This window comes from Salvelinus namaycush, unplaced genomic scaffold (genome assembly GCF_016432855.1).
Source record: "Salvelinus namaycush isolate Seneca unplaced genomic scaffold, SaNama_1.0 Scaffold204, whole genome shotgun sequence".
NCBI classification, from domain to species: domain Eukaryota; kingdom Metazoa; phylum Chordata; class Actinopteri; order Salmoniformes; family Salmonidae; genus Salvelinus; species Salvelinus namaycush.
This window is the reverse complement of record NW_024058831.1, coordinates 2,519-74,607: the sequence shown is the minus strand read 5'-3', so window position 1 is coordinate 74,607 and position 72,089 is coordinate 2,519. Positions and strand designations below refer to the sequence as shown.

The 72,089-nt window shown below is 44.7% G+C and overlaps 2 protein-coding genes across 2 annotated transcripts; one reads left to right on the top strand and one right to left on the bottom strand.

Annotated features, from left to right (window-relative positions):
• Window positions 1-4,194: 4,194 nt before the first annotated feature.
• LOC120038024 (polysialoglycoprotein-like) lies at window positions 4,195-6,661 on the bottom strand. Its single transcript, XM_038983969.1, has 5 exons — window positions 6,601-6,661; window positions 6,370-6,435; window positions 6,123-6,206; window positions 4,459-5,984; window positions 4,195-4,239 (listed from the first exon to the last, which is right to left on the bottom strand). Exons 1-5 carry the CDS (start codon window positions 6,659-6,661, stop codon window positions 4,195-4,197), a joined length of 1,782 nt encoding a protein of 593 aa, XP_038839897.1.
• Window positions 6,662-12,202: 5,541 nt separating this feature from the next.
• Window positions 12,203-65,379, top strand: LOC120038021 (polysialoglycoprotein-like). Its single transcript, XM_038983964.1, has 8 exons — window positions 12,203-12,263; window positions 12,442-12,507; window positions 12,671-12,757; window positions 12,891-13,254; window positions 22,738-23,109; window positions 60,726-60,741; window positions 64,009-64,503; window positions 65,356-65,379. Exons 1-8 carry the CDS (start codon window positions 12,203-12,205, stop codon window positions 65,377-65,379), a joined length of 1,485 nt encoding a protein of 494 aa, XP_038839892.1.
• The last annotated feature ends 6,710 nt before the right edge of the window (window positions 65,380-72,089 follow it).

The following is a 72,089-nucleotide window of genomic DNA, read 5'->3' as shown; positions in this document are numbered from 1 at the left end:
TTTCATCTTCAATGCCCTTGCTGATGGAAGGAGGTTTTCACTCAAAATCTCACGATACATGGCCCCATTCATTCTGTCCTTTACACGGATCAGTCGTCCTGGTCCCTTTGCAGAAAAACAGCCCCAAAGCATGATGTTTCCACCCCCATGCTTCACAGTAGGTATGGTGTTCTTTGGATGCAACTCAGCATTCTTTGTCCTCCAAACACGACGAGTTGAGTTTTTACCAAAAAGTTATATTTTGGTTTCATCTGACCATATGACATTCTCCCAATCTTCTTCTGGATCATTCAAATGCTCTCTAGCAAACTTCAGACGGGCCTGGACATGTACTGGCTTAAGCAGGGGGACACATCTGGCACTGCAGGATTTGAGTCCCTGGCGGCGTAGTGTGTTACTGATGGTAGGCTTTGTTACTTTGGTCCCAGCTCTCTGCAGGTCATTCACTAGGTCCCCTCTTGTGGTTCTGGGATTTTTGCTCACTGTTTTTGTGATCATTTTGACCCCACGGGGTGAGATCTTGCGTGGAGCCCCAGATCGAGGGAGATTATCAGTGGTCTTGTATGTCTTCCATTTCCTAATAATTGCTCCCACAGTTGATTTCTTCAAACCAAGCTGCTTACCTATTGCAGATTCACTCTTCCCAGCCTGGTGCAGGTCTACAATTTTGTTTCTGGTGTCCTTTGACAGCTCTTTGGTCTTGGCCATAGTGGAGTTTGGAGTGTGACTGTTTGAGGTTGTGGACAGGTGTCTTTTATACTGATAACAAGTTCAAACAGGTGCCATTAATACAGGTAACGAGTGGAGGACAGAGGAGCCTCTTAAAGAAGAAGTTACAGGTCTGTGAGAGCCAGAAATCTTGCTGGTTTGTAGGTGACCAAATACTTATTTTCCACCATAATTTGCAAATAAATTCATAAAAAATCCTACAATGTGATTTTCTGGATTTTTTTCCCTCATTTTGTCTGTCATGGTTGAAGTGTACCTATGATGAAAATTACAGGCCTCTCTCATCTTTTTAAGTGGGAGAACTTGCACAATTGGTGGCTGACTAAATACTTTTTTGCCCCACTGTATATCCATCCTGCCCTGCCTATCTAAGGTCTTCGAAAGCCAAGTCAATTAACAGATCACTGACCATCTCGAATTCCACCGTACCTTCTCCACTGTGCAATCCGGTTTCCGAGCCGGTCACGGGTGCACCTCAGCCACGCTCAAGGTACTAAACGATATCATAACCGCCATCGATAAAAGATAGTACTGTGCAGCCGTCTTCATCGACCTGGCCAAGGCTTTCGACTCTGTCAATCACCATATTCTTATCGGCAGACTCGGTAGCCTCGGTTTTTCTGATAACTGCCTTGCCTGGTTCACCAACTACTTTGCAGACAGAGCTCAGTGTGTCAAATCGGAGGGCATGTTGTCTGGTCCTCTGGCAGTCTCTATGGGGGTACCACAGGGTTCAATTCTCGGGCCGACTCTTTTCTCTGTATATATCAATGATGTTGCTCTTGCTGCGGGCGATTCCCTGATCCACCTCTACGCAGACGACACGATTCTGTATACTTCTGGCCCTTCCTTGGACACTGTGCTATCTAACCTCCAAACGAGCTTCAATGCCATACAACACTCCTTCCGTGGCCTCCAACTTCTCTTAAACGCTAGTAAAACCAAATGCATGCTTTTCAACCGTTCGCTGCCTGCACCCGCCCGCCCGACTAGCATCACCACCCTGGACGGTTCCGACCTAGAATATGTGGACATCTATAAATACCTAGGTGTCTGGCTAGACTGTAAACTCTCCTTCCAGACTCATATTAAACATCTCCAATCCAAAATCAAATCAAGAATCGGCTTTCTATTTCGCAACAAAGCCTCCTTCACTCACGCCGCCAAACTTACCCTAGTAAAACTGACTATCCTACCGATCCTCGACTTCGGCGATGTCATCTACAAAATAGCTTCCAATACTCTACTCAGCAAACTAGATGCAGTTTATTATAGTGCCATCCGTTTTGTAACTAAAACACCTTATACCACCCACCACTGCGACCTGTATGCTCTAGTCGGCTGGCCCTCGCTACATATTCGTCGCCAGACCCGCTAGCTCCAGGTCATCTATAAGTTCATGCTAGGTAAAGCTCCGCCTTATCTCAGTTCACTTGTCACGATAACAACACCCACCCGTAGCACACGCTCCAGCAGGTATATCTCACTGATCATCCCAAAAGCCAATACCTCATTTGGCCGCCTTTCCTTCCAGTTCTCTGCTGCCTGTGACTGGAACGAATTGCAAAAATCCCTGAAACTGGAGACTTTTATTTCCCTCACCAACTTTAAACATCTGCTATCTGAGCAGCTAACCGATCGCTGCAGCTGTACATAGTCCATCTGTAAACAGCCCACCCAATTTACCTACCTCATCCCCTTACTGTTTTTATTTATTTACTTTTCTGCTCTTTTGCACACCAGTATCTCTACTTGCACATGATCATCTGATGATTTATCACTCCAGTGTTAATCTGCTAAATTGTAATTATTCGCTCCTATGGCCTATTTATTGCCTACCTCATGCCTTTTGCACACAATGTATATAGACTCATTTTTCCCCCTACTGTGTTATTGACTTGTTTATTGTTTACTCCATGTGTAACTGTGTTGTCTGTTCACACTGCTATGCTTTATCTTGGCCAGGTCGCAGTTGTAAATGACAACTTGTTCTCAACTAGCTTACCTGGTTAAATAAAGGTGAAATAAACAAAAAATCCCAGAGGATCCCAGATGGCTAACAATAACATATCCTGACATAATGTAAACGTTATACATTAAGCTCTCTCCCTCAGTGACATGAATTAGTATATTTCATATTCTCAGAACCCAACAGTAGGTTTTAAGGTGTGGCTGCATGTTTGTCATGGACGCATTGTCACTCTTGATGTTCTTTTTCCAGATTGCAAGTGAAACACCTTTAGATGTAAGTGCCAGTTGGTAACTTTCTCACACTTGCTTGTTTAAGGTATGGATGCAACACCCCAGTATGTCTGCAGGGGCTGGTCACTGAGATTTACCATGTTTCACATGCTACTAGACTAACCTTCCAAGTAAATATGTTACAAGTCTGAACTGGCCATCCTGGTCTTTCCTCAACTAATTGAAACCTCAGGGACAGACATGCTAAACGACTTTGATGTCAGAGCTCCCATCAGCCCTCTACACCTCGCTGTGAGTAAAGCCTACCTGCTCCTGTAGTGGTCTCCATATGACAAATGGCACCCTATTCCCTACTTAGTACACTACTTTTGACCAGATCCTTATAGGCCCTGATCAAAAGTAGTTCACTACATAGGGAATAGGGTGCTATCTGGGATGCAGGCATGGTGTTGATTTTCCACAGGAAGTTGACTGTCCAGAGAGACTCACACACCAAATTCCTATCTATTCCTGATTAGTGTGAAATACATGCATATTCTACACAGTGATGAGGATGATTTCCTTATTTTGCCATTTGAGTTAATCAACCTCCAGGTTTGTTTCTCAATCCCACGCTTGGCAGGGACCTCAGATGTTGATGCTGTGCGGGAGCAAAAACAGGCTCCCGATTTTAAGACTCTGGTCTAGAGGTCTAGCACTGTATTTCTGTTCAGGCGTACCACTGGTCTACTATAGGACATTGATTATATTAAGAGTGTATATCTAGTCAGGCGTACCACGGCCACCACCATGCTATGGAGGTCCTGGCTCAGTCTCTGCTGGATCTAGACAGCCTGAAAGTTTGGATTAGAACTGGGATATGAAGACCAACCGCCAAAACGATGGGCTAATGATACGAGAGCTGGTTTTACATGTAAGCATTAACTAATAGGAAACCAAGTCAGTTACGAGAGAAGACTAGTAGACACCCAGCAGAGTCATTTAAATGCAAGTTGACAACCGTGATATTAGTTAGCACTGACACCATTAACCCCGATTCTAGCAACAGCCTCATATGTACAAATCCCAAACACTCAGTTCCACAACCATCAAGTTTAAATGAACTAGAACCCATTCCACATCATGTGATGCTACTAGCATAATTTGACCAAATGTAGCTTAAGTCAAATGGTAATTTAAGCACAGGGGTCAAAGTAGACATATTGCTGATGCCAAAGCATGGTTATAATGCAAAATAAATGTTGCCATCACCAGTTACTCATGTCAGGTCATAGACCTCAACTCAAAGTAGGAACCGTCAAAACAATACTGAGGACACAAATATTACAGTTAGCGTTTAATTGAGCCAAAACAAGAAAATGCAGTTACACACACAACCTGGACTAGAGTAACCATGAACTCTTGCATGGACCCCGAGCACCATGTCCCACGTCAGATATCCATGTTTGTGGTCAACGGGGGAGATGCAGAAGTCAACAGTTCCTCAATTGCATGGTCAGACTGGCCGGTCGCAGCTTCAGAGGTAGCGTCGTCAGACTGGCCGGTCGCAGCTTCAGAGGTAGCGTCGTCAGACTGGCCGGTCGCAGCTTCAGAGGTAGCGTCGTCAGACTGGCCGGTCGCAGCTTCAGAGGTAGCGTCGTCAGACTGGCCGGTCGCAGCTTCAGAGGTAGCGTCGTCAGACTGGCCGGTCGCAGCTTCAGAGGTAGCGTCGTCAGACTGGCCGGTCGCAGCTTCAGAGGTAGCGTCGTCAGACTGGCCGGTCGCAGCTTCAGAGGTAGCGTCGTCAGACTGGCCGGTCGCAGCTTCAGAGGTAGCGTCGTCAGACTGGCCGGTCGCAGCTTCAGAGGTAGCGTCGTCAGACTGGCCGGTCGCAGCTTCAGAGGTAGCGTCGTCAGACTGGCCGGTCGCAGCTTCAGAGGTAGCGTCGTCAGACTGGCCGGTCGCAGCTTCAGAGGTAGCGTCGTCAGACTGGCCGGTCGCAGCTTCAGAGGTAGCGTCGTCAGACTGGCCGGTCGCAGCTTCGGCGGTAGCGTCGTCAGACTGGCCGGTCGCAGCTTCGGCGGTAGCGTCGTCAGACTGGCCGGTCGCAGCTTCGGCGGTAGCGTCGTCAGACTGGCCGGTCGCAGCTTCGGCGGTAGCGTCGTCAGACTGGCCGGTCGCCGCTTCGGCGGTAGCGTCGTCAGACTGGCCGGTCGCAGCTTCAGAGGTAGCGTCGTCAGACGGGCCGGTCGCAGCTTCAGAGGTAGCGTCGTCAGACGGGCCGGTCGCAGCTTCAGAGGTAGCGTCGTCAGACGGGCCGGTCGCAGCTTCAGAGGTAGCGTCGGCAGACGGGCCGGTCGCAGCTTCAGAGGTAGCGTCGGCAGACGGGCCGGTCGCAGCTTCAGAGGTAGCGTCGGCAGACGGGCCGGTCGCAGCTTCAGAGGTAGCGTCGGCAGACGGGCCGGTCGCAGCTTCAGAGGTAGCGTCGGCAGACGGGCCGGTCGCAGCTTCAGAGGTAGCGTCGGCAGACGGGCCGGTCGCAGCTTCAGAGGTAGCGTCGGCAGACGGGCCGGTCGCAGCTTCAGAGGTAGCGTCGGCAGACGGGCCGGTCGCAGCTTCAGAGGTAGCGTCGGCAGACGGGCCGGTCGCAGCTTCAGAGGTAGCGTCGGCAGACGGGCCGGTCGCAGCTTCAGAGGTAGCGTCGGCAGACGGGCCGGTCGCAGCTTCAGAGGTAGCGTCGTCAGACGGGCCGGTCGCAGCTTCAGAGGTAGCGTCGGCAGACGGGCCGGTCGCAGCTTCAGAGGTAGCGTCGGCAGACGGGCCGGTCGCAGCTTCAGAGGTAGCGTCGTCAGACGGGCCGGTGGCAGCTTCAGAGGTAGCGTCGTCAGACGGGCCGGTGGCAGCTTCAGAGGTAGCGTCGTCAGACGGGCCAGTGGCAGCTTCAGAGGTAGCGTCGTCAGACGGGCCAGTGGCAGCTTCAGAGGTAGCGTCGTCAGAGGACAGGGCATCATTTGCCGTAGAGCTACCGTGGTTTGGAGAAGCTTGGGATTCTACTTCATTAGTCTCGAAATACTCTAGAGAGAAAACATAAAGGAACAGTTGGGTATTCTACAGCAACACAGCTGTTCTACACGGTCTAGGCCAAATTGCCATTAGAATGTTGAGCAACATGAACCCAACACAGATTTAAAAGTATATGTTTCAGGCCGTACCTTCTCTGTCTTGTTTAGCGTCAGACCCTATGGATCGGAGCAAGGCCAGGGCATGCACAATGGAGACGTCATTTGATGACAGCTCTGAAAAACGTAGGTTAAGGTACACAAGCAAAATGACCAAATCAAAGGGTTTGACAACATTATTTAGACAACTGAGTTACTCTATGGTGTTGAATGAGTGTCAAACACAGCAGCACCATAGACACAGTACAAAGCTAGAAGGGTTGTGGAAAGAAACACTTACCTCCAAGTCTCCTCTGCAGAGAGACTTGCTCTAGCTTCTGGGACTTTCCAACAGGGTAACAAGAAACTGAGGAGAAAGTGTTGACAGAAGTTGAGTTGACACAAAATAGCTACATATATTAATAGCAGATGACCAATGCGGAACAAACAGAAAGTCAAATTTGAATCTCCAACTTATAAAGTTATGCATATTTCCCAAACAAATCCATTCAACCCAAATTAGTGAACCAACCTTTCACAACCCCCACAGTCACCACAAAGAGCAGCAATTCTCTCACACCTCCCATGATCATGAAAATAGTCTGTGTTATCAACAGGTAATGTCTTCACATGGCCTGTATGAGGCTTATATAGGCCACTAATGACCTTTTACCTGACAAACATGACTTAACGATCAATTAACATGCTTGATTGAGGTGTTACATTCAGATAGAAATAGACCATGTAGAACGTATGTTGTGCAGGCAATCTTTTCTACTCCATATATTGCATTTATATCTGTAATGTTTAACCCTAATGGTCTCAGCTCAGCAGTAGAAAGAAGTAGGCCTAATTATTTTAGGTGTAATCTTCAAAGATATTAGGGGGAAATAAACACTGTACCCAAATCCACTTTTTACAATGCTCCTGGGAAATGGGTAGGCCTCCACCATATAGTCCTTCACAGTTTTACAGCTGTGTTATATTCCTTTATTTACATAGATCACATACATAAATATATATGTTAGCTGTAGGTAGCTTTGGGATAAAATTCCCATATTGTATTGTTACTAACATAAATCATAATATATCATATTTTCCTCATTTGCTCTGTAGGAGGTTCGTCATATGAAGGACATTCAAGTGGATGTGACCCCTAACCTGCAATAGGGGCTCAGTGGGGTGACAGACATCCTGTAACGGATCTCCAAGCTAGTGTCTGAGGACCTGGAGGAGGCTGTGTCTACAGCTGTGGTTCAGGACAAGCATGGTAACCTACCCTAACCTCACTGTATGAAGGATTTCATTGTTATGGATAGTCATCTCCAATCTGTTCAAATATCACTGTTGTTGATAACACACATTACCAAAATGATTCACACTTGTCTTCCTATTTCCACATAATCTGTCATGGTTCCCCACCTTAACAGGGCATAAAACCAACCTCTCTTTATTGCTCTCTTTATTGCTAATACAACCAAATCCAACAGCGTTCGAGTATCTTAATGCTTTTCTTCTAACCCTGAATGGCAACTTTTTATCCTAGTACACAAGCATGTCATTTTATCCATCCACACCCACTCTACTGCCGCATGTCCACTGCGGCTGAGACTTTCACCCACTCGTTACAGGTATTAGCAGGTAACCAACCCCACCCGGGTCTTACCCCCTAAGACTACGACCGGTCATAATTACAATGGGACTACTGAATAAGCTCAGGCTTTCTAGGTCCGTACCCTATAATTGGTTCAGCGTACGACTCTCATCTCCCCAAGATGTCAGAATTAGTGATAACAGGTGTAGGAACTGTGCCTACCTTGTTTCTGTTTCACTGATTCAGAATCTCTAGTTCGACTGCAAATCGTGGTGAACCCTGCTCGCAGTGCCAACTGTTAGGTTCTAATTCTCAGAGTAAAAACTCGACGGACACTATGAAAGCTTAAACCAAGTTTATTCTTCCCAGAGGGTCAAGACAGCTGCATTAGACAAAAAACATATTCACACAAGCACTGATATTTAATCCTTTCTCCTATGCTGAGTCTACTCCTACACCTCTGAACAGCCAATGCATCTCTGTTGCTAGACAGAACCTTTGTGATATCTGTTCTTCCTCACTTCATCTGACCTGACCGCTACCCCAAAGTGCTCACTCCTCCCCAACTCAAGGCTGTCATGTTGATTGGTACCAGACTGTGTCTGGTAGATTTTTCAACCAGAAATTTGCACAGTGTAGCTCTAACTCCAAAAAGTTTTGGGACACTGTAAAGTCCATGGAGAACAAGAGCACCTCCTCCCAGCTGCCCACTGCATTGAGGCTAGGTAACACGGTCACCACCGATAAATCCATGATAATCGAACATTTCAATAAGCATTTCTCTACGGCTGGCCATGTTTTCTTCCTGGCTACCCCAACTCCGGCCAACAGCTCCGCACACCCCGCAGCTACTTGCCCGAGCCTCCCCAGCTTCTCCTTCACCCAAATCCAGGTAGCAGATGTTCTGAAAGAGCTGCAAAAACTGGACCCGTACAAATCAGCTGGGCTAGACAATCTGGACCCTCTCTTTCTAAAATTATCCGCCGCCATTGTTGCAACCCCTATTACCAGTCTGTTCAACCTCTCTTTCGTATCGTCCGAGATCCCTAAAGATTGGAAAGCTGCCGCGGTCATCCCCCTCTTCAAAGGGGGTGACACTCTAGACCCAAACTGTTATAGACCTATATCCATCCTGCCCTGCCTTTCTAAAGTCTTCGAAAGCCAAGTTAATAAACAGATCACTGACCATTTCGAATCCCACCGTACCTTCTCCGCTGTGCAATCCAGTTTCCGAGCTGGTCATGGGTGCACCTCAGCCACGCTCAAGGTACTAAACGATATCATAACCGCCATCGATAAAAGACAGTACTGTGCAGCCGTCTTCATCGACCTGGCCAAGGCTTTCGACTCTGTCAATCACCGTATTCTTATCGGCAGACTCAACAGCCTTGGTTTCTCAAATGACTGTCTCGCCTGGTTCACCAACTACTTCGCAGACAGAGTTCAGTGTGTCAAATTGGAAGGCCTGTTGTCCGGACCTCTGGCAGTCTCTATGGGGGTACCACAGGGTTCAATTCTCAAGCCGACTCTTTTCTCTGTATACATCAATGATGTCGCTCTTGCTGCTGGTGAGTCTCTGATCCACCTCTACGCAGACGACACTATTCTGTATACTTCTGGCCCTTCTTTTGACACTGTGTTAACAACCCTCCAGGCGAGCTTCAATGCCATACAACTCTACTTCCGTGGTCTCCAACTGCTCTTAAATACAAGTAAAACTAAATGCATGCTCTTCAACCGATCGCTGCCTGCACCTGCCCGCCTGTCCAACATCACTACTCTGGACGGCTCTGACTTAGAATATGTGGACAACTACAAATACCTAGGTGTCTGGTTAGACTGTAAACTCTCCTTCCAGACTCACATCAAACATCTCCAATCCAAAGTTAAATCTAGAATTGGCTTCCTATTCCGCAACAAAGCATCCTTCACTCATGCTGCCAAACATACCCTTGTAAAACTGACCATCCTACCAATCCTCGACTTCAGTGATGTCATTTACAAAATAGCCTCCAAAACCCTACTCAATAAATTGGATGCAGTCTATCACAGTGCCATCCGTTTTGTCACCAAAGCCCCATATACTACCCACCACTGCGACCTGTACACTCTCGTTGGCTGGCCCTCGCTTCATACTCGTCGCCAAACCCACTGGCTCCAGGTCATCTACAAGACCCTGCTAGGTAAAGTCCCCCCTTATCTCAGCTCGCTGGTCACCATAGCAGCACTCACCTGTAGCACGCGCTCCAGCAGGTATATCTCTCTGGTCACCCCCAAAACCAATTCTTCCTTTGGCCGCCTCTCCTTCCAGTTCTCTGCTGCCAATGACTGGAACGAACTACAAAAATCTCTGAAACTGGAAACACTTATCTCCCTCACTAGCTTTAAGCACCAGCTGTCAGAGCAGCTCATAGATTACTGCACCTGTACATAGCCCATCTATAATTTAGCCCAAACAACTACCTCTTTACCTACTGTATTTATTTATTTATTTTGCTCCTTTGCACCCCATTATTTCTATCTCTACTTTGCACTTTCTTCCACTGCAAACCAACCATTCCAGTGTTTTTTTTACTTGCTATATTGTATTTACTTCGCCACCATGGCCTTTTTTATATTTTTATTTATTTATATATATATTTTGTTTGCCTTCACCTCCCTTATCTCACCTCACTTGCTCACATTGTATATAGACTTATTTTTCACTGTATTATTGACTGTATGTTTGTTTTACTCCATGTGTAACTATGTGTTGTTGTATGTGTCGAACTGCTTTGCTTTATCTTGGCCAGGTCGCAATTGTAAATGAGAACGTGTTCTCAATTTGCCTACCTGGTTAAATAAAGGTGAAATAAAATAAATAAATAAAAGATACAATGATACGATGTCTATCTAAGTATATGGTTACGGAGAATAGTCCCATATGAGATGGTTAGGTCACGTCATCCCCTTTCGTGTTGTCGTCGTGGCAACAGGTCGGGAACAGCTCCTGAGTGAAGGCGAGGCATGCAGCCGTGTCTGCCCGTCTCCGTAGTTCGTCAGTTTTCCAGCCTCGTAGTCCAGCAGCATTCTAATGCGGGAGTGGTGACAGTGGCCAGCCACCGCTTCCAGGTGTAACAGTATAACTTTAGTCCGTCCCCTCGCCCCGACCCGGGCGCGAACCAGGGACCCTCTGCACACATCAACAACAGTCACCCACGAAGCATCGTTACCCATCGCTCCACAAAAGCCTCGGGCCTTGCAGAGCAAGGGGAACCACTACTTCAACGTTTCAGAGCAAGTGACGTCACCGACTGAAAGGCTGCTAGCGCGCACCACCGCTACCTAGCTAGCCATTTCACATCGGTTACACAGGCACCCATTGTGCCAGGTGCTCAGCTGGCGCTCATCCAGCGGGAGGCTCTAGGGAAGATCGTTCATTCCCACCATACACCGTTTCCCCTTTTCCTTCCTGGGGATGCCCTCGTACGTTCTCCTGGGAGAGGAGCAGGTGATCGTTGGCCGTGCAAGGGTCAAAGGTCAGGGTGCAGCGGTCTGAGGAGGAGGGCGAAGGGAACATGTGAGAAGACAATTAGGTGTACATAATATCTATGATAGTTTTATGTTAAAGTAAGGAACAACCACATACATTCGCTGAGGTCCTGCTTCCCAGCTAGGTTACATGGAGCAGCTGGACTGGGGATCACAGCCAGGATGGTGCACTTATCCTGGGCTGAACCTACTGAAGTGGGTTGGGGGAGGGGAAGAGAAGAGAAGAGAAGGGAGATTGGTGGAGAGACACAGAGACATATTTTAAAAGATTGGAGGTTACTATCCCTAACAATAAAATCCTTCATACATTGAGGTTAGGATACCATGCTTGTCCTGCCCCACAGCTGTAGACACAGCCTCCTACAGGTCCTCAGACACTAGCTGGAGATCCCTTACAGGATGTCTGTCACCCCACTGAGCCCCTCCTACAGTTTAGGGGTCACACCCACTTGAATGTCCTTCATATGACGAACCTCCTACAGAGCAAATGAGGAAAATATGATATATTATGACTTATGTTAGTAACAATACAATATGGGAATTTTATCCCAAAGCTACCTACAGCTAACATATATATTTATGTATGTGATCTATGTAAATAAAGGAATATAACACAGCTGTAAAACTGTGAGGACTATATGGTGGAGGCCTACCCATTTCCCAGGAGCATTGTAAAAAGTGGATTTGGGTACAGTGTTTATTTCCCCCTAATATCTTTGAAGATTACACCTAAAATAATTAGGCCTACTTCTTTTTACTGCTGATCTGAGACCATTAGGGTTAAACATTACAGATATAAATGCAATATATGGAGTAGAAAAGATTGCCTGCCCACCAAAGAATCAACATACGTTCTACATGGTCTATTTCTATCTGAATGTAACACCTCAATCAAGCATGTTAATTGATCGTTAAGTCATGTTTGTCAGGTAAAAGGTCATTAGTGGCCTATATAAGCCTCATACAGGCCATGTGAAGACATTACCTGTTGATAACACAGACTATTTTCATGATCATGAGAGGTGTGAGAGAATTGCTGCTCTGTGTGTTGACTGTGGGGGTTGTCAAAGGTTGGTTCACTAATTTGGGTTGAATGGATTTGTTTGGGAAATATGCCTAACTTTATAAGTTGGAGATTCAAATTTGACTTTCTGTTTCTTCTGCATTGGTCATCTTGTATTCTTCACCACTAATAATATATGTAGCTATTTTGTGTCAACTCAACTTCTGTCAACACTTTCTCCTCAGTTTCTTGTTACCCTGTTGGAAAGTCCCAGAAGCTAGAGCAAGTCTCTCTGCAGAGGAGACTTGGAGGTAAGTGTTTCTTTCCACAACCCTTCTAGCTTTGTACTGTGTCTATGGTGCTGCTGTGTTTGACACTCATTCAACACCATAGAGTAACTCAGTTGTCTAAATAATGTTGTCAAACCCTTTGATTTGGTCATTTTGCTTGTGTACCTTAACCTACGTTTTTCAGAGCTGTCATCAAATGACGTCTCCATTGTGCATGCCCTGGCCTTGCTCCGATCCATAGGGTCTGACGCTAAACAAGACAGAAGGTACGGCCTGAAACATATACTTTTAAATCTGTGTTGGGTTCATGTTGCTCAACATTCTAATGGCAATTTGGCCTAGACCGTGTAGAACAGCTGTGTTGCTGTAGAATACCCAACTGTTCCTTTATGTTTTCTCTCTAGAGTATTTCGAGACTAATGAAGTAGAATCCCAAGCTTCTCCAAACCACGGTAGCTCTACGGCAAATGATGCCCTGTCCTCTGACGACGCTACCTCTGAAGCTGCCACTGGCCCGTCTGACGACGCTACCTCTGAAGCTGCCACTGGCCCGTCTGACGACGCTACCTCTGAAGCTGCCACTGGCCCGTCTGACGACGCTACCTCTGAAGCTGCCACTGGCCCGTCTGACGACGCTACCTCTGAAGCTGCCACTGGCCCGTCTGACGACGCTACCTCGGCAGCTGCGACCGGCCAGTCTGACGACGCTACCTCGGCAGCTGCGACCGGCCAGTCTGACGACGCTACCTCGGCAGCTGCGACCGGCCAGTCTGACCATGCCATTGAGGAACTGTTCACTTCTGCATCTGAGCCCCCTTTGACCACAATCATGGATATCTGATATGGGACATGGTGCTCGGAGTCCATGCAAGAGTTCATGGGTATTCTAGTCCAGGTTGTGTGTGTGTGTAACTGCATTTTCATGTTTTGGCTCAATTAAACGCTAACTGTAATACTTGTGTCCTCAGTATTGTTTTGAAGGTTCCTACTTGGAGTTGAGGTCTATGACCTGACATGAGTAACTGTGGTGATGGCAACATTTACATTTCCAATCAGCAAACGCAAACACTCCGAATGACCGTTGGTAGCTAGAGGAAGATAAACGGAGAGGATATGAGCAGAATGCTGGATGACTATAACCTTCACATGAACAGACATATTTGTAGAACAATGGTGTTGGTAGATGACATCCTCATGATAACACAGCAGATAATAAATAATTTTGGGCCTGAGGCCATCGACGCCTGTCACCTGCTAGCTGTGTACCTGGCTCTGGATAGAAGTCTCCCCTGTGCCCTGATCTAGGATCAGCTTACCCTCCCTAGATCATCAATCATTAGTGGAGAACATGACAAAAAATGACCTTAGATCAGTGTCTAGTGGGCATTTTCACTATACCATGTAACATCCCTAGAGTGGATATTGTTGTCCTAGCAACATGACCAAACAAATGGTTATCTTGGTCAGGAAAACGTTTTAATTACAGAATCTCTATGTGATATCCTATGTGTACCTGCAGCGTGGATGTGGGTCCTCTTCATGGACCCCCTCAGAAGTCTTTAACCAGGATGGAGGCTCCCTGGTTGATGAGGACGTCAACACACTCCACATGGCATTTTAAGGCAGACAGGTCCAGAGGGTGCGCTCCTGGCTGTCCCTCAACCTTGATCCAGCAGAGACTGAACCAGGACCTCCATAGCATGGTGGTGGCCGTGGTATGCCTGAATAGAAACACAAACACAGTCTCAAGCAAAGTCCAGTGGTACACCTGAATAGATACACTCTTAATATAATCAATGTTCTATAGGAGACCAGTGGTACACCTGAACATAATTTTTTTTCACCTTCATTTAACAAGCTCTCATTTACAACTGCGACCTGGCCAAGATAAAGCATAGCAATTTGACACATACAACAACACAGAGTTACACATGGAATAAACAAAACATACAGTCAATAATACAGTAGAAAAAAGAAAAAAAGTCTATATACAGTGAGTGCAAATTAGGTAAGATAAGGGAGTTAAGGAAATAGGCCATGGTGGCGAAGTAATTACAATATAGCAATTAAACACTGGAATGGTAGATGTGCAGAAGATGAATGTGCAAGTAGAGATACTGGGGTGCAAAGGAGCAAGATAAATAAATAAATACAGTATGGGAATGAGGTAGATAGATGGGCTGTTTACAGATGGGCTATGTACAGGTGCAGTGATCTGTGAGCTGCTCTGACAGCTGGTGCTTAAAGCTAGTGAGGGAGATATGTCTCCAGCTTCAGTGATTTTTGCAGTTCGTTCCAGTCATTGGCAGCAGAGAACTGGAAGGAAAGGCGACCAAAGTAGGAATTGGCTTTGCGGGTGACCAGTGAGATATACCTGCGCATGCTACGAGCGGGTGCTGCTATGGTGACCAGTGAACTGAGATAAGGCGGGGCTTTACCTAGCAGAGACTTGTAGATAACCTGTAGCCAGTGGGTTTGGCGACGAGTATGAAGCGAGGGCCAACCAACGAGAGCATACAGGTCGCAGTGGTGGGTAGTGTATGGGGCTTTATTGACAAAACGGATGGCACTGTGATAGACTGCATCCAATTTGTTGAGTAGAGTGTTGGAGGCTATTTTATAGATGACATCGCCGAAGTCGAGGATTGGTAGGATAGTCAGTTTTACAAGGGTACGTTTGGCAGCATGAGTAAAGGATGCTTTGTTGCGATATAGGATGCCGATTCTAGATTTAATTTTGGATTGGAGATGCTTAATGTGAGTCTGGATGGAGAGTTTACAGTCTAACCAGACACCTAGGTATTTGTAGTTGTCCACGTATTCTAAGTCAGAGCCGTCCAGAGTAGTGATGCTGGACGGGCGGGCAGGTGCGGGCAGTGATCGATTGAATAGCATGCATTTAGTTTTACTTTCATTTAAGAGCAGTTGGGGGCCACGGAAGGAGAGTTGTATGGCATTGAAGCTCGTCTTGAGGTTAGTTCACAGTGTCCAAAGAGGAGCCAGAAGTATACAGAATGTTGTCGTCTGCGTAGAGGTGTATCAGAGAATCACCAGCAGCAAGAGCGACATCATTGACGTATACAGAGAAGAGAGTCGGCTCGAGAATTGAACCCTGTGGCACCCCCATAGAGACTGCCAGAGGTCCGGACAACAGGCCCTCCGATTTGACACACTGAACTCTATCAGAGAAGTAGTTGGTAAACCAGGCGAGGCAATCATTTGAGAAACCAAGGCTGTCGAGTCTGCCAATAAGAATGTGGTGATTGACAGAGTTGAAAGCCTTGGCTAGGTCGATGAATACGGCTGCACAGTAATGTCTCTTATCGATGGCGGTTATGATGTCGTGGCAGAGGTGCACTGAGGTGCACCCGTGACCAGCTCTGAAACTAGATTGCATAGCGGAGAAGGTACGGTGGGATTCGAAATGGTCGGTAATCTGTTTGTTAACTTGGCTTTCAAAGACCTTAGAAAGACAGGGTATGATAGATACAGGTCTGTAGCAGTTTGGGTCTAGAGTGTCACCCCCTTTGAAGAGGGGGATGACCGCGGCAGCTTTCCAATCTTTGGGAATCTCAGACGATACGAAAGAGAGGTTGAACAGGCTAGTAATAGGGGTTGCAACAATTTCGGCACATAATTTTAGAAAGAGAGGATCCAGATTGTCTAGCCCGGCTGATTTGTAGGGGTCCAGATTTTGCAGCTCTTTCAGAACATCAGCTATCTGGATTTGGGTGAAGGAGAAATGGTGGGGGCTTTGGTGGGTTGCTGTGGAGGGTGCCGGGCAGTTGACCGGGGTAGGGGTAGCCAGGTGGAAAGCATGGCCAGCCGTAGAGAAATGCTTATTGAAATTCTCAATTATAGTGGATTTATCGGTGGTAACAGTGTTTCCTAGCCTCAGAGCAGTGGGCAGCTGGGAGGAGGTGCTCTTATTCTCCATGGACTTTACAGTGTCCCAGAACTTTTGTCAGTTTTTTTTTGTCAGGGTTTTTGGTGGTTTTCCTAAGCCAGGATTCAGACACGGCTAAGACATCCGGGTTGGCAGAGTGTGCTAAAGTAGTGAGTAAAACAAACTTAGGGAGTAGGCTTCTAATGTTAACATGCATGAAACCAAGGCTTATACGGTTACAGAAGTCAACAAATGAGAGCACCTGGGGAGTGGGAGTGGAACTAGGCACTGCAGGACCTGGATTAACCTCTACATCACCAGAGGAACAGAGGAGACGTAGGATAAGGGTACGGCTAAAGGCTATACGAACTGGTCGTCTAGCACGTTCGGAACAGAGAGTAAAAGGAGCAGGTTTCTGGGCACGATAGCATAGATTCAAGGCATAGTGTACAGACAAAGGTAAGGTAGGATGTGAGTACATTGGAGGTAAACCTAGGCATTGAGTAATGATGAGAGAGATATAGTCTCTAGAGACGTTTAAACCAGGTGATGCCATCGCATATGTGGGAGGTGGAACAACATGGTTGGTTAAGGCATATTGAGCAGGGCTAGAGGCTCTACAGGGAAATAAGACAGTAATCACTAACCAGGACAGTAATGGATGAGGCATATTGATATTAGAAAGAGGCATGCGTAGCCAAGTGAACATATGGGTCCAGTGAGTGGTTGTCCTGGCTGGGGACACGGCGATTCAGACAGTTAGCAGGCTGGTGCTATCAAGCAAGCAGATAGTAGGTCGGGGCCAACAAGCTAGCAGTTAGCAGACCGGGGCTAGCAAGCTAGCAGTTAGCAGACCGGGGCTAGCAAGCTAGCAGTTAGCAGACCGGGGCTAGCAAGCTAGCAGTTAGCAGACCGGGGCTAGCAAGCTAGCAGTTAGCAGACCGGGGCTAGCAAGCTAGTAGTTAGCAGACCGGGGCTAGCAAGTTAGCAGAAGGGCCTTTGGGGGACGTCTGTTTTTGCCTCTTCGTGCGGTGACGTCGATAGACCAGTCGTGGAGTAGCAGGGTTCCAAGTAGCTCTAGGCAGCTAGCAGGCCGCGGTTAGCAGAATGGGCCTTCAGCGGACGTCACGCCTGAGGGGCCTGAGGGGCCTTTTGACCTAAAGTAGACCAGTGTCTTTCAATCGGGAGCCCATTTTTGCTCCCGCCCAGCATCAACATCGGAGGTCCCTGCCAAGCGTGGGATTGAGAAACAAACACTCTACTTCTCCTCTGAGGTTGATTAACTCAAATGGCAAAATAAGGAAATCATCCTCATCATCACTGTGTAGAATATGCATGTATTTTACACTAATCAGGAATAGATAGGAATTTGGTGTGTGAGTCTGTCTGGACAGTCAACTTCCTGTGGAAAATCAACACCATGCCTGCATCCCAGATAGCACCCTATTCCCTATGTAGTGAACTACTTTTGATCAGGGCCTATAAGGATCTGGTCAAAAGTAGTGTATTAAATAGGGAATAGGGTGGCATTTGTAATATGGAGACCACTACAGGAGCAGGTAGGCTTTACTCACAGCGAGGTGTAGAGGGCTGATGGGAGCTCTGACATCAAAGTCGTTTAGCATGTCTGTCCCTGAGGTTTCAATTAGTTGAGGAAAGACAAGGACGGCCAGTTCAGACTTGTAACATATTTACTTGGAAGGTTAGTCTAGTAGCATGTGAAACATGGTAAATCTCAGTGACCAGCCCCTGCAGACATACTGGGGTGTTGCATCCATACCTTAAACAAGCAAGTGTGAGAAAGTTACCAACTGGCACTTACATCTAAAGGTGTTTCACTTGCAATCTGGAAAAAGAACATCAAGAGTGACAATGCGTCCACGACAAACATGCAGCCACACCTTAAAACCTACTGTTGGGTTCTGAGAATATGAAATATACTAATTCATGTCACTGAGGGAGAGCGCTTAATGTATAACGTTTACATTATGTCAGGATATGTTATTGTTAGCCATCAGGCATCCTATGGGTGGGATCCTCTGGGATGAGAAGAGACACAGTCTGGTACCAATCACCATGACAGCCTTGAGTTGGGGAGGAGTGAGCACTTTGGGGTAGCGGTCAGGTCAGATGAAGTGAGGAAGAACAGATATCATAAAGGTTCTGTCTAGCAACAGAGATGCATTGGCTGTTTAGAGGTGTAGGAGGAGACTCAGCATAGGAGAAAGGATTAAATATCAGTGCTTGTGTGAATATGTTTTTTGTCTAATGCAGCTGTCTTGACCCTCTGGGAAGAATAAACTTGGTTTAACTTCTACTTCATCACAATCCCGGATCCGGGAGCACCCCCATCAGTAAAAAAGCTGACTAGCATAGCCTAGCATAGCATCACAAGTAAATACTAGCATCTAAATATCATTAAATCACAAGTCCAAGACACCAGATGAAAGATACACATCTTGTGAATCCAGCCATCATTTCTGATTTTTAAAATGTTTTACAGGGAAGACACAATATGTATTTCTATTAGCTAACCACGATAGCAAAAGACACAACTTTTTTTTCCCACCATTTTTTTCCTGCATAGGTAGCTATCACAATTTCGACCAAATAAAGATATAAATAGTCACTAACCAAGAAACAACTTCATCAGATGACAGTCTGATAACATATTTATTGTATAGCATATGTTTTGTTAGAAAAATGTGCATATTTCAGGTATAAATCATAGTTTTACATTGCAGCCACCATCACAACTCTCACCAAATCAACTAGAATAACTACAGAGACCAACGTGAATTACCTAAATACTCATCATAAAACATTTATGAAAAATACACAGCGTACAGCAAATGTAAGACAAAGATCTTGTGAATCCAGCCAATATTTCAGATTCTTTAAGTGTTTTACAGCGAAAACACAATATAGCATTATATTAGCTTACTACAATAGCCAACCACACAACAGCATTGATTCAAGCCAACAATAGCGATAACGAATAAACCAGCAAAAGATATTAATTTTTTCACTAACCTTCTCAAACGTCTTCAGATGACAGTCCTATAACATCATATTACACAATACATATAGAGTTTGTTCGAAAATGTGCATATTTAGCGGCACAAATCGTGGTTATACAATATGAATAGTAGCCAAAATGCAAACAAAATGCCGGGAGAAATCTTGGGAGAGGCACCTAATCTAATCAGTAACTAATCATAAACTTGACTAAAAAATACAGGTTGGACAGCAAATGAAAGATACATTAGTTCTTAATGCAACCGCTGTGTTAGATTTTTTAAATTAACGTTACTACGACATACAGCGTGCGTTAAAGCGAGACCGCACCGAAATTAATGGCGGAATAGTAGATTTACATTTTTCAACAGAACAACGAATTAACATCATAAATACTTCTTACTTTTTGATGAGCTCCCATCAGAATCTTGGGCAAGTTGTCCTTTGTCCAGAGGAATCGTTGCTCGGTTGTAGATTGTCGTCTTCAACTTTGGAATTAGCAGCAAACATTAGCCATGTGGCGAAGACGTGCCCAACTCACCATAACGCAGCACAAATAAAATACCGAAAATCGCAATATACTGATATAAACTGATATAACTCGGTTTAAAATAACTACATTATGATGTTTTTAACACCTATATGGAATAAAATCAGAGCCGGATATATCTAAGGCCTATAACGGCAGCTTTCCAGAACGCAATCCTGAGGTCTGTCTTGCGTCATGGCGAATGTTGAAAAGGCTGGACCCCTGGTTCCAAGCCCATTTATATAGCCTCAGATCTGCCTAGCAACTCCATTCCAATTCTCATTGCTTGCTGACATCCAGGGGAAGGCGTATGCAGTGCATGTCGACCAATAGAATACATGCAAATTAATAAACCGACCCTGGAACAGATTGCCTGATTTCAGATTTCTCACTTGCTGACAGGAAGATTGCTCCAACTCGAGTTCTGTTTTACTCACAGATATAATTCAAACGGTTTTAGAAACTAGAGAGTGTTTTCTATCCAATAGTAATAATAATATGCATATTGTACGAGCAAGAATTGAGTACGAGGCAGTTTAATTTGGGAACGAATGTTTTACAAAGTGAAAACAGCACCCCCTATTGAGAAGCTTTCATAGTGTCCGTCGAGTTTTTACTCTGAGAATTAGAACCTAACAGTTGGCACTGCAAGCAGGGTTCACCACGATTTGCAGTCGAACTAGAGATTCTGAATCAGTGAAACAGAAACAAGGTAGGCACAGTTCCTACACCTGTTATCACTAATTCTGACATCTTGGGGAGATGAGAGTCGTAGGCTGAACCAATTATAGGGTACGGACCTAGAAAGCCTGAGCTTATTCAGTAGTCTCATTGTATTACGACCGGTCATAGCTTTGCGGTATTTGGTAAGTCCCGGAAGGTAAACCCGAACAGGTTGATACCTGTAGAGGGTAACTCCTAAGGGGTAAATCCCAAGTAGGTTGGTTCCTGCTAGTACTATAAGAATAGGGTGAGTCCCGGAAGGTAAGCCCGAGCAGGCGGGTACCTAGGGGGTAAGACCCGGGTGGGGTTGGTTACCTGCTATACCTGTAACGAGAGGGTGCAAGTCTCAGCCGCAGTGGACATGCGGCAGTAGAGTGGGTGTGGATGGATAAAGTGACATGCTTGTGTACTAGGATAAAAAGTTGCCATTCAGGGTTAGAAGAAAAGCAATAAGATACTCGAAAGCTGTTGGATTTGGGTGTATTAGCAGTAGCAATATGGAGAGGTTGGTTTTATGCCCTGTTGGGGTGGGGAACCATGACAGATTATGTGGAAATAGGAAGACAAGTGTGAATAATTTTGGTAATGTGTGTTATCAACAACAGTGATATTTGAACAGATTGGAGATGACTATCCATAACAATAAAATCCTTCATACAGTGAGGTTAGGGTAGGTTACCATGCTTGTCCTGAACCACAGCTGTAGACACAGCCTCCTCCAGGTCCTCAGACACTAGCTTGGAGATCCGTTACAGGATGTCTGTCACCCCACTGAGCCCCTATTGCAGGTTAGGGGTCACATCCACTTGAATGTCCTTCATATGACGAACCTCCTACAGAGCAAATGAGGAAAATATGATATATTATGATTTATGTTAGTAACAATACAATACGGGAATTTTATCCCAAAGCTACCTACAGCTAACATATATATTTATGTATGTGATCTATGTAAATAAAGGAATATAACACAGCTGTAAAACTGTGAAGGACTATATGGTGGAGGCCTACCCATTTCCCAGGAGCATTGTAAAAAGTGGATTTGGGTACAGTGTTTATTTCCCCCTAATATCTTTGAATATTACACCTAAAATAATTAGGCCTACTTCTTTCTACTGCTGATCTGAGACCATTAGGGTTAAACATTACAGATATAAATGCAATATATGGAGTAGAAAAGATTTCCTGCCCACCAGAATCAACATATTTTCTACATGGTCTATTTCTATCTGAATGTAACACCTCAATCAAGCATGTTAATTGATCGTTAAGTCATGTTTGTCAGGGAAACGGTCATTAGTGGCCTATATAAGCCTCATACAGGCCATGTGGAGACACTACCTGTTGATAACACAGACTATTTTCATGATCATGGGAGGTGTGAGAGAATTGCTGCTCTTTGTGTTGACTGTGGGGGTTGCGAAAGGTTGGTTCACTAATGTTTTATTTGGATTGAATGGATTTGTTTGGGAAATATGCTCAACTTTATCAGTTGGAGATTAAAATTTGACTGTTTGTTCCGCATTGGTCATCTGCTATTAATATATGTAGCTATTTTGTGTCAACTCAACTTCTGTCAACACTTTCTCCTCAGTTTCTTGTTACCCTGTTGGAAAGTCCCAGAAGCTAGAGCAAGTCTCTCTGCAGAGGAGACTTGGAGGTAAGTGTTTCTTTCCACAACCCTTCTAGCTTTGTACTGTGTCTATGGTGCTGCTGTGTTTGACACTCATTCAACACCATAGAGTAACTCAGTTGTCTAAATAATGTTGTCAAACCCTTTGATTTGGTCATTTTGCTTGTGTACCTTAACCTACGTTTTTCAGAGCTGTCATCAAATGACGTCTCCATTGTGCATGCCCTGGCCTTGCTCCGATCCATAGGGTCTGACGCTAAACAAGACAGAGAAGGTACGGCCTGAAACATATACTTTTAAATCTGTTGGGTTCATGTTGCTCAACATTCGAATGGCAATTTGGCCTAGACCATGTAGAACAGCTGTGTTGCTGTAGAATACTCAACTGTTCCTTTTTGTTTTCTCTCTAGAGTATTTCGAGACTAATGAAGTAGAATCCCAAGCTTCTCCAAACCATGGTAGCTCTCCGGCAAATGATGCCCTGTCCTCTGACGACGCTACCTCTGAAGCTGCCACTGGCCCGTCTGACGACGCTACCTCTGAAGCTGCCACTGGCCCGTCTGACGACGCTACCTCTGAAGCTGCCACTGGCCCGTCTGACGACGCTGCCACTGGCCCGTCTGACGACGCTACCTCTGAAGCTGCCACTGGCCCGTCTGACGACGCTACCTCTGAAGCTGCCACTGGCCCGTCTGACGACGCTACCTCTGAAGCTGCCACTGGCCCGTCTGACGACGCTACCTCTGAAGCTGCCACTGGCCCGTCTGACGACGCTACCTCTGAAGCTGCCACTGGCCCGTCTGACGACGCTACCTCTGAAGCTGCGACCGGCCAGTCTGACCATGCCATTGAGGAACTGTTGACTTCTGCATCTCAGCCCCCGTTGACCACAAACATGGATATCTGATGTGGGACATGGTGCTCGGGGTCCATGCAAGAGTTCATGGGTATTCTAGTCCAGGTTGTGTGTGTAACTGCATTTTCTTGTTTTGGCTCAATTAAACGTTAACTGTAATACTTGTGTCGTCAGTATTGTTTTGACGGTTCCTACTTGGAGTTGAGGTCTATGACCTGACATGAGTAACTGGTGATGGCAACATTTATTTTGCATTATAACCATGCTTTGGTATCAGCAATATGTCTACTTTGACCCCTGTGCTTAAATCACCATTTGCCTTAAGCTACATTTGGTCAAATTATGCTAGTAGCATCACATGTGGAATGGGTTCTAGTTCATTTAAACTTGATGGTTGTGGAACTGAGTGTTTAGGGTTGGTACATATGAGGCTGCTAGAATTGGGGTTAATGGTGTCAGTGCTAACTAATATCACGGTTGTCAACTTGCATTTAAATGACTCTGCTGGGTGTCTTCTCTCGTAACTGACTTGGTTTCCTATTAGTGAATGCTTACATGTAAAACCAGGTCTCGTATCATTAGCCCATCGTTTTTGCAGTGTCTTCATATCCCAGTGCCAATCCAAACTTTCAGGTTTAAATAAGCTCACCTGTCTTAGCTGGCAGGTTGCTATCAGGTCCAGGCTCTCCCAGAGTTGCTTGTAGCGCCGTTAACCTAGGATTTGAGGGCAGGAACAGTTTGACCAGGATTTCCCACCCACTCCGATTTACATGGGATAAACCATTGGAAGGAACCGGTAAATTTCTATGAGAAGCGTGAGGAAGTCTGTTCATACAGGCCTTCTCTAGCCGCATGATGAACGCTCAGGGTGTGCGTCGTAGCAAACCGCACTTAGTCACCATGAATTCAAAAAGCACGTACACGCAACCTTTAAATGCAGTTAATACAGCAACAAAATTGGCTCCAACTTTTGAGCTACCGGTAGGTATCTGCTGTAATTCAAACATTTCTGTGGCACCGCTTTACTCATTTATGCCAACCAAATCCAGATAGTAAATGTTCTGAAAGAGCTGCAAAACCTGGACCCATACAAATCAGCTGGGCTTGACAATCTAGACCCTCTATTTCTGAAACTATCCGCCGCCATTGTCGCAACCCCTATTACCAGCCTGTTTCACATCATATCGTCTGAGATCCCCAAGGATTGGAAAGCTGCCGCGGTCATCCCCCTCTTCAAAGGGGCAGACACCCTGGACCCAAACTGTTACAGACCTATATCCATCCTGCCCTGCCTATCTAAGGTCTTCGAAAGCCAAGTCAATTAACAGATCACTGACCATCTCGAATTCCACCGTACCTTCTCCACTGTGCAATCTGGTTTCCGAGCCGGTCACGGGTGCACCTCAGCCACGCTCAAGGTACTAAACGATATAACCGCCATCGATAAAAGACAGTACTGTGCAGCCGTCTTCATCGACCTGGCCAAGGCTTTCGACTGTCAATCACCATATTCTTATCGGCAGACTCGGTAGCCTCGGTTTTTCTGATGACTGCCTTGCCTGGTTCACCAACTACTTTGCAGACAGAGCTCAGTGTGTCAAATCGGAGGGCATGTTGTCTGGTCCTCTGGCAGTCTCTTTGGGGATACCACAGGGTTCAATTCTCGGGCTGACTCTTTTCTCTGTATATATCAATGATGTTGCTCTTGCTGCGGGCGATTCCCTGATCCACCTCTACGCAGATGACACCATTCTGTATACTTCTGGCCCTTCCTTGGACACTGTGCTATCTAACCTCCAAACGAGCTTCAATGCCATACACCACACCTTCCGTGGCCTCCAACTGCTCTTAAATGCTAGTAAAACCAAATGCATGCTTTTCAACCGTTCGCTGCCTGCACCCGCCCGCCCGACTAGCATCACCACCCTGGACGGTTCAGACCTAGAATATGTGGACATCTATAAATACCTAGGTGTCTGGCTAGACTGTAAACTCTCCTTCCAGACTCATATTAAACATCTCCAATCCAAAATCAAATCAAGAATCGGCTTTCTATTTCGCAACAAAGCCTCCTTCACTCACGCCGCCAAACTTACCCTAGTAAAACTGACTATCCTACCGATCCTCGACTTCGGCAATGTCATCTACAAAATAGCTTCCAATACTCTACTCAGCAAACTAGATACAGTTTATCATAGTGCCATCCGTTTTGTTACTAAAACACCTTATACCACCCACCACTGCGACCTGTATGCTTTAGTCGGCTGGCCCTCGCTACATATTCGTCGCCAGACCCGCTGGCTCCAGGTCATCTATAAGTCCATGCTAGGTAAAGCTCCGCCTTATCTCAGTTCACTGGTCACGATAACAACACCCACCCGTAGCACGCGCTCACTGATCATCCCAAAAGCCAACACCTCATTTGGCCGCCTTTCCTTCCAGTTCTCTGCTGCCTGTGACTGGAACGAATTGCAAAAATCGCTGAAACTGGAGACTTTTATTTCCCTCACCAACTTTAAACATCTGCTATCTGAGCAGCTAACCGATCGCTGCAGCTGTACATAGTCCATCTGTAAACAGCCCACCCAATTTACCTACCTCATCCCCTTACTGTTTTTATTTATTTACTTTTCTGCTCTTTTGCACACCAGTATCTCTACTTGCACATGATCATCTGATGATTTATCACTCCAGTGTTAATCTGCTAAATTGTAATTTTTCGCTCCTATGGCCTATTTATTGCCTACCTCCTCATGCCTTTTGCACACAATGTATATAGACTCATTTTTCCCCCCTACTGTGTTATTGACTTGTTTATTGTTTACTCCATGTGTAACTCTGTGTTGTTGTCTGTTCACACTGCTATGCTTTCTCTTGGCCAGGTCACAGTTGTAAATGAGAACTTGTTCTCAACTAGCCTACCTGGTTAAATAAAGGTGAAATAAATAAATAAATTCAGCGTGTTTTGAAGCAAGTTAAACCGTTATGGCCTATGCAAATTATTTTGTTTGCTACAGGGTAGGCCTTCCAGGTTATTTTATGTAGCCTAAGTTTGTGTATTGAATGTTATTCTACATTTGTTTGTCTGGGTCTCGAGAATCAGTTACCCTTTCTGACCAAGTCTGTAAAATAATGCGAGAACTGGGGGTATTTTGTCTTGAATAGAAGTAATAACGGAGAAGAATGGCAGGGTCTTGACAAGTTTATTTAATTTGATTATGTAGTCCACGTTTGTGTAGGCTCACGTTTAGTTGATGCTGTGACTAAATGAATATTAACTTGATCATTTACTTTATTGCTGGAGAACAGATGCAATAGGTAGGATTGAGAAGATTTGATGTAAATATAGCCTACCTTAGAATGGCACATGATAAACTGCGGGTTTAGATTCACGTGCAATTGATCAACTGCGGCGCTATCCAGTGGGCTGAATCTCCGCTACAGCGTAACTGTTACATTATAGGAGATTCAGATTTGTTTCCTCTGACAAAATCATCACAATAACCGAAGTTTAAACAGCCACAACCTTCCCAAATTCCCTTGATAGCCAGGTGCAAGGGGAGAGGAAAGGACCGAAATGCATCTTTCAGTGAAGGGTAGGCTACTGTAATAACCTCATTTGACCCGTCGGCCAACAGTGGCTCATAGACCTGTTAAAACTAGGCTACATTAATGAAATAGTGTGGTGACTTTGAGTTGATTAATATGCAACAAATACAAGAACCCATTAGTGTATTTCTCCATGTAGAGTGGTATAATCATGTTGGATTTTATTTGCTGCTTAACACCCTGCATCCCACAGCTGGCTTGCTTCTGAAGCTAAGCAGGGTTGGTAATGGTCAGTCCCTAGATTGGAGACCAGTTGCTGCTGGAAGTGGTGTTGGAGGGCCAGTAGGAGTCACTCTTTCCTCTGGTCTAAAATAATATCCCGGGACAGGTGCTCTCTTTCGGGTGGGACGTTAAACATGTGTCCTGACTCTCTGTGGTCACTAAAGATCCCATGGCACTTATTGTTAGAGTAGGGGTGTTAACCCTGGTGTCCTGGCTAAATTCCCGATCTGGTCCTCATACCATCACGGTCATCTAATCATCCCAAGCTTACTATTGGCTCATTCACTCCCCTCTCCCCTGTAACTATTCCCCAGGTTGTTGCTGGAAATGAGAATGTGTTCTCAGTCAACTTACCTGGTTAAATAAAACATATGCTTCTAAATAGCACTTTCGGTTTGAATGGGAAGCTCGGAAATTTCTTGCAATTTCCTCAGGAAGGAAAATTGGTAGATTCTCTGGAAAAGAATGACCGTCCTCCCTCAGCCATTGGGATGAACTTTGTGGGACCCCCACCCGAGTACTCCTACCAGGTACGGACGAGACATGGAGACAAGTGTTCCTTTAATGTTTTGTACTCGTCTCAATAAAAATGGTTTCATACTAAAGACTAGGTCAGAATACATTTGGACTCCCTCGCGCTTTGTCTTTCCCTCTCAAATCAACTCTTCACTGTGAAATGCTTGCTTACGAGACCACCCCAACGATGCAGAGTACAAAACTATAGAATATATGTATACATACAGTACCGATCAAAAGTTTGGACACACCTACTCATTCAAAGGTTTTTCTTTATTTTGACTATTTTCTACATTGTAAAATAATAGTGAAGAACTCAAAACTATGAAATAACACATATGGAATCATGTAGTACCCCAAAAAAGTGTTAAACATATCAATATATATTTTATTTATATTTAGCCACCCTTTACCTTGTTGACAGCTTTGCACACACTCGGCATTCTCTCGACCAGCTTCATCTGGATTGCTTTTCCAAAAGGACAGATTTCCAGCGGTCTAATGTCCATTGCTCGTGTTTCTTGGCCCAACCAAGTCTCTTCTTCTTATTGGTGTACTTTAGTAGTGGTTTCTTTGCAGAAATTTGACCATGAAGGCCTAATTCACGCTGTCTCCTCTGAACAGTTGATGTTGAGATGTGTCTGTTACTTGAACTTTAGAGCAGAGGTAACTCTGGGTCTAGCGCTTGATGGATTTTGTGACTGCACTTGAAGAAACTTTCAAAGTTTTTGAAATTTTCCTGATTGACTGAACTTCATGTCTTAAAATAATATTAGACTTTCGTTTCTCTTTGCTTATTTGAGCTGTTCTTGCCATAATATGGACTTGGTATTTTACCAAATAGGGCTATCTTCTGTATACCACCCCTACCTTGTCACAAAACAAGTGATTGGCTCAAACGCACTAAGGAAATAAATTCCACAAATTAACTTTGAACAAGGCACACCTGTTAATTGAAATGCATTCCAGGTGAGTACCTCATGAAGCTGATTGAGAGAATGCCAAGAGTGTGCAAAGCTGTCATCAAGGCAAAGGGTGGCTACTTTGAAGAATCTCAAATATAAAATATATTTAGATTTTTTTGGTTACTACAGGATTCCTTATGTGGTATTTCATACTTTTGATGTTCTACAATGTAGAAAATTGTAAAAAAATAAAATAAAGAAACCCTGGAATGAGTAGGTGTGTCCAAACTTTTGACTGGTACTGTATATATTGTAACAGTGTAATAAAATACCCAAGAATAAAGCTATATACAAGGAGTTCCAGTTCCAGATCAGTGTGCAGGGGTACGAGGTATTTGAGGTAGATATGTACAAGGCAGGGTAAAGTGACTAGGCATCAGGATAGATAATAATAAGAGCAAAATAAAGAACAGAGCAGCAGCAGCAAATGAGTGTCAAGGTGTGTGTTTGTTTGTGAGAGTGTGTAATGTGTACGCATGTGTGTTTGGGTTGTGTCGGTTTGTGTGTGTGTGGGTTTTGTGTGGGAGTGTGAATGTAGTGTGTGTGTGTGCATATGGTTTGTATACAGTCTAGTGATTGTGGGTAGGGTCAGAGCAAGACCCTTTAACAGCCCTGTTGATATGGATGGGGACGTGCTCTCCCCTCTTGCTCCTATAGTCCACGATCAGCTCCTTGGTCTTACTGACATTGAGGGAGAGGTTGTCCTCGCACCACAATGCCAAGTCTCTGACCTCTCATCGCCTTTGTGTCGTCAGCAAACTTGATGATGGTGTTGGAGTCGTGTGTGGCCACACAGTCATGGGTGAACAGGGAGTACAAGAGGGGACTAAGCACGCATCCCTGAGGGCCTCCCGTGTTGAAGGTCAGTGTGGCAGAGGTGTTCTTGCCTATCCTCACCACCTGGGGCCGGCCCGTCAGAAAATCCAGCATCCAGTTGCAGAAGGAGGTCTTCAGTCCCAAGGTCCCGAGCTTGGAGGGGACTATGGTGTTGAACGCTGGGCTGTAGTCTATGAACAGCATTCTCACATAGTTATTTCCCCTCTTAATTGAGATTGCTTCATCTGTGGATCTGTTGGGGAGATATGCAAATTGGAGTGGGTACAGGGTGTCTGGGATGATTGTGTTGATGTGGTCATGACCAGACTTTCAAAGCACAGATGTGAGTGCTACAGACAGGTTACCTTGGAGTTCTTGGGAACACGGACAATGGTAGTCAGCTTGAAATATGTCGGGATTACAGACTGTCCTGTGAGGATCCAAATAGGTCAGATCAGGTTTGCAATGAATGACTTCAACAAGATCCCTTCTTTTTTTAACCTTTATTTAACTAGGCAAGTCAGTTAAGAACAAATTCTTCGTTTCATTGACGGCCTAGAAACAGTAGGTTAACTGCCTTGTTCAGGGGCAGAACGACAGATTTGTACCTTGTCAGCTCGGGGATTCGATCTTGCAACCTTTCGGTTACTAGTCCAACGCTCTAACCACTAGGCTACGCTGCCGCCCCCTCTCACCCGCAGAGGGGGGAGGAGGGAACTGGTGGGGGTTAACAACTGACACCCTTTTGCTTTGTTTCAAGAATACTTTTTCCCGACGAAATTCTAACACGTTCAGAAGCAACTACTGGAATAATATATCTAACATAAAACGTGGGGAATGGTCAGAGGTGATCTAAAGAACACTAATGTTGTTTTGATAGTTATGTAGTCATTATAAATGTTATAAAGGAAATACTGTAACATGGAAAGTACACCCACTACATATGTGAAGTGTCCCTCCAATGTGTTGTGCATGAAATGGAGAAGAACAACAGTAGAAGACTTGTTGGACGATGACTGTTAAGAATGATGATATGAGAGAGACTTCCGCCAATGGCGAAGCTCTAACAAGACGCATCTGCGTAGTGTCCTCGAACTTTCAAACAGTTTTAAGGCATTTTGACATTGTTAAACTGTTCGTTAATAGTGCGTTGGAAGTTAAAACATTTATTGTATCGCCAAAACAAAATATGCCAAATATGTCAAAGCCTCAGACGAGGCATGGAAAAATGCCCCTCTCTGACAGCCCTTCATCGGCCTCGGCGGATGCTAGCTCGGGAAGAAGCACCAGCATGGTTCAGAATGGAGATGGACAAGGGTATAACAAAAATAAATCCAAGAGACACTTTCTGAACCCCTCAGCAAAATTGATGTACTGGTCGATAAACTCCACGAAGACCATAAAGTCACAAATGGACGAGTGACAAAGTTAGAAAAAGACCATGCTGACCACCAGGCTGCCATCCTGGACGTCCGTGAGGAAGTGGACCAAAAATACAAGAAGTTGGAAGACTCCATCGCTAAACTCGAGGAGAAATTTGATTATTATGAACATTTCCAAAGGCACTCGAATTTGAGACTTCAAGGTTTCCCGGAGGTCGTGGAGGGAAGAGACGCGATCTCCTTTCTACAGGATTCCCAAAATTCTGGATCTACCCCCTCCCGCGCACCCACTGGAGATTGGAGATACTGGAGATACTCGGCCTTGTCTCAGGATAGTAAGTTGGTGGTTGAAGGTATCCCTCTAGTGGTGTGGGGGCTGTGCTTTGGCAAAGTGGGTGGGGTTATATCCTGCCTGTTTGGCCCTGTCCGGGGGTATCGTCGGATGGGGCCACAGTGTTTCCCGACCCCTCCTGTCTCAGCCTCCAGTATTTATGCTGCAGTAGTTTATGTGTCGGGGGGCAAGGGTCAGTCTGTTATATCTGGTTTATTTCTCCTGTCTTATCCGGTGTCCTGTGTGTGAATTTAAGTATGCTCTCTAATTCTCTCTGTTTCTCTCTCTCTCGGAGGAGGACATGCCTCAAGACTACCTGGCCTGATGACTCCTTGCTGTCCCCAGGCCACCTGGCCGTGCTGCTGCTCCAGTCTCAACTGTTCTGCCTGCGGCTATGGAACCCCGACCTGTTCACTGGACGTGCTACCTTGTCCCAGACCTGCTGTTTTCAACTCTCTAGAGACAGCAGAAGCGGTAGAGATACTCTGAATGATCGGCTATGAAAAGCCAAATGACATTTACTCCTGAGGTGCTGACCTGTTTCACCCTCTACAACCACTGTGATTATTATTATCTGACCCTGCTGGTCATCTATGAACATTTGCACATCTTGCCCATGTTCTGTTATAATCTCCACCCGGCACAGCCAGAAGAGGACTGGCCACCCCTCATAGCCTGGTTCCTCTCTAGGTTTCTTCCTAGGTTTTGGCCTTCCTAGGGAGTTTGTCCTAGCTACCGTGCTTCTACACCTGCATTGCTTGCTGTTTGGGGTTTTAGGCTGGGTTTCTGTACAGCACTTTGTGACATCAGTTGATGTAAGAAGGGCTTTATAAATACATTTGATTGATTGACAGTGATGAGCTTTGAGTGCACTATGGTGTTGAACGCTGAGCTGTAGTCAATGAATAGCATTCTCACATAGGTGTTCCTTTTGTCCAGGTGTGAAAGGGCAGTGTGGAGTGCCATAGAGATTGCATCATCTGTGGATCTGTTGGGGCGGTATGCAAATTGGAGTAGGTTTAGGTTTTCTAGGATAATGGTATTGATGTGAGCCATGACCAGCCTTTCAAAAACACAGACGTGAGTGCTACGGGTCGGTAGTTATTTAGGCAGGTTACCTTAGTCTTCTTGGGCACAGGGACTATGGTGCAATGCTTGAAACATGTTGGTATTACAGACTCAGACAGGGAGAGGTTGAAAATGTCAGTGAAGATGCTTGCCAGTTGGTCAGCGCATGCTCGGGTACACATCCTGGTAATCCGTCTGGCCCTGTGGCCTTGTGAATGTTGACCTGTTTAAAGGTCTTACTCACATCAGCTGCGGAGAATGTGATCACACAGTAGTCCGGAACAGCTGGTGCTCTCATGCATGTTACAGTGTTACTTGCTTCGAAGCGAGCATATAAATAATTTAGCTCGTCTGGTAGGCTCGTGTCACTGGGCTGCTCTCGGCTGTGCTTCCCTTTGTAGTCTGTAATAGTTTGCAAGCCCTGCCACATCCGACCAGCATCGGAGCTGGTGTAGTATGATGTGATCTTTGTCCTGTATTGATGCTTTGCCTGGTTGATGGTTCGTCGGAGGGCATAGAGGGATTTCTTATAAGCTTCCAGGTTAGAGTCCCGCTCCTTGAAAGCGGCAGCTCTACCCTTTTAGCTAAGGTTGGATTTTGCCTGTAATCCATGACTTCTGGTTGGGTTATGTACGTATAGTCACTGTGGGGATGACGTCATCGATGCACTTATTGATGAAGCCAGTGACTGATGTGGTGTAATCCTCAATGCCATCGGAAGAATCCCGGAAAATATTCCAGTCTGTGCTAGCAAAACAGTCCTGTAGTTTAGCATCTGCCTCATCTGACCACTTTTTTATTGATCTAGTCACTGGTGCTTCCTGCTTTAATTGTTGCTTGTAAGCAGGAATTCGGAGGATAGAAATATGGTCAGATTAGCCAAATGGAGAGCGAGGGAGAGCTTTGTATGCATCTTTGAATATGGAGTAAAGGTGGTCCAGAGTTTCTTTTCCTCTGGTTGCACATTTAACATGTTGATAGAGAGAGAGACAATACATTCCTGATCAGGTCACTTGGTTAGGAAAAACCCCTGACCCAACACACTGTGTCCCGACACACTGGGTCCCAACCCACTGGCTCCAACCTCCTGGATCCAACCCTCTGGATCCAATCTCCATCTCTTCATTACTTGGTTATGAAAACCCCCTGGTCCCAACACACTGGTCCCAACCCCCTGGTCCCAACCCCCTGGTCCCAACACACTGGTCCCAACCCCCTGGTCCCAACACACTGGTCCCAACCCCCTGGTCCCAACACACTTGTCCCAACCCACTGGTCCCAACCCCCTGGCCCAACCTCCATCTCTTCATTACTTGGTTATGAAAAAACCCTGGTCCCAACACACTGGTCCCAACCCCCTGGTCCCAACCCACTGGTCCCAACCCACTGATCCAACCTCCATCTCTTCATTACTTGAAGGAAATCATTCTCGAACACACTAGAGCTCTGTCTTTTCGTGGAGTTGTAATTGAACAGTGACTACACAGTTGAATGTGGGGAGGTGTATGTATGCATTGACTCACATCCACCCCAAGGTCCAGGAGGTACTTGACCATGCTGATCATGCCGCTGGAGGCTGCAGAGTGGAGAGGGGTGTAGGCCCTCTTGTCTTTACAGGACACCTCTGATCCATGAGAGGCCAGCAGTTTCACCACCTCAATGTGCCCTATGGGGGGGAAAAGAGAGACAAAGAGAGAAACAGAGATGGAGAGAGAGACAGACAGATGGAGAGAGACAGAGAGATAGGCAGAGATATAGAGGGAGAGAGAGGTTAGTTTACAGTGGTACACAGCACCATTAGCAATACCTACATCGTGTTAGTACAATTGAAAACCTACATCTTATCAACATACTCAGTCCATCATTCTGACATAATAACACACCAGAGGTGGACCATACAGCTGAGCTGTGAGGCTAACACACAGCCAATTCATTCACTCACTGGGATAAGGACATTAGTCAAAATGTATATGTGTGGTCAACTCATTACCCATGTAAGCAGCCCAGTGGATTGCTCGGCGGTCCTTCTTGTCAAAAGCATTAATGTTGGCTCCTCTGGAGAGAAGCAGCATCACCATCTAACAGGAAAAGGAGAGAGAAACAAAACACAGACTGAGGAAAACTAAAGCAAGATCTGCTCAAATCTGGCGTCAAAGCCTCTCTTGAACAAACTCAAGCATACAACTAGGGCTGTGACGGTCATGGGACTTCCGGTGTCGGTGATTGACATGCGGTATGTACACAGTCATCGACATAACTGACAGCCGACGGACGGACGGGGGAAACATTAGCAAAGGAAAACATTAGAGTGTTTAGGCCTAACTGTCTTGCTCATAGCCGTGCGAGTCTCAAGTTAAGGGGAAGCTCATTTTCACCATAAAAAAATATATAAAGCATTCTATGCATCTTCACATTTACAGACTTTTGTAAGATAGCTGACTATTGCTAATGTGATTAGTAAATTGGATAGTCATCATTTAGGCTAATAATATAACTCAATCACTGTTCGCAAAATAACGTCTGTTCAATGCAGCGTGTGGTGGAGTAAGGCTAGGCTAGGCTATGTCAGATATGTTTCTCTTTACAGGATTTTTTCCCCCCTTGTTAAAATATTTTTTATCATGCAATTCTACTACACTTTATATGACTATAGAGATTAGCAGAATCTTTTTCAATATGACTTTAAAGTGGCACTGACCCAGGAATAAAGAAAGTGAATATGCACACTCACCAATGGCAAAAATACTGTTCGCTCAATTAAGTTGAGAATTTTGATAACTAAAAGACAGATTAGTCTTTTCATTGTCTTCTCTTTGAAGCAATAGCCAATTGCTTTCCAAACTATGTTAGCCTGAGATAGTGTTCAGTCTTTCGTGAGATGCACTGTCAGGCTCATGTAAGAAGTCATATTTACACTTGACCACGTCTGTGATCAGTGCAAAAAAAATGGACGTCCTTTAGCTCTGTCCGAACCTCCCCCTTCACCTTGAAAAAGAAAGGTTTGGGTAACCCTGCTTTAACAGGCTAAAACTATTTTAAACCGGTCTTATTTTGAGACTAAGCCTGCTCCAGCCTATAAGAACGAGGAGGAATGTCATAAAGTAAGTAGAACCAGATCATGAACTACAGTACTGTAAATTGACAGATACTGAACAAGGTGCATACGGCTGATGGAAGGAGGCATCTGTTCTTAAATTGCTGGAGCACAGAAAGGATGTGTCCAAAACACATCCTACCTTTCCCAATGATGAGTAAAGGCCGTTTGGCCTACCTTTCCCAATGATGAGTAAAGGCCGCTTGGCCTACCTTTCCCAATGATGAGTAAAGACCGTTTGGCCTACCTTTCCCAATGATGAGTAAAGGTCGTTTGGCCTACCTTTCCCAATGATGAGTAAAGACCGTTTGGCCTACCTTTCCCAATGATGAGTAAAGACCGTTTGGCCTACCTTTCCCAATGATGAGTAAAGGCCGTTTGGCCTTCCTTTCCCAATGATGAGTAAAGGCCGTTTGGCCTACCTTTCCCAATGATGAGTAAAGGACGTTTGGCCTACCTTTCCCAATGATGAGTAAAGGCCGTTTGGCCTACCTTTCCCAATGATGAGTAAAGACCGTTTGGCCTACCTTTCCCAATGATGAGTAAAGGCCGTTTGGCCTACCTTTCCCAATGATGAGTAAAGACCGTTTGGCCTACCTTTCCCAATGATGAGTAAAGGCCGTTTGGCCTACCTTTCCCAATGATGAGTAAAGACCGTTTGGCCTACCTTTCCCAATGATGAGTAAAGGCCGTTTGGCCTACCTTTCCCAATGATGAGTAAAGGTCGTTTGGCCTACCTTTCCCAATGATGAGTAAAGACCGTTTGGCCTACCTTTCCCAATGATGAGTAAAGGTCGTTTGGCCTACCTTTCCCAATGATGAGTAAAGGCCGTTTGGCCTACCTTTCCCAATGATGAGTAAAGGCCGTTTGGCCTACCTTTCCCAATGATAAGTAAAGGCCGCTTGGCCTACCTTTCCCAATGATAAGTAAAGGCCGCTTGGCCTACCTTTCCCAATGATAAGTAAAGGCCGTTTGGCCTACCTTTCCCAATGATGAGTAAAGACCGTTTGGCCTACCTTTCCCAATGATAAGTAAAGGCCGCTTGGCCTACCTTTCCCAATGATAAGTAAAGGCCGCTTGGCCTACCTTTCCCAATGATAAGTAAAGGCCGCTTGGCCTACCTTTCCCAATGATAAGTAAAGACCGTTTGGCCTACCTTTCCCAATGATGAGTAAAGGTCGTTTGGCCTACCTTTCCCAATGATGAGTAAAGACCGTTTGGCCTACCTTTCCCAATGATGAGTAAAGGCCGTTTGACCTACCCTTCCCAATGATGAGTAAAGGCCGTTTGGCCTACCTTTCCCAATGATAAGTAAAGACCGTTTGGCCTACCTTTCCCAATGATAAGTAAAGACCGTTTGGCCTACCTTTCCCAATGATGAGTAAAGGCCGTTTGGCCTACCTTTCCCAATGATGAGTAAAGGTCGTTTGGCCTACCTTTCCCAATGATAAGTAAAGGACGTTTGGCCTACCTTTCCCAATGATGAGTAAACTTGAGTGTATGCATTATAGATATGGGCTTCATAGAAAGTGTTACAAAGTGTTCTCTGTTCATCTTATCCATCCAGGTTTGGCCGGGGTAGGCCGTCATTGTAAATAATAATTTGTTCTTAACTGACTTGCCTAGTTAAATGAAGGTTAAATAAAAATATATGAAGTGCTTCACTATAAATACGTTTGACTATGTGGTTTGAAGTACTTTACCATTATCTTGCACAAACAGTAAGACTACTGTAGACAGAAATCAATGCAGTAATGTTTTATTAAATAAAGGCTCTGATTAAAATAGTAATAAAATCAGGCATTTGGCTAATTCTTCTTCCCAAAAGCTCCTCTGAATGGTTTGGAGACGGCTCTGGAGATAGCTCGTAACACCCTGACTATGAGAGGGCGTTTACGGGACTGGGACTCCTGGGGAGCAGGGGCCAGTGTGGTTGTCAGGTCCTCCTTGGGTGGGGAAGTGGATGGAACCTCTGGAACCTCACACTCAGCATCTGTGATAAGAATATTTCATAATCAGAAAATGAACGTGTGTGTTTGTCTGTCTGTCTGCCTGTCTATCCGTCTGTCTGTCTGCCTGTATCTGTAGTCACTGTTTTAACAAGCTGGCCATAGGGTGATACATCAATATGACATTATCGTTGCTTATCACTTACTCTGTGAAATACGAGTCTGGTAGGCAGCGCATCCTGTTCAGGGTGGCTCTTCGGTTCCCCTTTTGTCTTGAACAGCTGTTGACAAAACACATCAGGACAACTGAGCCTGTGTAAAATATATGGTATGCATCCCTAAATGCACCCTATTGGCTACGTAAGGCACTACTTTTGACAAGGGCCCATAGTGCTCTGGTCAAAAGTAGTGCACTATATAGGGAATAAGGTGCAATCTGGGACACAGACATTGACTCTCTCCCATGTGTATTAGGATTGTATTACAGCGGCCTCACTCAACCTCCTAAAGACAATGACAACAGCATTGTTCTAATGCTGAGAGACATTAGGTTTAGTTTAGTGAATCTGTAGGGTACATTTCAGCCCTGCCTTACAGAGGTCATCTCCAAACACTGAGCCCCCTACCTTCATCCTGATCTTTGGAATCTTGCCAATTTTGGGTAGGAAGCGCCACTTCCTGTTCTTCTTAGTCTCTTCCCCTCTGGCAGAGGGAAGGCGGGCCATGCCGTCAGCCTTTACATCAGCCGGGCTAAGGCCCCTGGCAGGGAATTCCTCAGTAGCATTAAGGTCAGCCACAACGCCATGAGTGATGTCACTTGCGGCATTGCTGGTGTCTAAATAAGAAGAGCAAGCTGGTGTGACTGACCTGGGTACAATAACTGGGAGAAGAGGACGCAACAATGGAAAGCAGTCACTGCGTTCCAAAAGGCATTCTCTTCCCTTTATAGTGCACAACTTTTGAACAGGGCCCATAGGGTCTGGCTCTGGTCAAAAGTAGTGCACTAAACATGGAAGAAGGTGCCATTTTGGACACAACCAGCAAAGTTCACATCATAAAACGCAATGTATTGAGCATCATGTTACAATGAAGTCCTATGCAGATGAAAAGAGGTACTTTCACTTACCACCCTCCATTGCAGACTTGGACAGATCAGTCAGACTGTCCATCACCATGTCTGTCATCAACTTGATGACCTGATCCAAAACCCTGTCAGCAGTGGGTGGCATAGGCCTACCCAAACACTGCCCCAGGAGTCTGCTAACAGAAGAGTGGGCAAAGCTGTAAACGAGCTCTGACGCATCGTCCTTTGACAGCTTCCTCAGTGCTGGATTTGGCAGCGCTGGTTGAGAGAGGCTTCTGTGGCCAGTCATGGATTGAAGCTGGCGTCTTATGGTTATCTCCTGAATGAGACCATGGACCTTTGCGATCAGGTTGCCAGACGCATCTTGAAGGGCTTCAATTGACAGAAGCCTATCCAGATTTTCTTCTGCTGAAGTCATCTCTGGGTCGTCTGTCTTCAATGTGTCCGTTATAGTTTTCACTATGATACCGGTGTCAGATATGTTAATTTCTTGTTGGCTCACAAGCGCTGACTGTGAACCTGTCTTGTCCATTGCGTTAGAGGTATGGCATTCTGTCCTTGTGATCTCATCGGCAGCGCTCATGTCAGGCAACAGGTCAAGGCTCTCCAGTAGAGAGTCTAACATGTTAGTGGCTATCAGACACTCCTCACTTGCATTCTTCCCAACAGATGAACTCTCAGAGTTGGCCAATCTGCACTTGATCACATTTAGGATCAAGCTGAGTGTCTTCTTTGCAGTTTTGCTAAAGCCTTCTTGGCTGAATGCCACTGTTAGGTCTTGTAGAGCCACAAGAGGTTCACAACTTTCACTCAATCCACAACCATGGAGAGGAGAGGCTCTCTTCAAACTGGTGTCGCTCACAACTGACATACTCCTGGTGGGCAGACTGACATCCTCACTGCATGTGTCAATTACATGGTGGTCTGTGGAGGAGCCACTCGAAGACACAAGGGCTTTAAACCTCTTAGTCAAACTGACTTTTGAAAATGGCTTCTCACTTCTCACAGACGGCGGGCGGCTTCTGTCCTTAAGAAGAGCAGTGTCAGGGGACTTCGAGCATCTGAGTGTCTAGTCCAGCACATCTTTGGCTGTGGTGACTGACACGGGTGGAAAAGACAAAAAGACGTTCAGTCTATCCTTTACTCTGTGGTACATGATTTGAGCAGCAAAAAATGAGTTGTCAAAGACAACTCTGGGATTGAGCTGGGACTGCAGCTTTTTCTCTCCTAGTGGGAAGGAGTCTGCGTCCTCCACTGTGTACTGGGATACACTTTCAAGGTCTTGCATGACCATATTCACTATATCTTCAGTTGTAGAAACCACATGGTGTGAGAAGGTGATGCTAGGCATGCTCTGTGGCAAAGAACAGTTGGCTTCGCTAGCAGCTCTGAGAATGGCCTCACGCACAATCTGTTTGGCCTTAGCTCGGAACTCAGCACTGTGAAAGCTCTGGATGGAAATGTTAGAGGTTCTGCTGGCTGCACTACGAGATCGCGTGAGCGTGGCAATCTTGGCTGACGTCACGTCACTCGAAATGGTGAGGTCCTCCAATTTCGAAAGTATCGAGTCCAACTTCTGGTTGAAGTCGAAGGACGCATTTGACGTGTTCTCCCCAACGGAAGCGAAGCGGTCTTCCTTTGAAGTCTCCAACCTCAGCACCGAGATCACCTGTTTGATGACCCCTTTAGTGCAGGTGTCGAGGGTGAGCTGGTGGGCTGAGGCTGAGGACATAGAAGAGGTATTACTGTCTGTCTTCTGTACAGGAGATACCTCCACAGTGGTCTCAGTTACAAGTAGTCCAGTGTCATAGAGCTCAATTTGCACAGGAGTATTTTTTCCCTCAGTGAGAAGGTGAGAGGTGAAAAGCTTCCTCAGTTTGTCCAGGGTTTTGGTATAAATCTTCTGGGAACCTGAACTCACTTCCACCCAGAACATTTTGCGACCTGATTTCGTACGCATGGAGGCCTTATTGACCTCAAATACCTCATGCAGGTCAGAAATAATTCCACCAAATAGATCAGAGGATGCTTCCTCAATATTCTCCGTGGAAACACAGACAGACAGAACTTCCGACAGTTTCCCACAAGTGTCAGTTTTATCCAGCATGCCAGTATATGTCACAGCTGCATCCTGAATGACCTGAGTGATGCATTGCTCAGCTTTGACGATATACTCCTCCACTGGTTGACCATGGAGGATGTCAACTTTATCAGCAGGGAGCACCTTCTGAATACTCACATTCTCCTCTGATGGGCGTGGACTGTTGAAGATAATGCTCTCAGTGACCATGTTAGAGGAGGCGAGAGATGAGTCGAGAAGCAAAGACCTGTATATTATCGAGGTGGACATCTCCGGGTGCTTTATCATAGCAGCCTCCTCCAAAATGGCCGACGGGCCCTGGAGGACGTCAGAGATATCCATGTCCTCAATGGTCTCTACCAGAGACGATAGTAGGTCTCTGGCTGACAGGTTGGTAGGTCTCTGGCTCTCGAGCTCCGTTTTGATTGCTTGACAGACAGTTGCTGCAGCAACAGCAGCGCTACAACACAACTGCTTCAAGGTGGAGTCAGAAATAGATGATGACAGATCTGTCATGGACATGGTGGAGAGTTGACTCTCAAAGACAAAGGGTCTGAGTTTGACAGACACCTGTCTGACCAAGTCCCCAGCAAGAGCTCTCATGTCTATTGCTCCACTAGCTGAGTTGTAGGAGCAGGCACTCTGTGGCCTTGACGGGCTCCTGCTATCCAAAAATCCTGTTATCCCAAAAACCTCAAGTACAAGATCCACAACATCGGATGACACTTCTGTCATTCTGTTGTTGGACAGAAATTGACTTGGATGAATGGTGCCTGCATTCAGAGTCCAGTCGCAAATAGAGTTGTCGGACTGACTCTGGACTAGTGGAACTAGACAGGTTTCACTTGGACCTTGACCAAAGAGTTCTGCCATTTTGAGCAGAACTGATCTTAAGACCTTTGACTTGGAAATGTTCAGCAGTGGGTCGTTGTTGGACAGTCTGGTGGACGGTCTACTAGCCGATCTCTGAACAACTAGGCTTTGTACTTCTGCCGAAATGGCAGTGAGAAAATAGGTCAAGGGGCTGGTCGCTCGCTCCTTGTTTCCTCCGTTGGCTTTAGCCTTGAAGATGCTATCTATGATGATGACTATAACCTGTCCAGCCAGAGGACCCAATATGGCCTCAAGCTCCCTCTCTAACTCAAGGGGAGACTTGTGGCCATGCGCAATATGCTCTATGGCATGGGAATACATCTTAGCAGACACCATGCTTACCATCTCTTGGGCAAACTGCTGACTTGCTGAGATACTACCAGACAGCGGACCTAGAGTTCCCTGACTGAGACTTCGCATTAGCTCAGCCAATCTGGAGTTGAGAAGGTTCATAACCAACTCTACAATACCCATCATAAACCTGGTGTCCGTTGGTATTTTGACAGGTCTGTATTTCTCCCGTCTACTCCAACTGGACGACAGTACGATGTCACTCTGCGACTGGCCGCTCTGGACCATGTTGAAGACAGAATCCTCAGAGATTCCAAACACAGATCTCAGTGGTGCTGAGTGGGGTCTGTGTCTCATCTCTCTATCACCACCCTCAGGTGAGGAGACATATCGCTCTTCATCCTCACTCAGCAAGGAAGTCATGGACCTGCAGAAGGCACAACAGAAATGAATAGTACATGGTAAAAAAATACAAAATATGATCCAAGAATTTGGAAGTATCTAAGTAGTATTTCTCACTAAGTGGATCTGGAATGGATATTTGTACCTATAACAAGGGACATGGGAATAATGTTTTTAGAAAGACCTACAAGAAGAGGAGGGGAAAGGGGTAAGTACCTATGAGAGGAGGGGAAAGGGGTAAGTACCTGTGAGAGGAGGGGATAGGGGTAGGTACCTGTGAAAGGAGGGGCTAGGGGTAGGTACCTATGAGAGGAGGGGATAGGGGTAAGTACCTATGAGAGGAGGGGATAGGGGTAAGTACCTATGAGAGGAGGGGAAAGGGGTAGGTACCTATGAGAGGAGGGGATAGGGGTAAGTACCTATGAGAGGAGGGGATAGGGTTAGGTACCTATGAGATGAGGGGATAGGGGTAGGTACCTATGAGAGGAGGGGATAGGGTTAAGTACCTATGAGAGGAGGGGATAGGGGTAAGTACCTATGAGAGGAGGGGATAGGGGTAAGTACCTGTGAGAGGAGGGGATAGGGGTAAGTACCTATGAGAGGAGGGGATAGGGGTAAGTACCTATGAGAGGAGGGGATAGGGTTAGGTACCTATGAGAGGAGGGGATAGGGGTAAGTACCTATGAGAGGAGGGGATAGGGTTAGGTACCTATGAGAGGAGGGGATAGGGGTAAGTACCTGTGAGAGGAGGGGATAGGGTTAAGTACCTATGAGAGGAGGGGATAGGGGTAAGTACCTATGAGAGGAGGGGATAGGGGTAAGTACCTATGAGAGGAGGGGATAGGGTTAGGTACCTATGAGAGGAGGGGATAGGGGTAAGTACCTATGAGAGGAGGGGATAGGGTTAGGTACCTATGAGAGGAGGTGATAGGGGTAAGTACCTGTGAGAGGAGGGGATAGGGTTAGGTACCTATGAGAGGAGGTGATAGGGGTAAGTACCTGTGAGAGGAGGGGAAAGGGGTGGGAGTTCGTGTGCTGCAAGTGGTTCTAGAACTGGTGCGCCTACTGGGTCCTCCACTAAAGCTGAATCTGACGCTGCGGCCAAGAGAGGTCACTTCTCTTGCCTCATTACTTCCTGATCCAGAAGAGCTTGACGAATCAGAGAGCTCTATCTGCATGGTGAGGTCAAGGGCGGGAATGACCACAGTGGATGTAGACTCCATCACCCAATTTGTGATATCCATGCACCTGGCACTAAACTCATGTCTGCTCATCTGAAATGTTAAAAGACCATACAGAGTTAGTTTGTTAACGGAGCTGCACTGCTGCACCATGTATTCACTCAAGCTAGTCAATTAAAGCAGTGGTTCAGGATGTTCCCCAATGCTGGAAAGGGGGGCCTGAGTGAAAATGTTTGTGAACCTCTGAATTAAAGGTCCTGCACGATTTCCACCAATAAGAGTTTGGAATGTTTGGTCCATCTTACCAACATGAACTACTTTAGAAGTGACTATAACTCACCCCGGCACGCATATTCTCACTCAGCAGATTCCAATGGCTGAAAAGTAAATAAATAAAGGTACGCAATTAAACTACATGACATTACCTCTATTCTCTTAGATTACGTTATGGATGGACCTCTACGGAACTAGGCCACATCCAAACATCCCTGATTGGTCATTTGGTCAGTTGAGTCCCTTGTATTTGCCCGAGACTCATCACCTCCTTCTCAAAACCCATTGGACGAGAAGGTCAAAAGGGAGGGCTTTCTCATCCAATGGGTTTTGAGAAGGAGGCGAGAAGAGAGGACGTGAGGAGTATGCAATTGAAATTGTCCCTATGGGTGCGTCCCAAATGGCCCCTATTCCTTAAATACTGAACTATTGTTGACCAAGGCTCTAATAGGGAACATATCTAGGGGATGCATGGGGAAGCCAAAGAGAAACTTACCCATCCTTCATGTCCTGCACAAAGGTGTGTAGGTCTGGGTAGCTTCTCTTTCCCCTGCTGAGGGTGAGGCTGGTCTGGGAGGCTGCAGCCTTGCGGGTCACGCTAGTGAAGGTCACCACTGCAGCCTGATGGGGACGACAGAAAGCAGACTTAGGCTGGAATTCAATCAAATTCGCCATAGCACTGTTAATGCAATGTCTGTTTACGAACTACTGTCTGCATGCACAAACAGAAATGTACAAACACACTGTTATCTGGAAGCATTTACCTTTGCCACTCGTTCAGTCTCCTGGGATTGAGATGTCCCGGCTGTTTGTAGATCATCACTCTCCTGCATCACACTCTCTCCTTCGACCTCCAGTGTCAGAGTTGATGTGGCTGTCTTCAGATCAACCTGCTTCAACTCACTCTCACCTTTGGCCTCCTAGATTAGAAGACCTTTACTAGCTCAAGCTTTGAAAATTAATTTGTCATTTTAATCTTCAATGCGTCATTAAAACACAAAACACAATACATCATACCTCCTGTGACTGAGATGGGATGACAACGGCCTCGTCCAACTCACTCTCTCCTTCAACCTCCTGTGACTGAGGTGGGATGGCAACAGCATCGTCCAACTCAATCTCTCCTTCAACCTCCTGTGACTGAGGTGGGATGGCAACAGCATCGTCCAACTCAATCTCTCCTTCAACCTCCTGTGACTGAGGTGGGATGGCAACAGCATCGTCCAACTCACTCTCTCCTTCAACCTCCTGTGACTGAGGTGGGATGGCAACAGCATCGTCCAACTCAATCTCTCCTTCAACCTCCTGTGACTGAGATGGGATGGCAACGGCCTCGTCCAACTCACTCTCTCCTTCAACCTCCTGTGACTGAGGTGGGATGGCAACAGCATCGTCCAACTCAATCTCTCCTTGAACCTCCTGTGACTGAGGTGGGATGGCAACAGCATCGTCCAACTCAATCTCTCCTTCAACCTTCTGTGACTGAGACGTGCCATCTGTCTTCAGATCAGCCTCCTGCATCTCAATCTCTCCTTCAGCCTCTAGTGACAGAGTTTGGATATCTGTCTCTAGAACAGCCTCTTCCAACGTGGTCTGTCTCTCAACCTCTCTGTGATCTTTATCAGATCTAGATACAGAAAAAGTCATCTCTCTAAGGTCACTATAATGTGCTATAATGTGAGTGTGAGGATGTGTTCCAATTATAGAATTAGAATCATAGAAGTAGAATGAATCATTCTAGAATTAGAATAGAATCACTCGAATGATATGGTTCCAATACTCTGAGATGACTCGGCCTATCCAGAGGTATATACAGTATTTAGAGAATTTGGCAAACTTTTAGAAAGGACTCCATGTTAGCGCCTTTGAGCCTTTCATTTACCCAATAAGTCAATTATAAAATAGATGTTCAGTTACATATTATTGTTTAAAATGTCAATATTGCGCATGGGGAGCCAGCTCTCATATGGATATCTTTGATTATACTGTGTCATATAATGTATACATATTGATGTAAATGCAACATAATGCAGATAGATGTCCCATCTCTCTAAATACATGGCTCTGGGCCTACCTCTCCATAGGACCTTTGACCTACTACAGAATCTGTATTTGTAGGCCTATGTGATCCTGTAACCAGTCACAAATGTGTCATTAGTGTAAATCACTTACCTGTCTTCCTTCATAACATCACCGTCATTGATGGGGTCATCCAGGTCTATGAGGGTGAGGTCATTCCCACTGACCTCTGACTCCTGAAAGACAGGACAAAGTCATGTTTGGATGTCACCTACTGTGTCGCCTTTAGCCGTGTTGAAAACAACTGGGAACTCTCTGACTTCCGACTTCAGTGCGTTCAAGACAACCGGGGGGAAAAAACTAACTCCGACAGGGAAAAATCGTTTTCAATAGTCATCCAACTTGGATTTCCAAGTCAGAAGCAGCGCGGCTTGGCGTGTCATGTTTCGGAGGACTCCTGACTCAACCTTTACCTCTCCCGAGCCCGTTGGGAAGTTGCAGTGATGAGACTAGATCGTAACTACCAATTGGATATCACAAAAAAATGACAAAAAATTAAATTAAATAAAGTCGGAAACTCTGGCATCTTTTTAGAGCTCCAACTTTCCGACCTAAAGACCATGGAAGTCATGATTTGACCAAGATCACTTGCCTTGAAAGCACCATTAACCCAACACTCATTGTCACATCATAATGCATCATATGCATAGAAATAGAATCACCAGAACATCATGTCAGGTGTACAGTTCAGTTTACCAGTCAAATTGCCATGGTCAGAGGCTCTATCCTTTCTAGTGATTCTATTTCTACGGTCACATCATAATGCATCATATCTATGCTTGTGTCCGAAATAGCACCCTATTTCCAATATAGTGCACTTCTTTTGGCCGGAGCCCTATAGAGTGCCACAGTAATGAGTCAAAATCCCCATAAAACCTAGTAGTCAAACAGGGAAATGGTTCCAATCGTTTTCCCACCATACATTTTTCCATAGTGGATTTTAGAAACACTTAAAATAAGGGGTGTGTTTCAGGTAGGCTTACCATTTTGATAACTGTGTAAATCTCTCTAGGACAAGGTGACTTTTATCAATATATTCGCCTGTATTTACCCCCCCAAAATGAAATGCTAATTAGCTGCTAATGTGGCTATCATAAAGAATTTCAAATGCCACGATGATCATGCTGATCGAGGCAAAGATAAGAATCTCTTGACTAACTATCTAATGTTAGCTAAATGTAGTAATTAATAAATTGGCTACATTTCTTTAAATGGACAATTCTGTGAACTGTTTAGTGCAAGTTTTAAATTGACACAATACCTGTTAGCAAAGGTGTCAGCTAGAAATGACGTTTAGGAGCTTGCAGGGATTTGTAGTTTTGCATGTCTACTTTGATGCTAATTAGACATTTCGAATCTGAGAGTAAATAGAGCCAAATGTATTGCTAAAAGTCACCTTGTCCATGAGAGCTTTACATGGTTATAAAAATGTCACACCACGGTAAACCCACATGAAACACAGCCCTTGTTTTATGTGTTTCTAAAATCGCCTATGGGAAAAATTTATGGTGGAAAAACGATTGGAACCATTTCCCTCCCTGTTTGACCGCTAGGTTTTATGGGTATTATGACACCTCCACTGTGGGGCTATATAGACGGGTTGGTTGTTTAGCAACAACACTGGCAAGTAACTGTGGGTAAAATAGACAGGGTAAATAGACAGGGTTTGCTTAGAATGTTGACAACATGTAAACTATATTTAGTCTCTAAATGTTAATTGCAAACAAATACATTTGCATAATGAGCACTTGCTAGCTGAGGTTTAGAGTCATAACAAGATACACGCATTCCGGCCATTGATGAGCGCGCATGTTTTTCGTGACGTCAGCCAACCAGTGTATGTATCTTGGTCAAAAGTAGTGCACTAGCCTACATAGGGAACAGGGTGCCATTTAGGACGGAAATGTGAAGGTGGTGTCATAATAACCTTTGACCCTAGTCCCCCATTTGACCCACAACAGATTCTACTGTACCTTTAGCCAACTCTCATGACTCCCCGGCCATAGACTTTGTAGTTTGATATTACAGAATGAATAGCACATAATTTTATTTATTTAACAATATTTAATCCACAGTAATTAATATAAATGGGGATTTAAAAATAATTATAAACTGGGTGGATCGAGACCTGAATGCTGATTGGCTGAAAGCCATGGTATATCAGACTGTATACCATGGGTATGACAAAACGTGTATTTTTTACTGCTCTAATTATGTTGGTAACCAGTTATAATAAATAGTAATAAGGCACCTCGGGGATTCGTGATATATGGCCAATATACCACATGGCTACGGGCTGTGTCCGAACACTTCGGGTTGCGTCGTGCGTAAGAACAGCCCCTAGCCGTGGTATATTGACCATATACCACAACCCCTTGGGCCTTATTGCTTAAATAACATGCCTACCTTGAACTCTTTATTCTCCATGTCCTTGCAAAATCAGTACATTTCCTTGCCAAAATGAACGCTCCTCCAGCACTAGCGAGAATCACTGAACTGCTCCCGCGGTTTCTCATCAGTTTCAACGTGTATCAGTGATGACGTAACAATGCTGTACAGATTTGACGCACTTCCAATCTCGTGCTGATGCAGCGCTCTGTGCGGTTGTAAATTCACGCATGGAAATCCTGCGAGTTGTAAACAAATGTAGGCTACTATTGCCTTTAAAAATGTAATGTTGTGGACGCAATGCAAAATAAAATAGAATACATAACCCACACCGATAACCCAGAGTTCATCATTAAATAACATTTATTACTCATAAAATATACAGCAAACTTCAGATACTGAAAGAATTCATGGGAGTTTCGAATTCAGTCACTATTTCATATGTACGTGCTAGTTTCATCCGTTTAAAAGAATGAAAATGACACGAAAAAACCTGTGAACCTCTTGTTGCTGATTTGGTGAACATAGCAAATGTATTGCACATATTTCCAGTTAAAATGATTTTCAAAAAGAGACAAAAACTGGGATTTGAACATGCAATCACATACAAGGATTGAGTGGTTTCATTTTTTGAAGAAGTTAAAGCAAGCAAAACCTGTTAAAAAACATTGATTATAAGACCAAAGACAAATAATATAGATATTTATTTTCCAACAGAAGAAAATCGAATTGCTGCTGTCCTACCATTGGTTTACACAGTGTTTCTCCTCTCCAAGGGATGCATGTTTTCCACCTCACATGCCTCGGGATAGTATCGATGCTTTTCACAAACGTTGTAGTACTTAGTGTGCATCATTGTTTTCGCTCATACAGCTGCCCCTACTCTTCTAACCACCCCTCAGTAACTAACGAAGGCATAAAATTATTACATAAATATCACAAGAAAGAACACATGAATTAATCATTTACTTTCTAAAATACTTTCTAGAGGCCAAAGGACAGGTAGGTTTAATAACACAAATGTAATATGTCCCATCAAAAAGTCCTGTTGCTCACATACCGGTATGCAAAACCAGCATCCCAAATGGCACCCTATTTCCTTTAGAGTGCACTGCTTTTGACCAGACCACTATGGGGCCTGTTCAACAGTAGTGTACTATTCAGTATAGGGAATAGGGTTCCATTTGGGATCATGAAATCTTTACAATTACTCATGAGAGCAAATACTACAATTTTTTGATTCCCACAGAGCTTAAGACATGAATGATTTTATTAAAATGTTTGTTCATAAAAAATGTATGATTTCCCCTCCTCCCACATGGATTACAGACAAGAGGCTAGGTGCGTTCTGACTGTCTTAGTGTGCGGATAAACAAGACAATCACTTTCATGAAACTTAAATGAAACATCACTCCTTATGTCTTTTCTCAGCCCAAACACTCAGCCCAATATCTACAGTCAAAACAGGTTTTGAAAATGCTTCTTCCACATCTTTTGGTCCCTGTCTGTTTTGCTCTCAGTGAAGTGCTACTATCCCCTTGGACTACAGGTTATTGCCATCATAAGGTGTCTGTCTGTTGGCCGGACACTTTCTACCGTTTAGGACCTTTGTGGGTAAAGGTAAAGATGGGGTATAGAAGCAGCAGTTCCTCTGAAGTCCAGTATCTGCTGGAAGGACACCTGGTGGTACGAGAGGATGAGTGTGGGCCAGCCAGCCTGTTGTTCCTCCCCCTCTCCCTCCCCCCTTTTCTCTCTCTCTCAGTCTGAGGGACTTTTAAGGCTCCTGTGCGGACTGTCTCGGTTCGTGCCCTCCCGAAGCTGGCTGTGGTGATTTAAGACACGCTATATTTATGTGTGTATTTGTTTGTGGCCTTGGGCTCACTTCGCTGTCCCTCTATCCAGTACGTACCGTTGTAGCAGGCCCAGTGTAGTGGCGTGTAGCCCTGGTTGTCTGTGATGACGGGGAGGGTCCACACTGACTGGGCGGTGTGTAGGAGCCACCCCAGCACCACGATGTGTCCGGACATCGCCACCAGGTGGACAGGGCTCCGCCCCTTACCTTTCCGAACCAGGAAGCTGGCGCTGTGCTGCACTCCTCGTGACCCGTCACCGCCTAGGAGGAAGGGAGGGGAGACAAGAATGGATTTGAATAATTCATAATCTATTAAATAATAAGGAATCATAATAGGTATATTTGGGCATAATTTATATTCCATGCTAGATCCCACACCAAAGCCATCCCTAGTAGTTCAATGGCCCCATCCCTAGATCAGAACAAGCCTCCCCCTCTCTTTCTGTGTGTGAGCGCGTACAGCCAGCTCTCCTCACTACCCTTCTGTGTAGAGCTGTTCTGTGCCATTTGTCTCTGGCTCCCTTGTTGAGCAATGAGTACACACAGTCTGTGTGTCCGCTCAGCACCGACAGCATCAGAGGGGTTCTGATACACAAGACAACAGGTCATATTACAAACTGGTAATAACCAGGCTGAGTCCCAAATGGCAACCTATTCCCTATATCGTACACTACTGTTGACCTGAGCCCATAGGGCTTTGGTTTAAAGTAGTGCATCAAGTAGGGTATAGGTTGCCATTTGGGATGAAGCCCTAGTGTCAAAATCTCTTTATTTCAGGAATTGTATCCGAAACCCAAATGAGTTACTGTCTATTCCCGTCTTGAACATCCACTGCACTCTGGAGGTCAGCATTTCCAATCAGCAAACGCAAACACTCCGAATAACCGTTGTTAGCTAGAGGAAGATAAACAGAGAGGATATAAGAATGTCAGATGATTGACCGTTGGTAGCTAGAGGAGGATAAACAGAGAGGATATAAGAATGTCAGATGATTGACCGTTGGTAGCTGGAGGAGGATAAACAGAAAGGATATAAGAATGTCAGATGATTGACTGTTGGTAGCTAGAGGAGGATAAACAGAGAGGATATAAGAATGTCAGATGATTGACTGTTGGTAGCTAGAGGAAGATAAACAGAGAGGATATAAGAATGTCAGATGATTGACCGTTGGTAGCTAGAGGAGGATAAACAGAGAGGATATAAGAATGTCAGATGATTGACTGTTGGTAGCTAGAGGAGGATAAACAGAGAGGATATAAGAATGTCAGATGATTGACCGTTGGTAGCTAGAGGAAGATAAACAGAGAGGATATAAGAATGTCAGATGATTGACCGTTGGTAGCTAGAGGAGGATAAACAGAGAGGATATAAGAATGTCAGATGATTGACCTTCAGTAGCTAGAGGTGGAAAAACGGAGAAGATATAAGAATGTGAGATGATTGACCATTGGTAGCTGGAGGAGGATAAACAGAGAGGATATAAGAATGTCAGATGATTGGCCGTTGGTAGCTAGAGGAAGATAAATAGAGAGGATATAAGAATGTGAGATGATTGACCTTCAGTAGCTAGAGGTGGAAAAACGGAGAAGATATAAGAATGTGAGATGATTGACCATTGGTAGCTGGAGGAGGATAAACAGAGAGGATATAAGAATGTCAGATGATTGGCCGTTGGTAGCTAGAGGAGGATAAACAGAGAGGATATAAGAATGTCAGATGATTGACCGTTGGTAGCTGGAGGAGGATAAACAGAGAGGATATAAGAATGTCAGATGATTGACCGTTGGTAGCTAGAGGAGGATAAACAGAGAGGACATAAGAATGTCAGATGATTGACCATTGGTAGCTAAAGGAGCATAAACAGAGAGGATATAAGAATGTGAGATGATTGACCGTTGGTAGCTGGAGGAGGATAAACAGAGAGGATATGAGCAGATTGCTGGATGACTATAACCTTCACATGAACAGACAGATTTGTAGAACAATGGTGTTGGTAGATGACATCCTCAAGATGTTAACACAGCAGATAATAAAGAATTTTGGGGCTGAGGCCATCGAAGCCTGTCACCTGCTAGCTGTGTACCTGGCTCAGGATAGAAGTCTCCCCTGTGCATTGATGTAGGATCAGCTTACCCTCCCTAGATCCTCAATCATTAGTGGAAAACATGACAAAAAATGACCTTAGATCAGTGTCTAGTGGGCATGTTCACACTATACCATGTAACATCCCTAGAGTGGACATTGTCGTCCTAGCAACATTACCAAACAAATGGCCATCTTGGTCAGGAAAACTTTTTAATTACAGAAGCTCTGTGTGATATCCTATGTGTACCTGCAGCGTGGATGGGGGTCCTCTTTAGGGTGAAGTATTTAACCAGGATGGAGGCTCCCTGGTTGATGAGGACGTCAACACACTCCACATGGCATTTTAAGGCAGACAGGTCCAGAGGGTGCGCCCCTGGCTGTCCCTCACGTCTAGATCCAGCAGAGACTGAACCAGGACCTCCATAGCATGGTGGTGGCCGTGGTACGCCTGAATAGAAACACAAACACAGTCTCAAGCAAAGTCCAGTGGTACGCCTGAATAGATATACACTCTTAATATAATCAATGTCCTATAGTAGACCAGTGGTACGCCCGAACAGAAATACAGTGCTAGACCTCTAAAGTAGACCAGAGTCTTTCAATCGGGAGCCCATTTTTGCTCCCGCCCAGCATCAACATCTGAGGTCCCTGCCAAGCGTGGGATTGAGAAACAAACACTCTACTTCTCCTCTGAGGTTGATTAACTCAAATGGCAAAATAAGGAAATCATCCTCATCATCACTGTGTAGAATATGCATGTATTTTACACTAATCAGGAATAGATAGGAATTTGGTGTGTGAGTCTGTCTGGACAGTCAACTTCCTGTGGAAAATCAACACCATGCCTGCATCCCAGATAGCACCCTATTCCCTATGTAGTTAACTACTTTTGATCAGGGCCTATAAGGATCTGGTCAAAAGTAGTGTACTAAAGAGGGAATAGGGTACCATTTGTCATATGGAGACCACTTCAGGAGCAGGTAGGCTTTACTCACAGCGAGGTGTAGAGGGCTGATGGGAGCTCTGACATCAAAGTCGTTTAGCATGTCTGTCCCTGAGGTTTCAATTAGTTGAGGAAAGACAAGGACTGCCAGTTCAGACTTGTAACATATTTACTTGGAAGGTTAGTCTAGTAGCATGTGAAACATGGTAAATCTCAGTGACCAGCCCCTGCAGACATACTGGGGTGTTGCATCCATACCTTAAACAAGCAAGTGTGAGAAAGTTACCAACTGGCACTTACATCTAAAGGTGTTTCACTTGCAATCTGGAAAAAGAACATCAAGAGTGACAATGCGTCCATGACAAACATGCAGCCACACCTTAAAACCTACTGTTGGGTTCTGAGAATATGAAATATACTAATTCATGTCACTGAGGGAGAGCGCTTAATGTATAACGTTTACATTATGTCAGGATATGTTATTGTTAGCCATCTGGGATCCTCTGGGATTTTTTGTTTATTTCACCTTTATTTAACCAGGTAAGCTAGTTGAGAACAAGTTCTCATTTACAACTGCGACCTGGCCAAGATAAAGCAAAGCAGTGCGACACAAACAACAACACAGAGTTACACATGGAATAAACAAGCGTACAGTCAATAACACAATAGAAAAAAAGAAAGTCTATACAGGTGTGCAAATGGCGTAAGGAGGTAAGGCAATAAATAGGCCATAGTTTCAAAGTAATAAACATTTTGCAGACTAACACTGGAGTGATAGATGAGCAGATGATGATGTGCAAATAGTGATACTGGTGTGCAAAAGAGCAGAAAAGTAAATAAAAACAATATGGGGATGAGGTGGGTAGATTGGGGTGGGCTATTTACACATGAACTATGTATAGCTGCAGTGATCGGTTAGCTGCTCAGATAGCTGATATTTAAAGTTAGTGAGTGAAATGTAAGTCTCCAGCTTCAGCGATTTTTGCAATTCGTTCCAGTCACTGGCAGCAGAGAACTGGAAGGAAAGGCGGCCAAAAGAGGTGTTGGCTTTGGGGATAACCAGTGAGATATACCTGCTGGAGCGCGTGCTACGGGTGGGTGTTGTTATCGTGACCAGTGAGCTGAGATAAGGCGGAGCTTTACCTAGCATAAACTTATAGATGACCTGGAGCCAGTGGGTCTGGCGACGAATATGTAGCGAGGGCCAGCCGACAAGAGCATACAGGTCGTAGTGGTGGGTGGTATAAGGGGCTTTGGTAACAACACGGATGGCACTGTGATAGACTGCATCCAGTTTGCTGAGTAGAGTATTGGAAGCTATTTTGTAGATGACATCGCCAAAGTCGAGGATTGGTAGGATAGTCAGTTTTACTAGGGTAAGTTAGGCGGCGTGAGTGAAGGAGGCTTTGAAGCTCGTTTGGAGGTTAGTTAACACAGTGTCCAAAGAAGGGCCAGATGTATACAGAATGCTGTCGTCTGCGTAGAGGTGGATCAGGGAATCACACGCAGCAAGAGTGACATCGTTGATATATACAGAGAAAAGAGTCGGCCCGAGAATTGAACCCTGTGGTACCCCCATAGAGACTGCCAGAGGTCCGGACAACAGGCCTTCCAATTTGACACACTGAGCTCTGTCTGCGAAGTAGTTGGTGAACCAGGCGAGACAGTCATTTGAGAAACCAAGGCTGTTGAGTCTGCCGATAAGAATACGATGATTGACAGAGTCGAAAGCCTTGGCCAGGTCGATGAAGACGGCTGCACAGTACTGTCTTTTATCGATGGCGGTTATGATATCGTTTAGTACCTTGAGCGTGGCTGAGGTGCACCCATGACCAGCTCGGAAACTGGATTGCACAGCGGAGAAGGTACGGTGGGATTCGAAATGGTCAGTGATCTGTTTATTAACTTGGCTTTCGAAGACTTTAGAAAGGCAGGGCACGATGGATATAGGTCTATAACAGTTTGGGTCTAGAGTGTCACCCCCTTTGAAGAGCTTTCCAATCTTTAGGGATCTCGGACGATGCGAAAGAGAGGTTGAACAGACTGGTAATAGGGGTTGCAACAATGGCGGCGGATAATTTTAGAAAGAGAGGGTCCAGATTGTCTAGCCCAGCTGATTTGTACGGGTCCAGTTTTTGCAGCTCTTTCAGAACATCTGCTACCTGGATTTGGGTGAAGGAGAAGCTGGGGAGGCTCGGGCAAGTAGCTGCGGGGGGTGCGGAGCTGTTGGCCGGAGTTGGGGTAGCCAGGAAGAAAACATGGCCAGCCGTAGAGAATCGCTTATTGAAATTTTCGATTATCATGGATTTATCGGTGGTGACCGTGTTACCTAGCCTCAATGCAGTGGGCAGCTGGGAGGAGGTGCTCTTGTTCTCCATGGACTTTACAGTGTCCCAAAACTTTTTGTTCAAATATTTTTTATTGAACACACACAGGAATGGTGTATAGGTATGAAAGGCAGGTATACAATTTTTAACTAAACATAAAAGAGCAGACAGAAATAAAAAGATCCAGAGTTCTGGGTACAAAACAATTATTACAAAACAAGACATACAAAACAAGGACAGGTAGAAAGAAAGAGGGTGGGTGTCACCCCCCCCTTATTCCCCCCCTTTATCCCTCCCCCCCTTTATCCCTTCCCCTTATTCCCCTCCCCACTGCTCGGGTGGCGGTGCCAGCACGTGCTGCCCAGAGGTGGATTAAAATATTACAATTGAGAGTGCGTTAAAAAGTACAAATTCACAGCGCCGAATGGTCCAAGTAAGAGAGGAAAGGCTGCCAGATCTGATCAAATGTTGATAATTTATTGTTCAGAATATATCTAATCCTTTCTAAGTGTACAGTGTTTGCCAATTCGCTGAGCCATAATTTGGTAGTGGGCGCTTCCCTCTTTTTCCAGAACAACAAGATTAGTTTTTTTGCCGAAATGAGACTGTAAGAGATGAGTTGTTTTTGGGGGTTGGTTAATCCGATTCGGCAATCAGACACTCCCAGGATTATCAGAAGCGGGTCTGGGTCAATTGAAGTCTCCAGAACTTCAGAGAGGATCCTAAAAATTCCACACCAGTAACCATACAAGCTAGAGCATAGGGCAAAGCAGTGGAGAAGTGTACCCTGTGCAGCCTGACATTTATCACACATAGGGGATGTATCAGGAAATATCCTATGCAGTTTGGTTTTGGAATAGTGTAATCTGTGTAATACCTTGAATTGTATGAGCCGATGTCTGGAGTTAATGGAGCAGGTGTGGATATACTCCAAGCTATCTTCCCAGTCTGCCATCGAAATGTCAGTCCCTAGTTCTTCCTCCCATTTTGCCTTAATGGCATCTGTAGAGGGTGTGCTAACCGATTGAAAAGAATCATATAAACGAGATATCAGTTTGTCTGAGGTGGGGGATGTTTTTATGCATCCGTCAAACATGGAAGGCTTAGCGTTCCCAAATGTTGGGAGGTGTTTCCTAACATAGTCTCTGATTTGTAGGTATCTGAAAAAGTTACTTCTGGGAAGATTATAAGTTTCCCTCAGCAACTCAAAGGAAGCAAAGGTCCCTTCTATATATAAATCCCCTATGGTACTTATCCCCAACTCTCCCCATTGCTCAAAGGTGTTATCAAGGTTGGAGGGGGCAAAGGAGGGGTTCCTGGCAACAGGGAGCATGAATGACATTGGTCTAAGCTCAAAGTGGGTTTTAATTTGCTTCCAGATTCGGACTGTGCAATGTATAATAGGATTGTTACGATAAAGTGACCTCTCCAGATTGACAGGCGACAAAATCACAGCACCAATAGAGAAGGGGTGACACTCCTCCCGCTCCATATTAAGCCAGCTGGGTGACGGACGTGCGTCATCCAGCAAAAACGTAACCGCGCGGAGGTTAGCGGCCCAATAATAAAATATAAAATTTGGGAGAGACAATCCTCCTTCCATCTTGGATTTGCAGAGGTGTTTTTTACCTATCCTGTGTGTTTTATAATCCCAGATGAAAGGATTGATAATTGAGTCCAGTTGTTTATGAAAGGATTTAGGTATGAATACTGGGATGTTCTGGTATAGGTAGAGCAGTTGTGGGAGGAAGACCATTTTAATGGCATTAATTCTTCCGAGCAGAGAAATTGGGAGAGTTCTCCAAAATTGTATGTTTGTCTTTAGTTTTTGCATCAGCGAGGGGAAATTCTCTTTAAATAGTAAGGAGTATTGTTTGGTAACTACAATTCCTAGATAGGTAAATTTTTCTGAAGATAACTTAACTGGAAGATGTTCTAGCCAGGAGGTGTTTTGTAACCGTATGGGCATTAATTCACTCTTGTTCCAATTTATTCTGTATCCCGAGAAGGTACCAAACAAATTAATTACATCAAGAATAGCTGGAATACTAGCTTGGGGTTCTGTTACATAGAGGAGAATGTCATCTGCGTATAGGGAAATCTTATTTAGAGTATCTTTAGTATTATAGCCGTGTATTGCTGCATCAGATCTAATCGCCTGAGCGAGAGGTTCAATGATTAGGGCGAAGAGCATAGGCGACAGCGCACAACCCTGCCTTGTCCCTCTGTAGAGGTTAAATCGGGGCGACAATGATTGGTTAGTGAGTATTCTCGCACAGGGGTTCCTATATAAAAGCTGGATCCAATTTATGAACCCATCTCCAATATTAAATTTCTGTAGGACTTTGAATAGATAGGACCACTCAACTTGGTCAAAAGCCTTCTCGGCGTCAAGAGATATAACGGCAAGGTCCACGTTTGGTAACCTCTGAGAATACATAATGTTGAAGAGGCGCCTGAGATTGAAGAATGAGTTTCTGTTCGGGATAAAGCCGGTCTGGTCCGAATGGACCAGTTTGCCAATTAAAGTGCTAAGCCTGTTAGCCAGGGTTTTTGCTAAAATCTTTTGGTCTGTATTGAGGAGGGATATTGGTCTGTATGACCCTACCTCTTCCGGATCTTTACCCTTCTTATGTATAACTGTAATGAATGCTTCATCCAAAGTAGATGGGAGAGCTCCATCCTCTCTGGCCTGAACCAACATTTTGTGCAGGTAGGGAGAGAACATGTTGCTGAATGTTTTATAGAATTCACCAGGGTATCCATCTGGGCCCGGGGTCTTGCCACTCTTTAGAGTTTTGATTGTTTCTCGAATTTCTTCAAGAGACATTTCCTCATTCAGGAAGTTAGAATCTTCCTGGTTCAGGGCAGGAAGATTACAGTCATCCAAAAAGTTTTGCATAATTAAGGGGTTAGAATCGGCTTTAGATGTATATAGAGTCTCATAAAACTGACGGAATCTGTCATTGATGTCTTTGGGGGAAGAGAGTAATTCCCCAGATGCAGATTTAACTTTGTGAATCATTCGGTCACTCACATTTTTTCGAAGTTGTCTGGCGAGTAATTTGTGTGGTTTGTCACCAAACTCAAAATATTTTTGCTTGGCGTAGAGAAAAGATTTAGCAATTTTAGCTGAGAGAATCTGATTATATTCAAATTTTAAAGAGGTAATTTTTTTATGTTTCTCCATAGATGGATGTCTAGCATTCTCCCTATCCAGTAAGTGAATTTGTCCCTCCAGTTCTACCAATTTTCCCTTGTTTTGCCTACTCCTGGCAGTCTGATAGGAGATGATACAGCCTCTCAAATAAGCCTTAAGTGTTTCCCACAGTAATGCTGGGGAAGTCTCTGTGTTGTCGTTGGTATCAAAGAAAAACGTTATTTGGTCTTTAAGATGTTCACAGAATGTTGGTTCTGTGAGGAGCTGAGGATTTAACCTCCAGACCCTCTCGTTTGGTACAATGTCACCCAATCTCAGGGAGAAGGTGAGTGGACTGTGGTCCGAGATTATAATATCATGATACTTCACATTACAGGTATAGGGGAGTAGTTTAGCATCAACCAAAAAGTAGTCAATTCGAGTATAAACATTGTGAACATGAGAGTGAAAGGGGGGGTTAGTGATCCTCCATATATCAAATAAGTTAGAATTCTTTATGTAGGTATTCAAGAATTCACTTGAATAGGAGGTGGGGGTTCGCCGGGTAGAGGATCTGTCCAAATATTGGTCTAGCACACAGTTAAGGTCCCCTCCAATGATCAGGTTAGTATGGGAGATATCTGGAATCAGGGCAAGGACTCTTTTGAAAAAAGAGGGGTTATCAATGTTTGGCCCATAGATATTTAGTAGAGTTACAGAAGTAGAGTGGATCTCTCCTATTACGATCACATAACGACCCTCTTTATCCACAATAGTGGTTTTATGTAGAAAGGGAATTCCTTTCCGTACCAGAATCGCTGTGCCTCTCGTTTTGGCAGAGAAGTTAGAGTGATACACTTGCCCCACCCACCTACATTTAAGTCTGCTGTGAGAATTATTTTTCAGATGGGTTTCTTGCAAAAATATAATATCAGACGAGAGTGCTTTCAAGTGGGCTAGGACCTTGCCTCTCTTAATTGGTTCGTTTAAACCCTTGACATTCCAGGAAGTGAATGTGAGCCCCGCCCCCCTCTCATTTGTAGTTCCTATGGTGGCCTGCATAACTTGTAACTCAATAAAAAGGTAAGAAAGCGCACCAAACCATCACGATCAGCATATGTAGCAGCTACACCCGAGCAGTATCCAACCAGCCCCTCCCCCCCTGCAAGCCCCTTTACTTCCCACCCTGTTCCCCTACTTTCCCCACTATTTACCCCCCCGATCAACCCACCTTTAACAGGCATACACAAATAGGAGAGAAAAAAATAAATAAATAAATAAAATAAACACATTGTCTGGCCGATGCCAAAAAAGCACGGCGCGACCTCGAACAAGAGGTAAAACAAAAATAAAATCCCAACTGTACGTTCACCTCTCACTATCCTAGAACTTCTACTAACATATGAACTGAGGAGGCTCCCGCGAATAAAGTGTCCAATTAGCATCTAATAAACCTAAAGAGAATAAGTTGCAACTTAAACATATTGCGCACTTAAGCGTCATCTTGGGTCTATCTATCCCTGAGATAAGCAAGATATAGCATCACAAGATTATTTTGCTAAGCACTGCCGGTCTAAACATGAACCATCAGCAACCAACTTAGACAGCCGTACATTTACATATTGTGGGTTAGATCGGAAACAAGAATTTTTCTAAATTAAACGTATCCCCCAGTCAGAAAGTAAATAAATAAAAAGGTTATATACATGTATACATACACACACATACACATACATACATACCCATATATATATATATATATATACATACACACATATATATATACATACAAACACATACACACACATACACACACACACACACACATCCCCAAAAAATACATATAAAAGTATATATTTAAAAAAAATATATACATATACACACACACACACCCATACATATATACATATGCGCATATACACATACATACCCATACATACAGAAACATTCATGCCCCAGAGTAATAATCTACACTAATTTAAAATATACACATACATAATAGTAAAATGCTAAGAGAAAATAATTATAAAGTACAAATAATAATTATATGTACGCACACCTACATAGACACTACAGAGGGCTGGTGGGGATCTAATCGGGAGAGCGGCCCTCGGCTATAACAAAGGCAGAACGGCACAAAACAACAACTTGCTATCCAGGTGTCTGTGTCTGCCCCTTCCCCACCATCACCCCCAGTCCCCTGCAAGCTTTAAATAAATGGTATTGTAATAACAATAAATGTAAGAATTAAAAAATAAATAACGAAACAAAACAAAAAAATGGGGGAATATAAGTATATTCATCCGAAAGTGTCAATGATCAAACCTGGAAGGCATCCTAAATAGGCATCGCTCTGAACACAGCCAGAATGAAAGTGACTTTAATTGAGAGCCAAGACCGCCCTCCACAGCATCTTACATGTTCGGTAGCCCTTGTTGAGACCGTTCAATACGGTTTCACCCGTTATGGTTTAGTATGGATTCGATTCCATGAGCAGACCCTAACACACAATGACAAGGCACTCTAACCTGTACGGGGGATTGGCGTATGTTCCCGGATAAACTTCTCTGCGTCCAAAACCGAGGAGAGCCAAATCTTCTCACCGGAGGGCGGGGTAATTCTTAGTCTTGCAGGGAAGAGCAAGGCTGGGCGAAGATGGAGTTTGTAGAGTTTGGTCATGACATCTCTGTAGCCGCCATGGTCCTTTGCCACATCGGGCGCATAATCATCATAGACACGGAAGGGGTGCCCTTTATGTAACAGGTTGCCCCTCATTCGGGCCTCGCGCAGGATAAGATCCTTGGTCTTGAAACTGTGACAACAGATGATTACTGGGCGAGGGCGTTGACCCGGTCCAGGCACTGGGACAGGGGCGCGATGTGCACGGTCCAGCTGGGGGTCCGAAGCCAAAACATCCGATCCCATTGCATCCTTCAATAGCTTGGCGAAGAAGTCGGTGGGGCGAGAGCCCGCCTCTACCCCCTCTGCCAGACCAACAACGCGAAGGTTATTACGTCTGGAACGGCCCTCCAGGTCGACCACTTTCACAGAAAGCCTCTGCACACTACCCTGTAGTGACGAGCACAGCTTCTCTAACTCGTCGATCCTACCAGCGCTGAATTCAGAAGCCCTCTCAAGGTCCACAATACTCTGGCCCTGCGAAGCGACCGCTCGAATGGTGCCCTCGATTTTGGTGTCCAGTTCAGCAATAGTAGCCTTAAGATCCTCAGCTAAAGCAACACGTAGTTCTCCCAAAGCCTGGGTAAGTTCTTTAAGTGTCACGTTGTTGCCTGTGCCTTCCGCCATGCCTGTCTCGTTGTTTGGTGTGGAGTAGGCCTCCGATGTGGATTTATTGTCCTTTGGTCGCTTATTACTCGGCATTTTTACACAGAAAGTTACGATGTTGTATTAGAAAGAAACGTTTGTTGTAAAAAGTATCATAAAGTAGGTTAAGTTAGATTATTTCGCAAAAAAGTTGCAGGAGCCTCTCACACACCGCCGTTCACTCCAACATGCTAGCTCCGCCTCCCAAAACTTTTTGGAGTTAGAGCTACACTATGCAAATTTCTGGTTGAAAAATCTACCAGACACAGTCTGGTACCAATCACCATGACAGCCTTGAGTTGGGGAGGAGTGAGCACTTTGGGGTAGCGGTCAGGTCAGATGAAGTGAGGAAGAACAGATATCACAAAGGTTCTGTCGAGCAACAGAGATGCATTGGCTGTTCAGAGGTGTAGGAGTAGACTCAGCATAGGAGAAAGGATTAAATATCAGTGCTTGTGTGAATATGTTTTTTGTCTAATGCAGCTGTCTTGACCCTCTGGGAAGAATAAACTTGGTTTAAGCTTTCATAGTGTCCATCGAGTTTTTACTCTGAGAATTAGAACCTAACAGTTGGCACTGCGAGCAGGGTTCACCACGATTTGCAGTCGAACTAGAGATTCTGAATCAGTGAAACAGAAACAAGGTAGGCACAGTTCCTACACCTGTTATCACTAGTTCTGACAACTTGGGGAGATGAGAGTCGTAGGCTGAACCAATTATAGGGTACGGACCTAGAAAGCCTGAGCTTATTCAGTAATCCAATTGTATTACGACCGGTCGTAGCTTTGTGGTATATGGTAAGTCCTGGAAGGTAAACCCGAACAGGTTGATACCTGTAGAGGGTAACTCCTAGGGTGGGGTTGGTTACCTGCTATACCTGCAACGAGAGGGTGAAAGTCTCAGCCGCAGTGGCCATGCGGCAGTAGAGTGGGTGTGGATGGATAAAGTGACATGCTTGTGTACTAGGATAAAAAGTTGCCATTCAGGGTTAGAAGAAAAGCAATAAGATACTCGAATGCTGTTGGATTTGGCAGTAGCAATAAAGAGAGGTTGGTTTTATGCCCTGTTGGGGTGGGGAACCATGACAGATTATGTGGAAATAGGAAGACAAGTGTGAATAATTTTAGTAATGTGTGTTATCAACAACAGTAATATTTGAACTGATTGGAGATGACTATCCATAAAAATAAAATCCTTCATACAGTGAGGTTAGGGTAGGTTACCATGCATGTCCTGAACCACAGCTGTAGACACAGCCTCCTCCAGGTCCTCAGACACTAGCTTGGAGATCCGTTACAGGATGTCTGTCACCCCACTGAGCCCCTATTGCAGGTTAGGGGTCACATCCACTTGAATGTCCTTCATATGACGAACCTCCTACAGAGCAAATGAGGAATATATGATATTTATGATTCATGTTAGTAACAATACAATATGGGAATTTTATCCCAAAGCTACCTACAGCTAACATATATATTTATGTATGTGATCTATGTAAATAAAGGAATATAACACAGCTGTAAAACTGTGAGGACTATATGGTGGAGGCCTACCCATTTCCCAGGAGCATTGTAAAAAGTGGATTTGGGTACAGTGTTTATTTCCCCCTAATATCTTTGAATATTACACCTAAAACAATATGGCCTACTTCTTTCTACTGCTGATCTGAGACCATTAGGGTTAAACATTACAGATATAAATGCAATATATGGAGTAGAAAAGACTGCCTGCCCACCAGAATCAACATATGTTCTACATGGTCTATTTCTATCTGAATGTACCACCTCAATCAAGCATGTTAATTGATCGTTAAGTCATGTTTGTCAGGTAAACTGTCATTAGTGGCCTATATAAGCCTCATACAGGCCATGTGAAGATATTACCTGTTGATAACACAGACTATTTTCATGATCATGGGAGGTGTGAGAGAATTGCTGCTCTTTGTGTTGACTGTGGGGGTTGTGAAAGGTTGGTTCACTAATGTTTTATTTGGATTGAAGGCATTTGTTTGGGAAATATGCTCAACTTTATCAGTTGGAGATTAAAATTTGACTGTCTGTTTGTTCCGCATTGGTCATCTGCTATTATTAATATATGTAGCTATTTTGTGTCAACTCAACTTCTGTCAACACTTTCTCCTCAGTTTCTTGTTACCTTGTTGGAAAGTCCCAGAAGCAAGAGCAAGTCTCTCTGCAGAGGAGACTTGGAGGTAAGTGTTTCTTTCCACAACCCTTCTAGCTTTGTACTGTGTCTATGGTGCTGCTGTGCTTGACACTCATTCAACACCATAGAGTAACTCAGTTGTCTAAATAATGTTGTCAAACCCTTTGATTTGGTCATTTTGCTTGTGTACCTTAACCTACGTTTTTCAGAGCTGTCATCAAATGACGTTTCCATTGTGCATGCCCTGGCCTTGCTCCGATCCATAGGGTCTGACGCTAAACAAGACAGAAGGTACGGCCTGAAACATATACTTTTAAATCTGTGTTGGGTTCATGTTGCTCAACATTCTAATGGCAATTTGGCCTAGACCGTGTAGAACAGCTGTGTTGCTGTAGAATACCCAACTGTTCCTTTATGTTTTCTCTCTAGAGTATTTCGAGACTAATGAAGTAGAATCCCAAGCTTCTCCAAACCATGGTAGCTCTCCGGCAAATGATGCCCTGTCCTCTGACGACGCTACCTCTGAAGCTGCCACTGGCCCGTCTGACGACGCTACCTCTGAAGCTGCCACTGGCCCGTCTGACGACGCTACCTCTGAAGCTGCCACTGGCCCGTCTGACGACGCTACCTCTGAAGCTGCCACTGGCCCGTCTGACGACGCTACCTCTGAAGCTGCCACTGGCCCGTCTGACGACGCTACCTCTGAAGCTGCCACTGGCCCGTCTGACGACGCTACCTCTGAAGCTGCCACTGGCCCGTCTGACGAAGCTGCCACTGGCCCGTCTGACGACGCTACCTCTGAAGCTGCCACTGGCCCGTCTGACGACGCTACCTCTGAAGCTGCCACTGGCCAGTCTGACGACGCTACCTCTGAAGCTGCCACTGGCCCGTCTGACAACGCTACCTCTGAAGCTGCCACTGGCCAGTCTGACGACGCTACCTCGTGTTAGGATTTATGTTAATGCACTATAGCCTGTTAGCATATTGTTTGAAGATGAATATTGTTTTTTTACACACACACACAATACAGAGGGGGGGGTGTGTGTAGGTGTAAGGACTGACCAACATAGGCCATAAAAGCTGTGGACAGTCTGGAGAGGGGAGGGGTGCATCTCTCTAGGCCAACCAGGAGATTAGAATACTGGACAATACCATATTAGGAACTGTTTCAGTGTAGAATCGACAGACACAAGACGGATCTAATCTACCCAGCAACCAGATGTGGACAAAAGGAACGCGCCAAGGGGCTTGGACAAATCCGAGGGCCAGCAAAGGCGGGGCAAAGTCTAAACCGCGCCCAGCCTCTACTGTGATAGGCCAACAGACGCGTTGGAACTACGTCATCACGGTATAAGAACAGCTGTTTACGTACTTCCTGCCAGTTCCCTGTGTACCCTGCGTGGTGATACAGCGAACCCGTATATACGAAAATTGCATTTGCCATTCATTGTTTGCGGTAATTAAACATAATTAAAGAAAGTTAGCAGACCTTGCTTTTTATTTATCCTGATACCGGATGTGATACACGCAGCGTTCACATGGTGACCCCGACGTAATCCGGGTTAAGGAACTCGCTGGACATAGAACGAGCCAGCTAAGATACCTTTACTGTCGTCGGACGGCGTTACTCACAAAGACCGGTCTTTAAAAAAAAAAAAAAAAAAAGGTAAGCAGATACCTATTGTATAAAATACTGAAGTTCTGCACATTGGCATTATCCAAATTTATTTTGTGCGACGCTTGTTCGATGTAAGTTACCAAATTCCTTATATCCAATATACGAATAGTCTAAAATGCCGTGGACCAGGTAATGGCAAATGCAATTTTATTTGATCAAAATCGTTCAAAGATGCAATGTGTAAATGAAATGTACTGAATGTATGACGTAAGTTGGGGCTTACAAGTATAATTGAGGGTAATATCATACAATAACGAAAGTAATGTACTAGGCTGAGCCAAGTTTGTATGACATAGGTTGGGGCCTACATATGAGGTGAGAACGCAAATAAACGGCAATATAACAATAATAATAGTGGCCAGGGGCCAGTTATATTTGAAATAAGATAAGTTTATAGAATAAATGTAGTACATTGAGTTAAGTCGGCGTACTTATACCAAGTTTGAATGACCTGCGGGTTTTAAAGTGTTTGGGGACACAAAGTTTGTATGGAATAATTTTACCGCGTGAATGAAAGTATATTAGATATTGCAGTCGGGGCTGGTATCTTAGGGGACCCACAGTGCATAGTTGAATGTGTTGAGATTCATTTTGTTTATGTAAAAAAAAAAAAAAGTGTTATACGAGAAATAAGGTAGATTTTATTTCTTTTAATTAATTTACACACATACGTGAGTATACGCACAGACTATATAATGTCTCCAGAAACAAAAGGTTTTGAGGAAGTTGAAATCTGTTCTAGAGATGGATAATGGTAAGGAGAGGAGTGAAAGAGATAGAGAGTGGAAGGAGGGGCTCCCAGTCGACGGGGAACCCGGTGGAATGTTTGGGTGAATCTAATGCCCGGGGTGGAGAGGAATGTACGAGTTTGAGAGTATGGATGTAGAAAGATTACAATTAATGATAAAGTTGATATAGCAGACGGTAGAGATGCTAGAGTGTGGTTGTCTGAAGCCAGAAAAAGAGAGGGAGAGTTACGAAGGGGTTAACTTGCAGATGCTATGGAGAAGGCAAGATAGGGAGGCGCAGATAGGGTTGGCTATGACGGAGAAGATTTTTTAACTGCGGCGCGGGAGACTCGGGTTAGTATCTCAGCCTTGGTACCGAGAGACTAAAATACATTCTTGCGATATAAATTTAGCGAGGTACATGGGGTTTTAAAAAAGTTGGGAGTGGAGAAAGTTGATTTTACTTTTACGATAGTTAACGTAAAACTGCGACAGTATTTGGGATACACAATAACGTTATGCAAATGGGTTTGACCGTTCAGGTACACTATTTACTGTACTTCGGGCAGTATAATTTTGATTAAGAGATGTTGATTGATGTTGTAAATTCTATTCAAGATCCAACATTAGTGATACAATGGTGATAAATTGGTTTTGGTTTATCGAAGCAATGATGTTGTGACTGAGAAGGGACAGAGAAAATGGTTTGTGTCATTTAGAGGGAAAATGCGTGCATTATAGCTTTGAGCCACTTTTCAGAAGTTGTTAAAAGTTTCAAATAGAAAATAGGAAGGTCAGAATAGTTTAATCGTAAAAGTTTATGATAGCTAATGTTAAAGGGACAGTTATAACTACTAGGTTTTGTTTGTAGTAAACGTTTGGGTTAGAGGGTGATTTCTAAATTTCCCAGCGAAAAAATATCTTAAAGGGATACACACACATAAAAGTGGGGGTATGATTTCCAAAGTTACTTTTCAGGGTTGTCTAATCAACCTCCTTGAAGAGCCACTTAAAATGGAGAATATAAGGGCCTTGGCGTCTGAGTTTAAGGTAATGTGATAGATAGTAGTGATGGTGAAAAGTCACTAGAGGGCGCCATTGGACATTTTAAGCTGATTTTAAGCATATGGGCTTAAAAACACAATGAAGACTTGGTTGGTTTCAGGAACTAAGGGACAGCACTGATAACTTTTAAAGTAGATAAGACACTTGACAGAGAATTGTTAGATTTGTGCCAGTATTGATACAAGGGCGGAGCCATGTATCAAAAGGGGGATGGAATAGGACACGTTGTGGTGTGGCCTATTAGTTAAACATTTCTAGAGATGGTGGACTAGGATAATAATGGATGACATTCTAGCTAATCAGATAGAACAGATAGAATGACAGAGGTTCTAGCAGAACACATTAAAATACTGTTAATTAACCAAACCCGTATGTCCATGATTTTATGCTCTACAGGAGAACTACAGGAGGAGATTACCCACATGAATGGGCCAGGGGACTGGGTCTGGGTCCAATCACTAAAGAAAAAGGACTGGAAGCAGCCACGGTGGGAGGAGTCATACCAAGCACTCCTGGTGACTGCATTCGCAGTGAGGATAACTGAAAGAGCTACCTGGGGGGCATATCACACATTGTATTAGGGTAAGACACACTGACTCTGTCGAACAATCACAGGGGTAGGAGCAGAACCAGAACCAACAGGGTACTGGGGGCCAACTCTCTACTGAAGATTTCCTTATACCCGATCTTTCCCCGCTGTGAGCGTTCATAGAAGTGAAAGTGTGGCTTGGCCTCTGGCTGATGATGTGTTCTCTGGGAGAGGGTGGGGCTTTAGAGGAGTATTGGTTGTTCTGAGCTGTCTGATTTGTGGGAGCCATATTCCTGATACACCATGAGCCCCCGAGAAGGCTAAAGAGGGTAACCTGACCCATAGTTTAGACGATGAGGATTTTGTATTAACCAAGCATGAAGGATCACTTAATCTGGATAAGCAGGGAAGAAATTGAGATATTTGTGGAACCAGGAGAATTGAGCCAAAATGTTTGGTTTTAACACCTGTGTATAGGAGTGTGCCAGTGTAGCTGTGTAATGGGCATGGGTGTGCTTATTGGGAATGGAGGAGGGGTTACCCGTACAGCATAGGGAACCCGACAAAAGTAGACAGGTTTCCCATTATCTGGGGAAGGAGTGAGGGGCAGACTGATGTTTGTAAAGGTGATGAAATCCTACTAACCATCAAGTCTATTAAGCTCTCCGATGCAGGTACCTATACCCTGGGATTGGAAAGAATCGGGGCGGATACGATGGGGATGGTTACCGTCACAGTACTGCCAAAACCACCACCAGTTCCAACAGGCCAAGGCCAGGTTCAGCCGAACTCCTCCACCACTTCAAGACCGTGTGCCACATCACCTAAGCTCTCCAATCCGGTACAGGTAATAAATGTAAGGGATATCGCAGACAGTGACCAATTGGGGACTGAAACTGGATATGAGGGTAGGGAGAACATGTGGTTAGCCTATATGAGATACACCGCCAGAACACTTAATAGAAAAGACTGATCTGTGGACATGCTAGACCTGTTCTGGCTACTCACCCATTTGCCCTAAGCAGTGGGGAGGTTGGATGTGCATATTGGAGGGTTTTTACCATAAGCTAAATTCGACCCTGTGTAAAGCTCTGAGTCTTGTGTTCCCAGAAGTCCCCCCCAGAAGGCACCGTGGGGAGTTGAGGCATATGGGGGATATTACAGCTGTATCACTGGTACAGGTAGGGGTATAGACTATGGGAGGCTCCCTACTGCATCACTAATGTCACTATTAATGCCACCTGGCCCGTTGAAGGGCTGAACCAAACTAGAGGTGTTGCTGATGTATGGTGGATGCGTGGACCTGTCAGGCGGTTGACCTCCATTTTGAAAGGAGACTGGCAGGGCACATGTGCTTTGGCCAGTCTGATAACACCATTGACTATTATTAAGGTTACAGCTAACCAACTCCTGGGAGCTACACATGACACAGAGGCGCGGGACCAACCCAGGAGACGGCAGAAACGTGACGCTCCTTGGTCCGAGGGTACAGATAACATCCACACCAACCTGTTGGGGTTCCCTGTAGGGGTCCCCCACGAATTCTGGGCGTTAAACAGAAATGATGGTCTGTGGCATTTGTTGCCCATTATTGGCCCAGCTATTGTTGATGATAAGCAAACTGCCTGGATCAATTATATTTACTATAATCAACAATGAGTTAACCACACCGCACTTATAGGGATGGCTGAACAATTGGATGCCACCTCTCGAACCGCTAGACAAAATAGGCTAGCACTAGACATGATTCTGGCCAACCAGAGAGGTGTTTTGTAAGATGTTTGGAGAACAGTGTTGTACGTTTGTTCCTAATAATACCAGTCCGGATGGGAGCATTTCAAAAGCTCTGAGCGGGTTGGAAAAGTTATCTGTGGAGATAAAGGGTTTTGCAGGTGTGGAGGAGGATGGACTGTTCCCCTGGCTGGGTGGTTGGTTTGGTAAGTACACTACATTGATGGTTACTGGATTTCTGACCCTAGTAGTTGTATTTCTTATGTTAATGTGTTGTGCTGCTTGCATCATACCTTGTCTAAAGAAATCTGTTACAGATGTAGCGAAGGCTGCTGGTATGATGCCTTTGTTTGATGCTCCGGATGGAGATGCTGATACTGAGTCAAACTACAGGAGAAAGATGGGTCTGACTGAGGATGACCTTGGTTTGCTGTGGGTGAAGTGGTCGTATAATAAAAATAAAAATTAATAATAATAAAAAGAAACAATATACTTTTTATCCAGGTCATTACATTAGTCCTCCCTGTTGTGAAGGTTTGAAGTTCCCGGGTGGCAAGGAGCCCACCTGGTACAAGATGTATAGAGGGAGAGACCAGAGGGTTACATTTTTAAAATATATATTCTGTATGTAATCATGTTGTTGTGATGACACCCTGGGGGGTGTCAAAAGGGGGAATCTAAAAACCCCACTGATGTTTTTTTTTAAATATTCTGTATGTAATCATGTTGTTGTGATGACACCCTTGGGGGTGTCAAAAGGGGGCATCTAAAACCCCACTGATGTTTTTATATTGTTTTGCAAAAAAAATAAAAATAATAATAATAATAATAAACTATCCTCCTGGTTGAAGGTTTCATGTTCCTGGGTTCAACGGCAACCCAGTATATGGATATATAAGTTGGTTACACCCCATGGGGGTGTAAAAAAGGGGAAATTGTTAGGATTTATGTTTATGCACTATAGCCTGTTAGCATATTGTTTGAAGATGAATATTGTTTTGTTACACACACAATACAGAGGGGGGTGTGTGTGTAGGTGTAAGGAATGACCAACACAGGCCATAAAAGCTGTGGACAGTCTGGAGAGGGAGGGGTGCATCTCTCTAGGCCAACCAGGAGATTAGAATACTGGACAATACCATATTAGGAACTGTTTCAGTGTAGAATCGACAGACACAAGACGGATCTAATCTACCCAGCAACCAGATGTGGACAAAAGGAACGCGCCAAGGGGCTTGGACAAATCCGAGGGCCAGCAAAGGCGGGGCAAAGTCTAAACCGCGCCCAGCCTCTACTGTGATAGGCCAACAGACGCGTTGGAACTACGTCATCACGGTATAAGAACAGCTGTTTACGTACTTCCTGCCAGTTCCCTGTGTACCCTGCGTGGTGATACAGCGAACCCGTATATACGAAAATTGCATTTGCCATTCATTGTTTGCGGTAATTAAACATAATTAAAGAAAGTTAGCAGACCTTGCTTTTTATTTATCCTGATACCGGATGTGATACACGCAGCGTTCACACTCGGCAGCTGCGACCGGCCAGTCTGACCATGCCATTGAGGAACTGTTCACTTCTGCATCTGAGCCCCCGTTGACCACAACATGGATATCTGATGTGGGACATGGTGCTCGGGTCCATGCAAGAGTTCATGGGTACTCTAGTCCAGGTTATGTGTGTGTAACTGCATTTTTCTTGTTTTGGCTCAATTAAACGTTAACTGTAATACGTGTGTCCCTCAGTATTGTTTTGACGGTTCCTACTTGGAGTTGAGGTCTATGACTCTGACAAGAGTAACTGTGGTGATGGCAACATTTATTTTGCATTATAACCATGCTTTGGCATCAGCAATATGTTTACTTTGACCCCTGTGCTTAAATCACCATTTGCCTTAAGCTACATTTGGTCAAATTATGCTAGTAGCATCACATGATGTGGAATGGGTTCTAGTTCATTTAAACTTGATGGTTGTGGAACTGAGTGTTTGGGGTTGGTACATACAGTGGGGCAAAAAGTATTTAGTCAGCCACCAATTGTGCAAGTTCTCCCACTTAAAGATGAGAGGCCTGTAATTTTCATCATAGGTACACTTCAACTATGACAGACAAAATGAGAAAAAAAAATCCTGAAAATCACATTGTAGGATTTTAATGAATTTATTTGCAAATTATGGTGGAATATAAGTATTTGGTCAATAACAAAAGTTTATCTCAATACTTTGTCATTGCCAACAAAGGGTATATAACAGAGGTCAAACGTTTTCTGTAAGTCTTCACAAGGTTTTCACACACTGTTGCTGGTATTTTGGCCCATTCCTCCATGCAGATCTCCTCTAGAGCAGTGATGTTTTGGGGCTGTTGCTGGGCAACACGGACTTTCAACTCCCTCCGAAGATTTTCTATGGGGTTTGAGATCTGGAGACTGGCTAGGCCACTCCAGGACCTTGAAATGCTTCTTACGAAGCCACTCCTTCGTTGCCCGGGCGGTGTGTTTGGGATCTTTGTCATGCTGAAAGACCCAGCCACGTTTCATCTTCAATGCCCTTGCTGATGGAAGGAGGTTTTCACTCAAAATCTCACGATACATGGCCCCATTCTTTCCTTTACACGGATCAGTCGTCCTGGTCCCTTTGCAGAAAAACAGCCCCAAAGCATGATGTTTCCACCCCCATGCTTCACAGTAGGTATGGTGTTCTTTGGATGCAACTCAGCATTCTTTGACCTCCAAACACGACGAGTTGAGTTATTACCAAAAAGTTATATTTTGGTTTCATCTGACCATATGACA

Excerpts from the sequence above, each read along its gene's own strand:
- LOC120038021 (XM_038983964.1), top strand. The coding sequence starts at position 12,203 with ATGATCATGAGAGGTGTGAGAGAATTGCTGCTCTGTGTGTTGACTGTG. Across the intron at positions 12,264-12,441 it reads GACTGTGGGGGTTGTCAAAG|TTTCTTGTTACCCTGTTGGA; the intron begins GTTGGTTCACTA and ends CTTTCTCCTCAG. Across the intron at positions 12,508-12,670 it reads TCTGCAGAGGAGACTTGGAG|AGCTGTCATCAAATGACGTC; the intron begins GTAAGTGTTTCT and ends TACGTTTTTCAG.
- LOC120038024 (XM_038983969.1), bottom strand. The coding sequence starts at position 6,661 with ATGATCATGGGAGGTGTGAGAGAATTGCTGCTCTTTGTGGTGACTGTG. Across the intron at positions 6,207-6,369 it reads TCTGCAGAGGAGACTTGGAG|AGCTGTCATCAAATGACGTC; the intron begins GTAAGTGTTTCT and ends TACGTTTTTCAG. Across the intron at positions 5,985-6,122 it reads CGCTAAACAAGACAGAGAAG|AGTATTTCGAGACTAATGAA; the intron begins GTACGGCCTGAA and ends TTTTCTCTCTAG.